Genomic DNA, 72,089 nt, shown 5'->3' on the forward strand with positions numbered 1-72,089 from the left:
TTCAAGATAGCATATAAAATGATGGAGAATCGAAATTTGAAAGGTTAACACTGCATGTCGTTTATTGCCAAAAGAAGGTAACAACAAGAATAATTCTATATTTCGAAAAAGACTCTTTATTTGTGTTTCTTATTTTTGAGACAAAAACTTAATGGTGATCTCCTCACTTCTGGAATTTTTCCCACTCAATAAAGCGGAGAGAAAACAATTTCCTAAATTCTAAATTCATCTGAAGAACCAGGGTCAATCGACAGAATATAGAGTTGAAATAAAAAATCTTCTTACCAAATTGTTTTCTGTTGTTCTGGTCTCTAATATCTAATATTTGATCAAATATATAATATTTAGATCGATTCATACTTCAACGAGTTTCAGGATGTGCGTTTGATGTTTAGCATGCCCTCAGAATTTATAGGAAACATAATTTGTTTAATAAAACAAAAAGTGTTCCATCTCTCTCTTTCTTTATTGAAGAAAGTTATTATAATGTTCTCATACCTTTTTCTTTGAAACACACAGTCACAGTTATAGAGGCCCTATTTTTCAGGTGAAACAGTTTTATAGGCAGGTCAAAGATACCAGTAAGTAACAAAACAAACATTCTTTTTATTTTTAAATTTTGTTCTAGAAATTTGTATACCCTAGTTTTCTGGTACACGAGGAGTATCAACTTTGGTGGGATTTCTGACTGTTAGATAAGGTTTATGGCAATTGGAACCGAAACAATTTTTTATAAGGCAATAGACAGTTTCAAAAATTCATATATGGTTTCAAGGGAAATGGAAATTCAATGTCTTATTCTTTTTTTTGAAAAAGAGTTCCTAGGTTAAATTAAACTTTTGGCTTCTCGTGCCCTATTGTTATTCACTTGCTATAATTTGTTTTTTCAACTAGTTTAGCGGAGCTGAGTTTTGTGTAGGTTGTGTGGCTAGTAATTTTCCACAAAAGTCATAGAGGACGTTTTATGATTAACATTTTTCGTTTCCGGTTGTCTTGAAATTTTTCCTTCAAAATGTCTAAAATGGTGCTTGAAATCTAATCTTTTTGGTAGGTTTTTTGTAATAACAGTTTTTTAGATGTTTCATCTGCAGTCGATGATAATGAAAATGCTACTGAAAAGGGTTGCACATTATCGAATCTTTATTTCTTGAACATTCAGTTCTACTGGTACCACTCAGAACGTATCAAGCATCAAAACGACACCAAATAGCACACATTTTTGACAGGAAAAGAAATATACAACCTTGTTTATATTAAAAATTTGGTTATAAAAAACTGACAGAAAAATTAAATGTCGGGTTCTTACCTGATAAGAGGGAAACGGCAGCGATTCAGTTCATCTGTTTTTCAGGCAAATTGGCTCTGAAGGAATTTTCCACTTGACAATCAATTCAGGTCAGCGCATTGATTTAGAACCGTTCGAAAACATATAATCCCCCTACTGTATATTTGCACAGCTAAAATCTTCCTGAGGTTGTTTTTAATAGGGGGCAGTGGCTACATATATCGATATCTTAAGAAATACAAGATAGTCAGTTTAGTAAATTTCAAGATAGGGAGGGGGTGTAATAATAATATAGATGTGTTTGTGGTTTAGAAGCTGAAGCTGTCAGAAAAACGAGGATAATTTATGGAAAAGAATTCAGTTTTCCCATAAAATGGAGGAGGAAGAATTCAGTTGGCATTAATTGATAGTTATGGCCTGTCTTTTTTTCTCTTTTTCTTAAGGCTCTTTAAAAATTATAGCCTCCTTACGTAAACATACGCATTGTACGCCATTCGCGATAGTCACACAAAAAAGCCAAAACTAGAAAATATTTTTTCTGCTTGTCAGACTAAGTAAATAAATAAATGAAGCAAAAAAATGATACCAAACTGCTAAAAATATCTCTGAAATTTTGCTCCTCCGAGTAGAGGTTAAAGTATTTTGCACCATAAGGGTAAAAAATATTTGATACAAATTTATAACACGTGCGGGGGAGGAATTATAAGATAATCTTATGATAAAATTTAATCCCTTTCTAATCACTAAATGTAATCTGAAATGATTTTAATATTTTGTATTTTTGGTTTTAAAATGGGGCGGATTAAAGTTAGAAGAGTTATAATATTAATGTCAAGCGCTTTTGTTTCGCATCTTCACTTTTCGTGACAAGAATTTGAAATTGCGTCACATCCAGGAAAATTTTTGATCATCAAAATATGACTGACGTTTTTGCCTTTCATAAATTTTTAACTAGGTAGAATAAACAAAAAATTCAAAACCTAATTTGCTAAACATACCAAACAAATAGCGATAGCATAAAAACAGAAATCAGATAGGGTTTTGTTTGTGTTAGGATCCATCTCTTTGGTAATTGGTCGTTAAAATTGCTAAAACTTCAAAATAACCAAACAAAGAATTGTGAAAATAAAAGAATGTTAAAGCAATTGTTAAATCTCGCGTGATTACTTCTAAATGATGTCTGAAATCTTTGTAATTTCACAATTTACATCCCATCAGTTTGTGCGGGAAAACTGAACGAATGTGTGATGAAATTAGGATTGTTCATTTGACGGGAGAGTGGTCAAAATTGTGGCTGATTTGAAGCCCCAGGTGAGATTGATGTGCAATTAAACTACAATTGGAGCGGGGAACGAGGTTATTTTCTCCTGTCTTAGGAAGCAACACCAATTTCAGATTGGCATTTAATGACCAATTGTTCTTTTGGATTGTTGAACAAAATTTCCCAAATCGATTGTGAGGGTGGACAAATATTTTTGGGTTATATGAGGACACAAAATGGCCTCAACTGATTTCAGAAAAAAATTTCATATTCTTGAATGATGGAAAACTCAATTAATATGGCCGATGGCCGGGAAAAAATGAAAAAATATTTCCAGAAACAGATTCCAAATTGGTCTTTAAAAGTTACGAGAAAGAATATTGGCAACATGCAATTGCAAATAACGTAGCAAGCCGTATAATTAAGAATCCTCCATAATCAATTAAATCGACAAGTTGTGATTGCTATATTGAGTCTCTTACGTAATATATAAGATCGCAACCAATAACCTTGAAAGCTGTTTCAAAGTAACGTTTTTGAAAAAACAATTAAATGCTAAAATCCAGTTTATTTATGTTTTTTAGCATCAACCTGCTAAGAAATTCGCTGCAATATTTGCCTCCAAGTCTTTTGTTATATTGACCGGGAGCATCCCTAACGCGGGTTACATATTAATCAAACCATTGAAATGATAAACTATATATATATATATATATATATATATATATATATATATATATATATATATATATATATTATATATATATATATATATATATATATATATATATATATATAATTTATATCAAACTTACACTAAAATATTATTTAATAAAACGTACACTAACCATCGGTGTTACAGAAAAGTTGATAACAATCGTGAACTACTTCATAGTTTTTTTGGCCAGTAGCTGGCAACCCATTTGGCGGTTTGCTTGTTTCCAGTAAGTTCCTGGTGAATGATTGTAGTGAGTTCATGTTCCAGAGCATGCATAGAACTTTTGTTTTTTAACAACAACAGCTTTCAAACAATAAGCAATCTATCGAAAACTATCTGTACTAGCCCATTGTATAAAAACACTTCCTGGCCAACTATATAAAAAAAACAAAAAAGTAAAAATGAAACATAAATAATTTGGGGTGCGTGAGGTACAAAATTAAAGTGGGTTAGAAAGAACGAGGGACGCACATATTGCGAAAAAACTTTTAGTTAAAAATTCTCTACAAACAAATTATGTAATTGCCTATCGAGAATTTACTCATATCTTTTGTACAAATAGGCAAGACTCTTTTAGAACATGATATGGTCAAAATAGCTTTTAGAGTAGAAACAGTTTCAAAAACTTTGATGTGGTTTATGGCGCAGTTTATCCTGAAGATTTGAAGTTGAACTTTCACCGACGTTTTTACTTGTATATTTGTTAGAGTGGATTAAACAATTTCATAAACTACAATGATATTCGAGGATGTTACTTTATGTACAAAATCTGTTTGTTTTTTATTATAGTAGCAATATAAATTACGTACTTTGAATGAGTCCTCATTGTTCATAACCGAAAACGTTTGCATCAAAAAGATTATTTTCAGTGAAAATTAAAATTTTTTGACCTTTTATGTTTTGCGGAAAAAACAGAGATTTGTTTTTTTTTTCTATTGAAAAATATTGTTATTCTGTGTACCTAAATTTTGCTATTTCAAACTTGTAACGAAAAGCGAATGAATCAGCTGTTCTTATTTTTGGGTGGAGCTTCGCAATAACATAGCCATGAGATCAACACTATGAAAAAAATTATTGAATGAACCCGGCAGATCAATAGATAAAAAGCAGTTAATGATTCAAATGAGATATTATAGGATTGAATAAAAAGTGGAAAAAGGATCATTTTAGGAAAAAGAGGTGAAAGTGAGTTTGGATTTTATCGATAGGCAGGTTTCTGTTTTTTAATGAAAAGTTGTACTGGTCAGTGAGCATTAGACTTGGTGACTTAGATTATATAGGGTAAATTACAAATACTAGACATCTAAAACTGGCCTTATGGATTTATCTTGTTTCTGTTTTAGATTTAGTTTTTGAAGATTGGAGCTGTTACCCAGGTCGAGGTGGCCAGACCGAAGTGACCCCTGATCAGATGAGTTTCGAGCGCACACATGTTCCCGATGCGCTCGAATTACATGGTCTGGAAAAGGCTTCGAGCGCACTTTTGTCTGGACAATGGTCTGGAACTTGCCTGATCAGAGGCCACTTTGTTCTGGGACGGTCGGATCCGAGGCAGTTTCAAGCGCACACTAGTCTGACCAGAGACCAATTTGAGCGAATTTTTTTTTCAAATTTTTTTTTTGTTTCATACTGACTTTTGTTGTCTCTGGTAAGAGTCAACAATAAAACAGCATTCTGATCAGAACTTCATCTAAAAACCTGATGGGTTTGATCAGAACCAAGGGGTCCAGCTGATAAAAACTGCCGGTCCCCTCAAGAAAAGATTTTGAATCAAAGTAGATCAAGACGTTTTTATGCAAAGCTGTCTACGTTCATCTATTCAGTTAAAAGCATAAATAAATGGCTTACTCAGTAATTTTTTTGATTATTTTTTTGATCATCATTTATTTTTATTAGCAATACTTTCAGGATTGGCTTTTTATTAGTTGAATATAAGATTGATAAAATGATAGATGAAATGAATATATTATAACAATATTGAGAGAATTGTTCATGTTCAAAATCATTCTCTGATCAGACTATTTCGAACGCACTGTAGTCTAAACAGAGGCAACTTCGAGCGCACTTTTGTCTGATCACAGGTGATTTTGACCGCGCTTTAGTCTGGGACTATATTTCGAGCGCACTCTAGTCTGGACAATGGTCTGGAACTCCTCTGGGCAATGGTCTGGAACTTGTCTGATCAGGGGTCACTTCGGTCTGGAACTCGTCTGATCAGAGGCGGCTTTGAGCGCACTTCAAGCGCACAATGATCTTCGAGCGCATACTCGTCTGATCAGAGGTCACTTTGGTCTGGGACGGTCTGATCAGAGGTCCCACTTCTCTGGGACGGTCTGATCAGAGGCGATTTCGAGCGCGACCTCAACCTGGGTAATTTTAGGATCATGTGCCAATTTATTACTGTACTTTGTGCGCAATGCGAGCGAAGAATCTCAAAGAAAATGTTATACGAAAAATAATGTAAAATGTCGGAAAAAAAGTCGGGTAAAACAACAAATTTTTGTCTTACAATATCAAAAGCACAGCAAGAGATGTCTGAATTTACAATCAAAAGTTTAAAAAAAACGATAACCCCAAAGTGTTCACTAGAGAGTTTGAAATTTTCAATCAACACAGATAAGAATGTTTTAATATATTGGAGAAAAACGAAAAACAAAGAAATACAAACAAATTTTATGTACCTTTGGAATAGACGAATTTAAGATTAAGATATCCAATATTAATATTACCAATGAAAAAGTAACAGAGCAGGAAGAGAAAAATTGTCATCTCCGAAAAATATAGACAATTTACAAAAATCATCTAAAAGGAAAGTTGGAGGCAAAGCAGTAAATGTAGAAGAATCGTGATTTAGCAATAAAATTTTTCAATTTCCTTCAGTTTTTTGGTCTTTTTGTTTTTCTTTAGAGTAATATCTGGAAATTTTAAATTTGCGCAAAACATATATTCAACTTTATAATAGATCTATTTGTCCACTTGAACTCAAATGACTTAGACAACATATAGCTTGTAAAAAAACTCGATGAACTGTCATCAACATTTACATGAGACCTGTATAACAGAAAATTCTAAAAAAAATGAGAGAAAATAATTTTTGGCTGGACACCTTAAAAAAATTCACCAGCAATATAGGCTTTTATAGCAATTTCAGAACAGTAAGCACTGCAGGGATTACTTAATGCTGGTTAGAGTCAATACCGATAAATGCTTACTGAATTTTACATGCTTATCAGATTTTCAAAGCTCAAAATTTTCCAGAGGTTATTAAAACACATCTTAAATAAACGTGGATCAAGACAATTCAAATTCTTACGGCCAGTTAAGCTACAAAGCGCAATAACAAAAATAATAAAAAGACTGGGCTAGTAATAGAAACTATTCTCACAAAAAACATAAGAAGCGTAAAGGCAAAAAAGTGAAAAACTTTGTGAATAAATGCGAATAGAAGGAAGGTGAAAAAAATTAATTAAAACTTTCAGCCTCAGTTTTCTCCTATGAAGACAAAATTTGAACATGAACAACATCTTCAATAAGCGATTCCGTTTTACAAGAACTTTTTTGCGCCCCTTTTTATCTTTTAACAAAAATATATTGGTTGGCCAAATTGGTTTGACAAAACAGTAGGGCGAGTAGTTCCTAACCACTACTTATTTTGGTGCTGAAACAAAAATTTTGTTTTGTGTTTTCAACGGAACACCAACAGCCAATCCAATTCGTGCAGCTCCTAGACGTGGCAGAAAGTTTTCTACACAACAATAAATCCAAACAGAAGCAATGTGACTTATAAAGTAAAACCTTCAAAAACTTTCACAAATGTCCAAGTTTTTGAAACAAACCTATATTCACAAAAACCAACCCATGAGCTTTTTGTGATGTCTTTTGTCTTATAATTTTCCAACAGAAACCTGTATATTTTTTCAATGATTTATGTATCGAAATTTCATTGTAGTTGACAGATATCTTCTCATTTATCTAATTTGATTAATCAAGGTTTAAGTGTTTTTATTTTTTGTATTCAAACAAAAAATGCACAAAGCACAATAGTTTGTTGCTTGCTTAATGTTTTAGGAGCCTGGCGGTTGAACTCATCCAATATAAAATTAATTTATCCACAACATCATTCAATCAGTCTAAAACGTGCATTGAAGAGATCATTTTTCTAATTTTACTTGGATAATGTTTTTTTTTGCAAAACACAACGTTGCCCATCTTCATTGCCTTGGCTCAGCAAGATCAGAATTATTTTAATGACATCATTTCATGAAAGTAACCAGGATTGTCTGCATTTTCACATTGAATAACTGGACAACCATTAGGGCTTTCAATCCGATTAATTTCATTTATTTATAGTGCTTAAAAATTTGTAACTTTGCTTTTTAACCATTTAATCTTTTTTGTTTAGCATGGTCTTAGAAGAGGCCCTTTTTTAAGTAATAGAGATCTGTTTTTGGATAAGATAAATTTGTGTCTCGGAGATAAGAAGAAAATTGTGAAGGATATTTTTCCAAAAATTGCTTTGCAATCGGTCGGTCCTCCGTTAATCAGGATCAGGGAACTTTTTAATCACAACGATGTCAATGACCACAATTGAACCTTTTTGTCCTATTGTTGCTTTTCGAAAATAATTTTGGAATAAAACGTTATTATTGTAAGAAAAAACTATTCCAGTTGGAGTTTATTCGTTTCTGAGAACTACGTCAAAGCCATGGGTGGCTCTTTTGGATGCAAGTATTCCCTTGACTTCTTTTTAAATTGATCCTATGGAAAAAATACAAGAGGATTACAAAATTGTGAACAATATAAAAGCTTTTTCCGATAATGAAAAATTAAATTGTGTTTTTTACTGCTTTTTGTACAATTTTTTGGCCGTTTTCAATTCCCATGCACAGGTTCATGGCTAAAAAAGTTGCATTAGAGTGAGAAAAATATTGAAAGGGAAAATAACCATGATAAAATGTGTTTGTGTTGAGAACTTCAGAGTACTTATTGTTAACTGTATCGTTCATAAGATTCAATTCCTTGTTACAACGTAAAAAAAACAGCACAAAGGGACAGCACTCAAAACTTTTAAAACATCAATTCTTTTTTTGACAAAAAAATTATAAATTTCACAATGAATAAGATCAAATGGATGTTAATGAAATCATTTCAGGAACGTAACCAGGATTTTCTGCATTTTCACATTGATTAACTGGACAATCTTTAGGGCTTTCAAATCGAATAATTTCATTTATTTATAGTGCTTAACATTGTGTAACTTTGCTTTTTATTCATTTAATCTTTTTCGTGCAGCATAGATTTAGAAGAGGCCCTTGTGTAAGTAATAGAGATCTGTGTTTCGATAAGATGAATTTGTGTCTCAGAGATGAGAAAAAAATTGTAGAGGATGAGAGGATATTCTCCTAATTTTGCTCTGCAATTGGTCTTCCGTTCTTCATGATCAGGGAAGCTTTTTAATCACAAAGATGTCAATGACCACAATTGAACTTCTTTGTCCTATTGTTGCTTTTCGAAAATATATTTTTGAATAAAACGTTATTATTGTAAAAAAACTATTCCAGTTGCAGTTAATGCGTTTCCGAGAATTACGTCACTGCCATTGGTGGCTTTTTTGAATGCAAGTATTCCATTGCCTTCATTTTTAATCGATCTTGTGGAAAAAATACAAGAGGATTACAAAAGTGTGAACAATATGAAGGTTTTTTTTATAATGAAAAATTAAATTGTGTTTTTTACTGTTGTTTGTAAGAAACTTTTAGCCGTTTTTAAATCCCAAGCACTGGTTCATGGCTGAAGAAGTTGCCGTTAAAACATCAATACATTTTTTGACAATAGATTTATAAGTTTCACAATAAATAAGATGAAAAATATTTTAATGAAATCATTTCAGGAAGGTAACCAGGATTGTCTGCATTTCGACATTGGTTAACTGAACAACCATTAAAGTTTTCAAATGGATTAAAATCAATTGTTTTTAGCGTTTAACAATGTGTAACTGTACTTTTTACCCATTAAATGTTTTCCGTGCGGCATGGTCTTAGAAGAGGTCCTTTTGTAAGTAAAAGATTTGTGTTTCGATAAGATAAATTTGTTTCTCGGAGATAAGAAGATAATTGTAGAGGATGAGAGGATAGCTTTGCTAATATTGCTTTGCAATTGGTCCTCATGATCAGGGAATTTTTTAATCAAAAAGATAATTGAGCCTTTTTGTCGTATTGTTGCTTTTCGAAAATAATTTTTGAAAAAAGACGTTTATGATTGTGAAAAACTATTCCAGTTAGAGTTTTTGCATTTCTGAGAATTACGTCACTGCCCTTGGTGGTTTTTTGGATGCAGTCACTCCATTGCACTCATTTTTAATTGATCCTATGAATTAATACAAGAGGATTACAGAATCGTGAACAATATAAAAGATTTTTCCGATTATGAAAAATTAAATTGATTTTTTCACTGCTGTTTGTAAGAGACATTTGACCGTTTTCAAATCCCATGCACTGGTTCATTAAATTGCATTAGAGTGAGAAAAACTTTTGAAAGAGAAACGAACCAAGATAAGATTTGTTTTGTGTTGAGAACGTCAGTGTACTTTTCGTTAACTGTATCATTCATAATATTCAATTGTTACAGCAAAAAAAAACAGCATAAAAAACCCAGCACTCAAAACTTTTAAAACGTCAATTATTTTTTTGACACAAAAAAATTCCATTTTCAACTGCACCGTAAATTTTCAAATATGACGTAAGAGTACTTCATATATAGATTGAAACCAACTGGGCAAAGATTTGTAGAAAAATGTTATTTTTCTTGACACATTAAGCAATCTAAAAGGTTTACAAGTCATGAATGTTTTCTCCTCCTGGAGTTTTATGCCCAAAATAACTGTTTGTCGCAAATTTGTTCTTCGTCCAGCAAAGAATCAGAATCAAAATAAAGTAATAAAAGTTTTAATTTGTTTTGTCGGCTCAAAGTCATTAAAGAAAAGTCCTAAGAAATATTATGGAGAATTTAAGCCATGCGATCAGATCAGACAAAACTGTTTTGGTTGCCCTGAAGGAAAATCTGTACCTTTATTTCTTCTCTGCCTTTAGCTAAACCATCTAAAAATAAATTTTCACGAAAAATTAGGCGTTGGCTCAGCTACGAAATTTTGCTAGCCTGAAACATATGTTCTCGCTTGCGTAAAAAATTCATTAACCAAGCAGTAAAAAATTAGGGTCTGAAACCGAAATCATTTAAGCAAAATATTTGACTGTTTTTTTAGGGTCAAATTTTATGGTGTTAGATAGAGTCTCAATAATAATAAAAGTTTTAAATCACCGACACTTTTTTTAGCAGCGACATATACTTGAGTGTCCAAAAACGGCCTAAATGCTAATCAAATTATTGTTCAGAAAATCAGAAAGTTCGCTTAATGATGTTGAGATATGCTCCCTCCCATGAAAGTTAATTAACACGTTCATATTGACATAGTTGACTTGAAGACATTTATAGAACGGGCTTACACTCTCAAAATTATAAAAATCATTGCTCAATAAATCGCATTTTTGATAAGATCTTAGGAGCTTGGTAGTTCAATATAACATTCATATATAGAAAGTGCCCTCAACATTAGTCATTGAGTTTATTCCCTGCATTAAAATGGAGACTGATTTATATTATATTTATAATTTTTTTCGAATCCTGTCTTTTGTGAAATTCAGAACATTTTTATGACTTTGGCCCAGCGAGAACAAAATTACCTCAATAATTTTGTTTCAGACAAGTCATTTAGGTTGCTTTTTATTTTTTTTTTTTGATTGACTTGTAATTCAGCATTTCCTTGAAAACGAAGAAATTTCATTAATTAAATTGCTTAAAACTGCATATAAATTGAAAAAAATTATTTGTACTCCTCATTTCTTTTCCTGTAGCTAGGTTTTAGAGGATGCCCCTTTTGCAACAAGTATTTTGCAACAAGCGTTCCAGAATTAAACTTCAATAAAAATCAAATAATAGCAAATAATATCAAAATTTCCTATAACATTCACATAACCTCTATAAAAACATTCTTTTTAAAAATAATTCAGCCTGTTCTGAAAATGGTAGAGGCAAATATTATAAGGATAGTGAATTTTTTTTCATTAGCAAGAAATTAAAATTGAATAGAACAGAAAAAAAGCGAATTAATTAAACAAATGTGGACACGCAGAAGCAATTTAATTGCGCGCGAAATTTCCATATTTTATCACTATCAAATTAATTTCGGAAATCCCACGCAGCACGTAAAGAGTTTTAGGCGTAAAACTTGACGGCTAATCGTTACTGTCATTTCCAACAAAAAATAACACACGTTATATTTGTTAGATCCTGTAAGTAATTTCTTTACTGTGCTGAGACTTTTCACTGCATTTATAATTGTTCCGACCCCTCTTGAGGGGGGAGGAACTATATACTCGACTGTTTTCTTTGTTCTGACATTTTTGGCCGATCGATATATTCGTCGTAGAGAGTTGTGAGTGGTATCATTAAAAAGCCTATCCAGCGTAGAATATGGAATTAAAAAGTTTTTTGAATTTCGTTTTCTAGAGCGATTTATCGAGCTTTAAAATTTTGTGAATATTGAGATTGATTTGCGTTTTTTTATTCACATTTTCCGGAATTTTTATCGAAAATTTACTCAATTTTGTCAAAACATGTTAAAATTGTTAACAGTAGTGTTGTTGACTTCATTTTCAAAGACAAAAAAAAATTCGATCTATTCATCGTAGAAAGTTGTGAGTGGTATCATTAAAAAGCATATCCAGCGTAGAATATGGAATTAAAAAGGGTTTTTGAATTTCGTTTTCTAGCGCGATTTATCGAGCTTTAAATTTTTGTGAATATTGAGATTGATTTGCGTTTTTTTATTCATTTTTTCCGGAATTTTTATCGAAAATTTAGTCAATTTTGTCAAAACATGTTAAAATTGTTAACAGTAGTGTTGTTGACTTCATTTTGAAAGATGAAAAAATTCGATATATTCATCGTAGTAAGTTGTGAGTGGTATCATTAAAAAGCCTATCCAGCGTAGAATATGGAATTAAAAAGATTTTTTGAATTTCGTTTTCTAGAGCGATTTATCGAGCTTTAAATTTTGTGAATATTGAGATTGATTTGCGTTTTTTATTCACATTTTCCGGAATTTTTATCGAAAATTTAGTCAATTTTGTCAAAACATGTTAAAATTGTTAACAGCAGTGTTGTTGACTTCATTTTCAAAGATAAAAAATTATTGACTATTTTGATTCATTTTTGGCTAAAAGTTTGCGTAAATGTTTCAAAATTCAGACTTTTTCATCAAAAATTGCACTAAATAAGCTTCTTTGGTCAAATTTGATTAAATTTGCCGGAAGTACACTCCCATAAACCACTAACATTTTTGTAAACTCCAAGGAGGCTATTCCTACTTCCAAGTCCCTTGAGAGTTCTCTGGAATTAACGTCTGGCCGTTTTTTGCTAACTCATCTCGATGATTATCAAAAACGCAGCATTTATTTTCGATTTTTTTCTTTCTAACGAATTATCTATACCAATAACTTTCGAAACCGTTAAGTGGTCCTAGTAGACGAACAGCAACAGCAAGGCTAGTTTTGCTCCAATCTTGGACTGTTACAATCCAAAAATATTTAAAAAATCAATCTATTTTTATTAGTTAAAGAAAAGAGCAATTCATACCAAAGCTCACTGGTGAGAGGTCGAATTTGGTCCCTAAGCAAATCCAAGAAAAATTATCTAGTTTTTTACTCAAAAGAGTGTGGTCTTTTTGACTTTTAAATTTTCTGTTTTTTAAATAAACAAGGGCTTTTTGATCTTCGCCACCATTTTTCTCTTGATTTGGTCAACTTGTAGACTAGTGTCAGCAAAAAATGCTTCTTACTTCTACTGAAATAAAAATTATTCCCTACTGCAGTGTTACGCGTTCAGTTATGATTTTCTGGCCTTGATACTACCCGATTAGACGAGTTTTTTTTACTTTTAGGCTTTTGCTCATTTTTCATGAGTTTTCTCGTTTTTTTAACTTTTGACATTTGACAGTTTACAAAACTCACTACTGGTGTTCAAAATAAAACAAAATCGAAAAAATTAAAATCTTTAAAGTTAGAGATTATGGTTTTAACGGCTCCGACACCACTTTCACGATGCAACTAATTGAGTTTTTTTTTTACTTTGTCAATAGCTGCCGTTTCAAATTTGATTTCTTGTTGTATAATTTTTTCCTGGTGAATAACAGGTCTCATGGCTTTTCAAGGAGAACAAAATAAGCCTACATTCTGATTGGAGTAGATAGTTGATGGATTTAATGACTTTGAAAACAATTGTTTGAAAAAAAAAGCGATTCCTAACATAGAATTTTGTTCTTCTTTGTTTGTCCTTGTTACCTAGTCTCGTTAATTAAAGATTAACTATGACATAATTGGCGTTGAGAAAAAACACAAGTGTACAAAATCTAAAGGTTTAAAGAAGTTCGCTATGACAGTACTGGCTTCGACACGGGTTTTGCAAAAAAAAAGTAAATAATTTTTTTTGATTTTGTCAGTATTTGACGTTTTTCTTTTTGTAAAAGTTAAAAAATAATGTGAACAATTAAAATTCTCAAGGGCTTCTTCCGGACAACAATTAAACCTATTCAAAATTTTCGTTTTGTATCAAATTGTTTTCATGACTTTGAAATTAATTGTTTTCGAAAAACACAAAAATATTTCTTATTTTTACCCCTATTTCGCTCTATTGTTGTTTTGTTACCTAGTCTCATTAAAATGAGGTCACATGCCACTTTATTGCCATTCAAAGAAGTTGCAAAGGAACTCATTTCGATGGGCAGAAAATGGCGTTACCGCTTCGACAGCGTTTTCTCACTAGTTTTTCTTTTGAATTGTTTTTGTTTTCTCTTTTTATTGTTCTTATTGTAACCACAAGAAAAGTGAAGAACGACAGGTCCTAATGACCTCATATATAGGAATGGGTGATAACAAAAAGTTTGGTTGATTTCAGTTGATATCTAATGGTTTTCTAATTTGAAATTTGTTGTTTTTAGAAACACAATAGAAATTGTAAACTTTGTTGTTTCTTTCTTTTTTTGTCAAATTGTAACCTAGACTTTTTATGGTTTCATATCTTTCTAGTGAAGTACAAATTATTTTGGCTTAGTTTGAGTTTTATCTGACGCTATCTTGACTTCGTTAGTTATTTTTTTTAAAAGATTGGACATAACGTATTGGATGTAATTAATGTTTGTTGTTGTTGTTTGATTTTGTTGTTCGTCTTGCCTCGCTTTCTTAATAATGACAGATCTCATCAATCTAATGCGGTATTTTTTTATACTAAACTATTTGCATTGGAGGCAATTTTTTTGATCATACATAACATTTTTTGAAAAACACTTAAATTTTTGTGGTTTTCTATCTGTTCTCATGTGGATGAGCGGGGTCGGAACTTAATGTGCAAACGCACATTACCGCGCTTCCCTGTCATAATCCAAATCCAGCAACTTTATTTCGTTCATCGAAATTTCTTTGGTCGCGCTCTTCAAAAACGGTCTCAAAATTTAAGTTTTCGTTCAAATTATAGAATTAACTTTGGGGCAAAAATACCTCCGAAGAAAAAATATGACGAATCTTTTATCTGTTGCTCCAGATCTATAAATTGAGATTTCGAAACTTCATCCAAGCTTTGAAGTTATCATTGAGACAATTCTGACCGATCGGTAACGGTTCCTCAAAAAATGGAATTTTCGAAAGATCATGACGCCGCAAAATGTAATTTGTTGTCGCATTTTTTCTCACTTTACTTCAGTGTTCTATATAAACGCTAACTGAACGCTAAATCTGACAAACAGCGACCAAAACTGTACAATTATCATCTCAAATTTCACGAAAAGTTAAGTCAATCTCGAAAGTTTCGAGCATGTAAAAAAAAACAGGGAGGTTCGGTAATATGCATTTGCACATAATGTTCGGTATAATATTAATATATATGCCAGAATATTAAGGTAAAGTTATGGCAACGTCAAAGGATATGTCAAGATCTTGACACATAAATATTCAGATTCCCGTTCTGGGTCTAGTTCAGTTCAGCTATTTGTCTTTTTTTACTGTTAGCTGTTTATTTTGGTCAGAGCTTGTTCCAACCTGAAACGTTAAAACAAAATTTCTCGTTGCATACCGAAAATAGTACGAATTAGTTCTAAATTTCATTTACTTGTAGTTTTGATTGCTAATTGACATTACTTGTACCCTTTTCTACGTATAGATGTGCAATTTTTCCGTTTCAGTTGTTTTCCATAACCTGTTTTCGAATTCATACATTTAAATTCTAATTCCCGTTTGTACAATTTTTTCAACCAACGTTTTAAGATTGAAGCCATTTCCTGTATTTATGGTAAGAAATGATAATAATAAAGCACCGACATTGCCCGCGTTTGCATATAAGAATTTTAGCTACTATTATTTGGTTGTATATGCGTTTGAACTGAATTGTGGCACTTTTAGAACAGAGAGGGAAGCAGGAAGGATGACTTCAGATGAAAATAAGGCAAGTTAAATTCAACTAAGCTGTTTTGATGAACCCAAAACATAAATTTTGCACAGTTTGTGGTGCTTTGAAATTTATGGAAAGTTTTTCCTGGCCAGATTTAAAATGAGACATTAAGCGAGATTTCCCTCAGAAACTCAAAATGAATATTTGCTCAATCTGCACATGAATATGTCGAGCTTTGTTTTAGTCACTTCTAATTAAATGGGAAAAAACAGGTTTTCTAATAGTTTTTTTTTCATTAATTTAGCATTGAGTAATATTGTAACATATTCTTGATATCGAATGTACTCAGATAATCTTAAATACAAAGGTGTACACATGTAAACATGGCTACAGTTTGAAAGCAAAAAAGGACATTTTTCCTGGTATTTTTACCAACATAACTCATCTTCCCCTGAAGGACAATCATCATGGGTTCCCGCTTAAAAAGACACCCGATTGATAAATTTCAGATGGAAGCAACCTCCGCCTCAAAGCAGTCTGCTCCTCCCCCACCACAAGTGGCTGTTACAACTGTGGACATCCCTCCCCAGCCCCCCTCTGCCTCTGACCACCCGGCTGCCGCTGGAGCACCTCCAGGTTTGGAGTATCTGGCTCTACTGGACCAAGTGCTAGTCCAGCAGCAGGTTGAGTTAGTCGAAGGTGAGTGTAATCTGTACTTTATTAGGCAAGTTTGTTGTGCCACCCGGAATATAATTCGACAATTATTGTTGGGAAGGGGGTGGGTGGAATTCAGTTGTACTCTCCTTCGAGACGTTAAATCTACGATATGCAGTTTTCATGAAGTCGGTTGCGCTAGTTTCTTTCAAATTATCATTATTATCATAAATTGAGCGGGTACTTGTAGTACTGGAATAACATTCAAAATCACTGAAGTTCGTCTTTCTTTTTCAGCCTTTACTTCGTGTAAGTTCAAAGATAATGATACAATATTTCGGCTTTTTCGGTTATGGGTGTTCGTTTAAGATTTGGGACAAACGTTTGTAAAGTGACGTCGTTGGCTTGTTTTAAAACAGTTCCTGACAGATGCACCTTTTTAAGCCGACTCATCACGTGAGTAGAAAAAGTAATAAGTAAATGTTTGAGTCTCTTTCTGGTAAAGGTATTGGTTGGGGTCGCATACTATTCTCCTTTTCCGCCATCTTTTTCTATCATGGTTTCCATTTGCTTCTTCTCACTTCATTTGACTTGGTGCAGGTTGCGTGTTCCCATTGTTCTACGGTTTAGCGTTTTGCTTTCAAAAGTTTGCAATAACCCGGGCAGAATTCACACAAAAAATCGGCCATCTTGACTGTACCTGACCGAAGTGAGTTTTGACCACACCACTCCAGACCAAAATAGCCTTTTATAAGACTTCCGTACTCTCATTATTTTTGTTCAATTGCAAAGGAATATCTAATCAGAACTTTCATAAACAGATTAGACTTTCGTGACATCATCGTTGTGAGATCAATTTCATCCGCGATAAATTTTACTCATGATTTCCTTGCAATTACAATGCATTAGCTGAAATTTGAAGAAATTTGAAAAAAATTTGCTTATGATATTTTTGTGTCTTAAAATTAGTGTATCTTTCCATTTATGATTTTACTGCAAAAATTTTAAGTCTTGCACTACAACATTAAGTGCTCACTTTTTCGATAACATTGATGATGCTCTCGGGAGCACCTGTGCTAATAGTTTTGAGTGTAACAGTTTCTCAGGTAGTATATTGCTTGCAACAACAAGACTTTATTCTTTTGTCATCGTCTTAGAGTTTTGTTATCGTAGAGTTCTATTGAAGACGAGCAGGGCAGCAAGTGTAGAATTTTGTAATTTCACCATCAGAAGGGCTTCAGGCTGGTGACTTGCTAGTGCCCAAATTTCAAACAAAATTCCACTGGACTTGTTTGGTGGTTCTTCTACTTGTTAGGAGTGTTCTGTTATGTCCCCCGAAAAGAGTTGCTCTCCTGAATGTCAAAAAATTCACTCTGGATAATTGAATTGGAAATCAAAATTTGTTTTACCAGCAACTAATTAGGTTATAGCATGAAACATATAATTGAATAACTGCAACAATCCAAAAGTAGTTTTTCTTTCAAAATTAACTTAATTTCCACACTAATTCAAACCAGCTCAATCCATCCATCCACAAGTATACAAAACTCATTCATTTGACTTTCTAACCCAAAAACTCTAATACGTTCTGTTTTTCACTAGCTTCGTTGCTGTCAAACGTTAATTTCAATGAACTCTGCAGTTTCAGTCACTGCAACTAGCAACTATGTTCTACCTAAAGAACAGAATAAACAACTATAAATTTCTCTCACTGAGAAACAACTGCTCCACTCGCGCGTTCATTGTCTATCAATCTTTTACTCTATGACGTGGAATTTTTTTCCCGTCAGATCAATTTTCTTGCACCTAAGGGTACTCACTCTCAACAAATCTTTTTCAGTGTAATATACAGTGTGGTTTCGATCAGAAGATTTTAACATAACGCATAGGTACAATAATGAGCGTACAAGGTTCGTCACAAGTTTTATTTTATCTTATTTCAATATTTTTTCAAGATGACCAGAGTTCCGTGGTTTACTTCGTTTGCTCACGTCATGACTCAGCAAAACATATGTTTCGCGCTCAACAGTCTGTATGCATGCATGCTAGTTTTTATCTGCATGCTAGTTTTTATTCTCCTAGTAATGGATATGTCTGATTCATCCAACGGGTAACTTTTCTTTCACATTAAGATGCCGTAATGTCTGTTTTTGAACATTTTTTAACATCTTCCCTATAAAAAAACTTTTAAATTTAGGGAAAACTTAAGTGTTCCTCTTCCTTTCTTAGGATAATTTTCATCGTTAAAATTTTTAATAAAATGTTACCCAGGTTAAAATCTTCACCTTGGCATGAAATTTCCTATAAGCACTATGGCCCTGGTAAAAGTGTTGCCTCATTCCTGAAAACAAAAAAAAACTATCATCACTTTTTTCCATATGTCATAGAAAGGCGCAATGAGCAGCTTTCGGATATCTGCAGAAACCTGCTGCTTTTCTGTTTGTAGGCTTAATTGTCCAAAAGACCACCAGTGAGGATTTGAGTCAGTTGCCCCCAGGAAGTAGGGCTTCACTTTTTAGTGATTTGAGGGGAGTGGGAACTTTTCCCAACCCTTACATTTTCAACAATTGGGTTTCTCTCTGTCAAAAATCTTCCAAACGTCCCTTGTGTTCCTTTGCACGTGTCATATACTCTCAAGAAGATTTCTAGCCAAAAATTTGTCTTATCTTTAACACCAAGCTTACTCGCAAACCTTTATTTCCATCCAAATGGAACATTAAGTTTTTACCAAATTTCCATCATTTCTTATGCAACATTCTATGGAATGTGATTACATACTTTCTAATAAAGACAATTTTTTATAGCTTATATTTCAAGAAAACACTTTGGCTTTTCCATATTGCACTTGACATATTAGACCTGACTGTCAGAATTTAGATATAATAACTACAACACTTATTTGCGTTTAAAATTTATACCGAATATCTCCTTCAATTAAAAAATTACTCCATAAACGCCACTCAAATTTGTTTTTCGAACAATTGCCTCCTGACGTTTGATACAGATTTACTACTATATCAACAGACAAGCAAAATTCAATTTCGTTTTTTAATCCATTTCTTTTTTTCATATGGAAACAACAAAATTAGACTGAATAAATCATTAAAAACATTTTTCAGTTATCAAAGGATTTTTGCTGATAATTTGCAATATAAAACCAATTGGTACCTCTAATTTTTCACATACAGTTCGCTTCCATTATCCCTATAAGTTTGGCAGAAAACTTTTCATTTGTTTCGTTTCTAGTATTTTGCTTTCTGTCTCTGTCGTTAGAGTCTTAAGCTTGCATGCAATTGCTTTTCAAATTTCGTGGAAAAATCCAGAATATTGGCCGACAGGATTTTATTAGCAAAATTTTATTTGTTTTTCTATTTTTTTCACTTTTTTTCCCGAAAAAAAACAATTAATCCTTAACAAAGCGCGGTTGAAAAAACTGTCATTTTTATTCAATGCATAGTATTTTTGAGAGGAATTTTGGACCAAAACTAGCATTGATTTCCTCTAAGTTTTTCATTGCTTTTTCCTGCTGTAACCAAAGTGCTTTTGCTGCAAACAATATACCCCATATTTCCTTCTTTGTTTTTTTTCTGACAACCTTATTACTTTGCAAAGCAAGTACCACATTTGTTTGTTTAGCAAACGTAATTTCGATTTCACTCCAAATTACACTTGTCAAGTTCGTTCGTTTTGTTTACATTGTAATCAAGCTCAAGATTTTTTCAAAAAGTTTACAAAATTTAAAATCTTCCAAAAGATTCACTGACATTTTTCAACCTCCTTGTATTCACCAATTCCTCAAACTGAAAAATAAGTGTCCTGAGGTCTGCGAAAAATATTTACTGAAAATTGGCCAAACTGCATATAAAATAACAGATTTTTTGGATATAAAAATTTTATTTTTACGTCAGTGCGATTTAAACTTAATAACACTTTTTGAAAAAAACTTTTGTTAATTAATTTACGCATGCCTGTAATGAAATACGTGCTAATAGGTTCAATTAATTGTTTTTGTTCTAACATATCCTAAGATTCTCCTTAGGTAGGCAACTGGTTACCAGATCACTACCCTTGTATTTTGAAAAAGATCTCATTTTGTAGAGGGATTTTTAAAATAATTTGACAAATTGCGAAAAAAACAAAAATAGTTGATTACAGACCCAAAATGTCAGCGTTTTGGTAACTCGTAAACGCAACGACCGCAATTATCACTAAAATATAATCGCCTCAAAATCTTGGCTTATTTTGATGAAAATCTACACGAAAAAAATTCCACTGTATGTCCTCTTTCACATGTATAGAAATAGGGTGCAGATATTACTCACAATAGGGAGTAAATTTTTTTTGCATCGCGATTTCAAATCTGCTGTGAAACCTTATTCCCGACCAAATTCTTTGGCAAGACTGTTCCACAATTGTCATGAAAAAAACTGTTTTCCAGCGTTTCTAATATACAATTATAAACCAAAGTGACATCGTATCATACTATCTCCGATCTTTTTTTCTTCTTTTCTGTTGAAAATCAACTCATTTGTAAGGCCTCGCTCTCTTGAGCTAGATTACTTTTACTGCCATGGGGATAAATATGATATATTTTGTTGAAGGCTTTTCTGGACATTCCTCAGAAATGATATAAGCCAATAAGAAACATTAATCAAAGCGCACTGTTGCGGTTTAATAATTATTGAATCACTTGCTTAAAAATGTTATATAATGCTTTATAATTAAGAATCTGAAGCTCAAAAACACCAAAAAATATCGTTTGAAATTATGAACATTTGCTTTCAGCACGTGGTTAATTATCATTGTTTTCCCCATCTTGCTAGGATTGCATTCGAGGTCTTGTATCAAAGTTCATTGTAAGTCGTAACATACAGGCGTTCTTGAAGTAGTTCAATTTTATTAATGTATCAAGAAAACTGACTTTTTAGCAAAAGGTCAGTTGCGTTAAATAGTATTTCTCAGTAACCCATCAAAAGTTTAATGATACTTTCTCAAAAACAATAAGTTCTTGTTTGCCAGTTTTGGTACAGTTGTAATTTAATTTTTCTTGCTGTCATTCCTTGTCTGTGCCCTCTGTTGTTCATTCTTCATCTGTGTCATTTTTTGTCAGATCTTAAAGACGGCTTGTCAATATCCTCTTCCATTAGAAGACAAGCTTGTTGACTGGTCGTATAATTAATCCAGATGATATCTTCAGTTCAACAACTCGAACTGTTTTCTCATTTTCATCAAAAAACTTTGTTATTAATCTTATCGGCCACAGAGTGGGTTGTGTTTTCTTTTTCTTGAAAATTGCTACAACATTGATTTCATTATTTGTTTGTCCCGTTTTCCATTTTTTCCGTTGTTGTAAATTTGACAAATATTCTGTTGACCACATCTCCGAAAAGTGTCTGAAAAAAATGTCCATACTCTTTTTCTGTTGTGTCAATGAAGTTGTTTCCTTTCTTGTTGTTTTTGGTTCAGGCAATGCTGTGACTGGTCGTCCTATCAAAAAATGTCCTGGTGTAACTGCTAAGGCATCATTGGCATCATTCGAAGTAGACGCAATAGGCCTTGAATTTAAGACAGTTTCATTTTGTGTCAGCAATTTTGTGAAGTCTTTGACAAACAATTTTGTTCTTCCAATGCAGCCGAGCATGTGGCGTTTCACAGTTTTGAGAGCGGCCTCCAAAAGTCTACTAAATTTGATGTTATCGGCGGAATAATAAGCCAAGTAATTTTCTTCTCCTTGCAGAGCGTTGATATCAATTCTTCAAACTCGTGAGTAGCTAAGGCTCTCGAAATTCAAATTCTCCCTTGGTCCCAAGGAAAAGTGTTGAGTTTTCGCTGTTTATATTCATCAGGAGTACCTCGAAGAGATACACATCTTTTTCTGGCTTCAAGACAGTCGTCTTTGGACAGAGACATAACTGGCTCTATGTGAACTGCCTTCGTACTGAAGCAAATGAAAATTGCAACGTATGTTTTCAAAAGCATTTGAGTTCATGTTTTTTGTATAGAACGGTCCACAGTATTCGAGTCCGCAATGATTGAACGCAAGTGACGGTACTACTCGTTCTTGAGGGAGATCTCTCACATGAGGCTGCAACAATTTAGCATCAAAACGGATACATGGTTTACATCCGTATAACACACCGTTCAATGCAGAAAGCCCTCCAGGTATAGTTTGTCGAAGCGTGCATAACGTCAGTTGAGATCCTTCGTGAAGACTTTTCTCGTGTGCTTCTCGAATAAGCATTTCAGTGATTGGCGATTTCCTTGGAATAAGAACGGGAAACCTTTGGTCGATTGTGTATGGTGAATTGGCCGGGCGTCCTCCAACTCAAATCACCCGATTTTTGTCATCAAAAAATGGTGAGAGGCTGTAGAGATTGCATTTTCTTGGAAGTATTGTCTTCAGTGGCAGCACTATAGGCGTTAAGGAAAAACTTTCTTTCTCTCTTTTCATTGTTGAATTGATATTCTCTTTTGCAGGAATTGTTTGTATTCCCAGCAGACACGGTGTACAGCTGATCCCCCGGGCCCCCGGCCCAACCTATACTTTATGTATTGACGAATGCCAATTTAGCATCAATAAAAAAGCATTATCTTCTTTTGATAAAATCATTTTCACGTTTTAAGATTGTACCTTTACTTCTTTTTTGTTCTCTTCTCCTGTAGGCGACAAGATGTCAAGTGAAAGCCAAGAGTTCTCAAGTTGCCGCAACCACTCTGGTTCATTCCACCAAAGCTTATGGTTCAACAAATCAGCTGCTGCTAATCTTCTTGAAACACAAACACTTGGATTATTTTCTGTAGGAACTTATTTCCAACTACTGGCTGGAATAATTGTTTGTAATTTTAGTGCCCGGTTAGCAACTAATGTTTTCCATTGCCTCAAATAATTTTGTAGCCAGGCAATTGTAACCATAGAATCTGACTACGCCAAAATCTTGGAGTTATAAATCGTTCGTCGCTAATAAGATCTTTCGTCAATGCCTCAAAAAGCACGGCGCCTAGCAGGGCAGCACAAAGTTCCAACATTGGCAGCGGAACATGTGGCGTTTCACAGATTTGAGAGCGGCCTCCAAAAGTCTACTAAATTTGATGTTATCGGCGGAATAATAAGCCAAACAATTTTCTTCTCCTTGCAGAGCGTTGATATCAATTCTTCAAACTCGTGAGTAGCTAAGGCTCTCGAAATTCAAATTTTCCCTTGGTCCCAATAAAAGTGTTGAATTTTCGCTGTTTATATTCATCGGGAATACCTCGAAGAGATACACATCTTTTTCTGGCTTCAAGACAGTCGTCTTTGGACAGAGACATAACTGGCTCTATGTGAACTGCCTTCGTACTGAAGCGAATGAAAATTGCAACTTAAGTTATCAAAAGCATTCGAGTTCATTTTTTTTGGTATAGAACGGTCCACAGTATTCGAGTCTGCAATGATTGAACGCAAGTGACGGTACTACTCGTTCTCGAGGTAGATCTCTCACATGAGGCTGCAACAATTTAGCATCAAAACGGATACATGGTTTTCATCCGTATAACACACCGTTCAATGCAGAAAGCCCTCCAGGTATAGTTTGTCGAAGCTTGCATAACGTCAGTTGAGATCCTTCGTGAAGACTTTTCTCGTGTGCTTCTCGAATAAGCATTTCATTGATTGGCGATTTCCTTGGAATAAGAACGGGAAACCTTTGGTCGATTGTGTATGGTGAATTGGCCGGGCGTCCTCCAACTCAAATCACCCAATTTTTGTCATCAAAAAATGGTGAGAGGCTGTAGAGATTGCATTTTCTTGGAAGTTTTTGTCTTCTGTGTCAGTCTTCAGTGGCAGCTCTATAGGCGTTAAGGAAAAACTTTCTTTCTCTCTTTCCATTGTTGAATTGATATTCTCTTTTGCAGGAATTGTTTGTATTCCCGGCAGACACGGTGTACAGCTGATTCCCCGGGCCCCCGGCCCAACCTATACTTTATGTATTGACGAATGTCGATTTAGTATCAATAAAAAAGCATTATCTTCTTTTGATATAGTCATTTTCACGTTTTCAGATTGCACCTTTACTTCTTTTTTGTTCTCTTCTCCTGTAGGCGACAAGATGTCAAGTGAAGGCCAAGAGTTCTCGAGTTGCCGCAACCACTCTGGTTCATTCCATCAAAGCTTATGGTTCAACAAATCAGCTGCTGCTAATCCTCTTGAAACACAAACACTTGGATTATTTTCTGTAGGAACTTATTTCCAACTACTGACGGGAATAATTGTTTGTAATTTTGCTGCCCGGTTAGCAACTAATGTTTTCCATTGCCTCAAATAATTTTGTAGCCAGGCAATTGTAACCTTAGAATCTGACTACGCCAAAACCTTGGAGTTAGAAATCGTTCGTCGCTAATATCCTTCGTCAGTGCCTCAACAAGCACGGCGCCTAGCAGGGCAGCACAAAGTTCCAACATTGGCACACAAACTGATTTGATTGGTGCAACTCTTGCCTTTGCTATAAGTACTTTTGCTTCAAAGAAGTCGAATTTCTCCTGTCTGATGCAAAAGAAAGCAGCACATGCTGTAGTTAAAGCATCGCAAAAGAGTGCAACTGCAAATCTGACTTCGTGGCTGGCTTGAGAACCTTCCGTTGAAAAATAAAATTTTCTAGATCCTTCAGTTGTGCTCGAAGTCGCAGGTACTGCTGAAAAACTTGTTCCCAAAAAGGTTGATACCAGCTAAGCTTGTCCATCCACAACAGTTGAACAAAAGATTTGTTTTGAATAGTCGTTGGTTATAGCCATCCGAGTGGATCAAATAAACTTGAAACTTTTGAAAGGATTTGCCGTTTTGTAAAAGGAGTTCCTTTGTCAAGTCTTACCGTGAAACCAATTTGATCAGGATTTGGATTCCACCTTATCCCAAGCGTCTTAATGGCATAGTCTTTGATTTCACTTATCTTCTGGGCTTCCATTCCTCTAAAAGTGGCAGCGAGTCTTGATACATATTTTGAGTTGCTAGATAACCGTTTCCGTATATCATAACCTGCTGAAGCAAAAAGGGTACTAAAGGCGTCCTGAAAGTTCTCTGCGGCTTTTGAATCTTCGCATCCTGCAAGTAGATCATCCAGATACATATCAGTTGTTAGTGACAAACAGTGTTTATTATTCGTTGTTTCTTCGGCAAGAAATTGTAGTTATCGAATTGAAAGAAAAGACAAAGAAACAATGCCGTATGTTACCTAAGTCATAAATAACTTTCAATTGCGTCTGAATTTGGATCTTTCCTCAATAACCGGTTGTAACTTTTGTCCTCCTTGTCCATTTTCACTTGTCTGTAAATTTTTGCAATGCCAGCAGAAAGTGATACCTGATGTAGTCGAAATCGAACGAGAATGCTGAAAAGGACTTTCTGAATTTTTGGTCCCACCACGAGTCTGCATTAAGAGATGCTTCTGTTGTCGCTTTTGCGTATCCGTTGAAAACGACCCTCAACTTGGTGGTAGTGTTTGACTCTTTGAACACTCAATGATGACAAAGATAGTAGCAGTTTTCAACAGGCTTCAAAAGTTCTGATGTTGGAACTTTCTCCATGTGTCTGAGATGAAAGAACTCTCCAATGAACTCTGTGTATCTGCTATAAAATTCGGGTTGTCTTTCCAATCTGAAAAGAATACTACGAAGTCGGTTTTTGGCTCGTTGAAATGAATCTCCCAATGCTTTTATCTCGTTCTTGAAGGGAAGTTTCACTATGAAGCGACCTTCAGGGTTTCTTCTTGTTGTTTCGTTGAAGTGATTATTGCAGTGTTTTTCTTCGGCTGTCGGAAACTGCGCTAATGGATCTTCACCTATTTCTCAAAACGCTGCAAATTTTCTAGCTCGACAAAACAAAAATCTGCAGATCCTCTTTATGGATTTTTTCTATCTTCTCCCTTCCAAAAACACTCCAACCGAACACTATATGTTATTCCAGAGTTAGGCTCCTTTATTTGATTGTTGCCAATCATTATGTCTTCATAATGAGATGCTCCAATAAAGACGTCAATAGATGACGGCTTGTTCAATTCTGGGTCAGCAATTTTCAACAACCTTACTATTTCCCATTAGCTAGTGTCAATGAAACGTGATGGCAGATAATCAGTCATTTTGATAAAAACTCATGCACTAATATTGACAACTGACGATTTGTTCCTTGTTGAGATAAGAAGGTCCTTTAGTGGTGCGACCTTGGTGGTCTTGAACTGTCCCACCTAGTCCAAAAACTTTTATGCTGCTTTCCTTCTTCAATTGTAAGCGTTGCACTGCTGCTTCGAGTATAAGATTTTTTTGTGAAGCTGAGTCTAGAAATACCCTTAGAAGAATTGTCTCGCAATGAACATTAACGGAAACAATTGCGATCTGGAGAAAGAATTTTTCTGAAGTTCGTTGAGTCTTAGCTCCTGTGAACTTCTTTTCATCCTTCGATATATTGCAATTGCTGTCATTGCGTTAGCGTTGTTTCTCTGTTTTGCATCCGATTGATTGCTGATTATTCCGCTATTTGTCTGCTGATTCGTGCTTTTGTTGTCAATGATTTTACAATGAAGAAGAGTATGATGCTTTCTACCACCACTGCTTGAACTTCGATCCATCGCAATCTTCTGATCTGTGTCCCGGTTGCGGACAATTGAAACAGAGTTTCCTAACTTTTATCAGTTCTGCATCTTTTCCTACTGAAAATTTCCGCGTTTGAAAAATTTGTGCGTTTCTTCACAAAATTCGCGTTGTTGCTCGGAAGTCGCCGAATGTGTTCGCGAATGGTGTATTCCCGTTCACCAGAGTTCTTATCGCTCCAAGTCCATTTGGCGTTGTTACCTCCAGTGCTTGTGCGCGTTCCTCTGAGAAAAATTTGAGCTCTGCATACGTCTGAGGTTCCTTGCCCTTTGAAGATAGCTCCCATTGTTTTCTTGTCTCTGTAGACAGCTTCTCACTGATCAAGTAGACAAAAAAGTTGTCTTGATTGTTGACTGGTTCACCCAAAATCTGCAAGGAAAGTCGATGTTCGCCCATTGCTTCAATCAGGTTTCTTAAGCCTCTGGCATTATCCGTTGTCAGTGATTGCTACGAAACGATTGAATACAGATGTGTGCAAATGATGATCTTCTTGTTCTCCTATCTGTTCATCAGAGTATTCATAGCAATGCCGAAGTTGTGATCGGTAACTCGTATCGAGGCAAGCAGTTTGTTTGTATACCTTTTACAGATGCTTTCAGATACTGCAACTTCTGACTTGCCTATTGTTGCCGATGACAGCTCCTTTGACCAAATCAAATAACGAAGTCTAATCCATATAATTGCCCAAAAAGGCTGGCAGATTGAGTTCTGGCAATTTGATGTTGGCTGAAATCCTGAGAGCGTTGAAGTAGATGCTGTTGACGTATCCATTCCTGTTGAAGGTCCCTCGAAACGTTTCGTGAAGCGTTTGATTGCATTAATGTTCTGTGTCAAATTCTCATCAACTTCCTCGGACTCAAGAATTTCATTGCCCAGTGCCTCAGCCTCCGTCAAGTTCCGTTGAAGTTCTTGGACCAAAGTTACGAAAAATTCTGCTTTCTGGTGAGAAGTGTCAATATCTGATTCAACCTGTTGATGCCTGCTGCTGATTTGGTGTCTTGTTTTTTTGACAAGATGTTTTTAGCCTCATTGTTTAAGCTTGTAGCAACGCTGCGGTGTTATCCTCGAGACTGTTTCCTCATTTCAATTTTAGACATTTTGACTTGCTGTTGACCTTTAGGGCGTATTTTCATGTCTCTATTGTTGGTCTTTTTTTGTAGCTTTTTCGTTTGCTTTTTCGTGGTCTTTGCTGTGCTGAAACCTAAAAACACATTAAGAGAAAGCAAAAGATTGGAAACCGTGGTTAATTTAAGCCCCGTCAAAAATGCGGCCAATTTTTGCGCGCAAACTTAGTGTGATGACTTTGGGGGAGCAGACCTAAACTAAAAATTTCGAGTTCTCCGCGAGAACTGAGAGAGAGAGAGAGAGAGAGAGAGAGAGAAAGACAGAGATAGATTGTTTTCACCGGAGTTTCCAAAAAAGATTTTGTAGCCCTTGAGATAGCTTTACTAGATAACTTTACCGCTAGACAACTTTACCGGGTTTCAGAATTTGGTCAATCACTAGATAACTTGACCGGGTCTCAGAATATGGTTAATCAAATTTTATAACATGAGAAGGGATGTGTTATCTAGGGGGGGTGGCGCTTTTAACTTCATCTTTTAACTTCCCCTTTATAATTTTTGCTAAAATTTTTGAGAGAAATAATGCTTTTAATGCCTAATGCCTTGACTATTTTATCCCTAACCTATTTGTCGGCTGACCAAATATTGCGGTGCAACATTAATTGAATCAGTTTCTTAAAAATGCTTTATAACGCTTTATGCTTAAGAATCTCAAGCTCGAAAGGACCAAGTGATTTTTGATAATATCGTTTAAAATTATGAATATTTGGTTTCAACACGTGTTTACTTATCATTGTTTTCGTCATCTTGCTCGGATTGCATTGAAGGTCATTGTATCAAAGGTCATTGTAAATCGTAACACGCTCATAACACGTTTAGTGAAATATTTACTCTATATGACAACTAAAACTCATTTTTCGAGTACTATTAAAACTTAGTGCTATCGAAAACACTTTAGCAAAAAACATCTGACTTTGATAAAGTTTGAGTAATGAATTTGATAAAAGGCAAGAAGCTTTAAAAAAGTAGACGTTGAAAAGAACTGGTTTGAAAAGAAGGTGCCAATTTGGTCTCCACACGCAAAAACTTGCACCATATAGGCCGTCTGCTGGTATTTTATCTAGGCCTGAGACCTCAGTCAATATTTCGTTCCCTATTCTAAACAAGCGTAATTTCTTAGACTATGTGTCGATTTTTTTAATCAAAACGTTTGTGTGACTTGAGAGGAACTCTGAAATCCAATGTACAAATGGTTAGAGCAGGCACAACAATGGTAAAGATATAACAATTATTGTGATTTGTTCCGCTGTTAAAATTATAGTCTGGCGTCAGGTTGCTTCTGTTTTAAAAAATTAACAATATCTTATCAAAGTTGTCTGTGTATACGACCGCTGATTGCCTTTTCAAACAATATCTGCGGTAGATTGCCTTTTGTATGTACTAATATGTGGCGAGTTCATTTCCCAATTCAAATAACTCTTTTAATGCCTAGATTGTTGTGTAATCTGTTTTACTGTTTCAATTCAACTACCTTGCTAACTGTAAATAAACCTGAAGCTAAGAAAAAAACCGACAACAATTTTTTCCAGTTTTTGCATTATTGTGACAAAAAACGTAAAAATAGGAATAACGGGCAAGTAGTTCTTTTTTGGGAACTAAATTACTGAGTTGTCTTTCAGCGCTGGTTGGCTTCGAGGGTGAGAACAAGTATGTTATCAAGAACGTGTCTGGACAGCAGTGCTATTTTGCAGCTGAGCAGAGCGGCTGTTGTTCCAGACAGTGCTGTGCCAGTAGACGATCCTTCACCATCAAGATACTTGACAACTTACAAAGGGTACTTTATAAATAAATAAACCAAAAATATATTTTATAAAACCAAAAGGTATATGTATATAAATAAACCAAAAAATGTTATGTAAAAATAATGTATAAGATCAACAGTGGCCATCCGGGTGCGCTATTTTGCAAACACCATAGACCTAAGCATCTGAAGCACTCTCCTTGAAAAAAATCTCATGCTTTTATTCACCAGAAGCAATGTCAATCACTAAATTCGGCATATCGAAACTCGTGAGTGCATCGTGTTCAAATATGTTGACATAAAATTTATGAGGAAATGAGAATTTGAATTCTGTCAGGAGGTGATTCACGTGAAGAGGAGTTTCAACTGTTGTGCCCAGACTTGTTGCTGGTTGCCCTGTGTGGGTATGTGTCAACATGAGATAGTGGTGGAGAGCCCACCTGGAGTAGAGATAGGACGAGTACACAACAGGTAAACACAAATCATTTAAGCAGGTTTTTAAGTTTGCAATCAGTAATGATATGATGAGATCGTGAAGTATTTTTAAACAAAGAACACTTTCTAAACTAAAACATGCATTTTGCAAAAGGTTTGGTAAAACAGCTGTTTTTGAATATTTCGAACATATCACCGCATCTTTCTGTTTTAATATTGCTATACAATCAAAAATTGGAGATACTCATACGGTATAATCAATGTTAACCATTATTGAAATGTATCAATTGTTGTGCTTTCATTTTCAGCTGTGGGGTGTTTCGGTCCAAATTTGATGTGATGTTAGGGGACGATGATGAGCAGATAGCTTACATAAAAGCCCCTCTCTGTATCCACAGGGGCTGCCTCATATGTCTGGACGTCAGCTTCACTGTAAGACCCTCAGTACACATCAACTTACCAACTTTCAGAGTAAAACATAGTTCAATCAGAACCTTTTCCATATTTTTCCATAAATCTATGTTCTGATTCAGACTCTGTTCACGTAACATTTAAATCTGAACTCTTCTGACTCAGAGAGTTCATATGAGAGATCTGACACCTTATTGAGAATATGAATCAGAGTATGACTCAAACAATGATTCAGATTTCAATACTCAAAACTTAATTCATATAGTCAAGATAGCTGGTAAATTTGCAGATCTTTAGAGTCAGCACGATTTGAAAAATTAGTTAGTTCTATCACTATTTTCTTTTGTAGCTTAATTTATTGAAGTATCTTAATATTGAATTTCAAAGATTCAAACACCAACCCAGTTCGAAGTCTCCTGGCCGCAGTGACCTCTGATCACACCATCTTTGAGCGCACATTTGAGAAAAGAAATGCTTTTCAAAAAATCTGCTGAGCTTCTGTCTCATTATTTCACCTTTTTAAAATAGAAAACGCAACAATATTTTATTAATATAACACACGTTGAAAGTTAGAATTTCAACAAAAAAATTTTTAGGTCTACTCCTCTAGTACAGATGAAGAAATTGGATCCCTGAAGAAACAATACAGTGGAATGTTGAAAGAGGCATTCACGGATGCTGATAATTTCTCACTCACCTGTTAGTAAATCGACCACATTTTATCTTTAATAAAGCGATTAATCAGCTTACAAGAAGCGTAATTATATTCCATTGCCAGTGATTAATTGCCAACAAATTAAGTTTTTAATAAACTACGTTTGTCCTGCTGGTCCTTTTATGCAAACAGAGCACGGCCGAAAGCTGCTTAGGTGTACATAATTTCAATATATAACAAAAAAGACAGCAAACAAAAAGCTTTAGCACTACAATTCCTGAATTACATGTCAATTATTTGAATTAAATAATGAACTGACAAATAACATATTTCGGGAACATTGAACTAAGACAGCCAACAAAACCCATGACCCTGAGTGCGCAAAAAAGCACAACAAATCTCAAAACAGACAATCTCTTTTCCCCAGAGTTAGCCATTCACAATTCACTAAAAGACAACACTTTATGAAAAAAATTGACTCCAGGTATCTTTGAAAAATTGATAGTCAAAGCAAAAAAGGCTAAAACTGAATATATTGGCAAAGAAAAACAGTATAATTTTGAAATTCAGTGGTGCCATATTTTGCAAACTTCATAACTACTTTTAATAAATTTTGCGTAGAGCTTTTGATAAAATGTTAAAGAAAAATCTTTTAGCAGTACTAGTAGCTGAAAAAGAGACAAAGGAACCACAAAAGAAAGCAAGGTCAACAAAATTACTTAACACATTGAAAACAAACGATATCTTGGCCAAGAAAACTATTAGCTTAACATTTATACAAATCATTCGGAAAACTTTTAATGCAAAAAGGACAAAATTGACTGCTGTTTTCAAAACTCAGCAATGAGACAAAAAAAATAAAAAAACAACCGATAATTAAAATCATGTTTAAATTTTGATAATAGGCGTTGAAATAAAAAGACAACTGCTATGATATCGAACGTCTAACTAGTGCTCCTTTTCTTTCATTACCAACTGCTAAAACCAGTAATCTTTGAGACTGAATAAAAAGACAGGCAAAAAAAATTCATTTCTTTTAAACTCAAAATTTCGTTAGCACGTTTTTAAAACAAATAGTGTAATAGTTACAGAAAGCAATAGTGACATACTGAAACAGAGATTTCAAGTAATTTAATACTCATTAGCAAATAATGACATGCGTCCACAAAAAGATTGATCGAGAAAAACTCAATGGGTGCAAAAGTACTTTAAGAAGTTCACACAAATGTTGCAAACTAACAGCGTACAAGTAAGGGAAAGCACAAGATCAAACAAAAAAACTTAATTAGATAAACCGTTTTCCACAATCAATGATACCTGTCAATGAAGGGACGTAAATTTAAGACAATAAAGTGAACAATACAATTCCGCATTATAAAAAACGTCTTGAAAACAAAACAATTATTTTCGAAATCATACAAGGCAATCGTTTTGAAAACAAAAGCAATCAATTTGACTGAAAAAATTCATATTAGCGACCTATAAGAACTTTCACTTGAGTGAAAAGACAACAGAAGGTCAAAAATAATTCGCAAACTCAAAATTTCAGAGAAAAAATTTTGAAAAAGTAGTTTCAAAGTCAGGAAAGCTTCAGTCATGATGTTGAACTACTAATTAGGTTCATTTATGCATTTTTAGCAATCACAAAGACCTGCCATCAATGATTCTAAGTGGCTGAATAACAAAATCGTAACAACAAAAAGAGCACAAAAATAAATATCAATATCAATAATCACATAAATAAATAAATCAAAATCTGATGATAAAAACTAGTGTAAAAGACATATAAAGCGTTAGCTGGCTAGTTTCGAATTAAAGCAGCCGCAGTTATGCGCAATTATAACACACGTGTATCACTAGAGACAAAGAACCGAAATCATGTGGCTAATTGCTAAAAAAGGCTTTGAAAACTTCTTTGTATACTAATTTCTCATTCCATTTTGAAAGTAATTTGAAAAAATCATTATTTTCACTATTCGAGTTTTTAATCCTTTTACTACTTCAGTGTGTTTAAAGTTACCAATCTCATATGACTTCTCATTGACGTAAAATAGCCATGAAAATTGTAAACATTTTGGTCTTTAAAACAAGACAGCGAACCAATACAATCTAAAAATTTTGGGTTGTAAAAATCAAATCGTAACAAATTTTGGCAGGAAACACTGCTCTAAAGTTCTTAAAAATTATTTTTTCAGATTTTCCAGTTTAAGTTTTGTTGTTGTATTGCCTTGTCATCTTCATTCTAGCCTTGGGACCGGCAATGGTGGAGTCATTAAAAAAGTTTATAAGAAACTTGATTCAGCAGGGTAAACAAGAAAAGTTTCAAAAATGAAAACAACAAACAAGATAGGAAACAGTGAATCAAAACAAAGAACAAGACAAAACAAATACACTTAATACAGTTCGATTGTGTACCTCATCTCGCTACACAAAAGATTAAAACACCTTTTGCTCATTTTAAAACTTTTCCCGAAGTTTTCAATGCCAACTGAAACACCTGCTTTTGCCTCGTCTAGCTTCTAAAGCACAAGACCATCACTTATTGCTAGCAAAGAGAGTGTTAGACGGACTTTGGGGCTCCATCACAGTACTAGCGTCATCGTTACAAGGCTTTGATAAAGAAATATGTTTTTGCTCTATCTTGCAGAACAAATACATGTTACTTAAAATCTGATAATTTGTTGGCAGACAATTACTCAAAATATTCCTGTTATTAAAAATGTGCGCAATGAAAATTCGAGAAAAAAATAGCCATGGAGGTCAAGTTTATGCTACCAAAAGATTTTTCCTGTTCAGCTTTGATATTTTCTATTGCGAACTAAGTTATTTTATAGCTTGTCAATGGAATTGAATGCCCAATTTGAAGCGTGAAAGTAAAACTGAGATTACCTTAAGCAGTTACAACACTATATATCGATACGGATTTCTGCTTCTTTTGCATTGTCGCTCTTTATCTATCAACTCTGGAAGTAAAAATGGCATAAAGTCGCAACCTAGTCAACAAAACCTGGCGAAGTGTATGCAGCTATGCTCGTCGCAACACGGGCTGATCAATAAATATATATTTCAAGTTTCTATCGCTGTCTTGTATTTATTCAACAAGTTGGTTTATTCTCGGCTTTTCAAATGTTCTCAATGATAGCTAACACCTGGCAGCGATCGTTAGTGAAAAACAAGGAGGCTCGGTTATGTGCGATCGCAAATAAAGTTCCGACCCCGCTCATCCACAATTTTGGCATAATTGTCTACCAAATGAGGAGCAGATAAACCCCAAAATTCTAGTATTATTCAAAAAAATTGGTTTATGAACAAAAAATAACCTCCAAAGCATTTAACTCAGTGGAGTAAAAATTGACGTCTTACGTAGTTGAGATCTGCCTATATTCAGAAAGCATGTCAAGACGAATATCAAAATCAAAAAACATCAACAAACATTAATTACATTCAAATCTCTATGTCCATTTTAAAAACAAATCTTAGCTGCAAAGTCAGAATAGCGTCCAATATAACTAAAACTACACAAACTAACTTGTACTTTACTAGAAAAGATATGGGACCAGTTCATAAAACAGCTTGGTAACAATTAGAAAAAAAAAACACTAAAAACGGTAAAGTTAAAATAAAATCAATTAGAAATCAACTTTCAAATCGTTAGAAATCAACAGAAAACATCCCACATGCTTACGAGTACCATTCCATCTGTAGGAGGACATTAAGACCTGCCGCTATTCAGCTTTTTATGAGTTTAAAAAGAGAACAACAAACCGACAACAATCAAAAAGTCAATTAAAATTGGCCTGAAACTGTTCTTAACGCCGTAAAGCCACAATTTGCCGCTCAATATTTGTTCCACTGCGCCTTCCTCAAACGCCGATAATGTATTTGGCAACTTTTCATCAATGAGATTAAGTAACAAGTTGAAAAAACCGAAAAAAAGGCAAAATATTTTATACTTTTGTATTTTTCGAAGAAAAACTATTTCCGGAGTGATGAAAGTCATAAATTACAAAAATTAAAAAAAACAACTATGGTCATTTATTAGTCAAGAGGAAGCCTTTGACTCCTGCAAGTACCCATAACACGTCTTACGTTTACAAAACGAACGTCAAATATGACAAAAATCAAAAATCATTTCACTTTTTTGTGAAAAACCTGTGTCGAGTCCTGTAAAGCCATAACGAACTCTTTGAAAAAATTTGATTTGTGTCACCAATCCCTTGTAACACTTTATTTGACACCAATTATGTTGAATGTGATCTGTAGTTGTTTTCGAGAATAGCTAAAAAATAGACAATAAAGGAAAAAAATGAGTTAAAAAGCGTTTTTTGTTTTTGAACTAAATTGTTTTCAAAGTGATGAAAGCCATCAGCTATCTACTAATATCAGAATACCGGGTCATATATTGGTTCACAAACAAAAGCCAATGAAGCTTGTCATAATACAAAAAATTTTAAACGACTAAAAAGATAATGTAAAAATAAATAAATAATAAATTTTAGTTCATAGAAAAAAGACACAATCTTTTTTGCTTATTCTAAGCTACAAACTGTCCAAAATAAAAAAGGGCAGAATTCGACGAGCCATTCTTTAAATAAAGTCAGTGAAACTTGTCATGAAACGGAAAGTTTTATCTGAAAAAAAAGATAATTTGAAAAGGACTGATGAAGACAAAATTTAAGAAATCAATAAAACTAATCGAGAAAGTGGTGTCGAAGCCGTTAAAACCATAATCTTTATTTCATAAAATTCTGACATCTTCAATTGTGAACGCCAATGATAGTTAAACTGTAAATAAAGTGATATTGTGACAAATCAACAAAGCGTGAAAAAGGGGCTGGAGCATTAAGCAAAATGTGCAGTTTAGTAGTATCAAAGCCAGAAGACCATAAACGTAAAGGGTAAAACCGCAATAAGAACTAAGTTTTAGTCCAATAGAAAGAAAACACATTCTTATTTGCTTATACTAAGCTACAAGTTTTCCATAATAAAAAATGGGCAGAGTTTGATAAGCGATTCTTTTTTAAAAAAGTCATTGAATCTTGTCATAAAACGGAAAATTTTTTGCGTATAAAAAAATAATGTAAAAACGACAGATGAAAACAAAGCTTAAGAAATCAAAAAAACTCTTCGAGAAAGTGGTGTCGAAGCCGTTAAAACCATAATCTATATTTCATAAAATTTTGACATCCTCAATTGTGAACGCCAATTATAGTTAAAATGTAAATAAAGTGATATCGTGACAAATCAACAAAACGCAAAAAAGGGCTGGAGTTTTAAGCAAAATGTGAAGTTTAGTAAAATCAAATTCAAGAGATCATAACATAAACGGTAAAACCGCAAAAAATTTTAAATTTTAGTTACATGGAAAGAAGACACATTCTTTTTTGCTTATACTAAGCTACAAGTTGTCCAAGCTAAAAAAAAAAAGGGGAGAATTCGATGAGCAATTCTTTCAATAAAAGTCAGTGAAACTTGTCATGAAACAAAAAATTTTTTATGAATAAAAAGATAATGTAAAAAAGACAGATGAAGACAAAATTTATGAAATCAATAAAACTATTCGAGAAAGTGGTGTCGAAGCCGTTAAAACCATAATCTATATTTCATAAAATTTTGACATCTTCAATTGTGAACGCCAATAATAGTTAAACTGTAAATAAGGCGATATTGTGACAAATCGATAAAACGTTAAAAACGGGCTGGAGCATTAAAGAAAAGCGCAGTTTAGTAGCATCAAAGTCAGAAGACCATAACGTAAAGGGTAAAACCGCAATAAAAATTAAATTTTGGTCCAATTGAAAGAAGACACATTCTTATTTGCTTATACTAAGCTACAAGTTTTCCATAATAAGAAAAAAAAGTAGAGTTCGATAAGCGATTCTTTTAATAAAAGTCAGTGAAACTTGTCATAAAACAAAAAACTTTATTTGAATAAAAAGATAATGTAAAAAGGACAGATGAAAACAAAATTTAAGAAACCAATAAAACTATTCGGGAAAGTGGTGTCGAAGCCGTTAAAACCATAATCTATATTTCATAAAACTTTGACATTTTCAATTGTGAAGGCCAATAATAGTTAAACTGTAAATAAAGTGATATTGTGACAAATCGATAAGCGTGAAAAACGGGCTGGAGCATTAAAAAAGTGCAGTTTATTAGTATCAAAGCCAGAAGACCATAACGTAAAGGGTAAAACCGCAATAAAAATTAAATTTTAGTTCAATAGAAAGCCGACACATTCTTTTTTGCTTATACTTAGCTACAGGTTGTCCAAAATAAGAAAAAATAGGCAGAGTTCGATAAGTGATTCTTTAATTAAAATTCATTTTTAAGAGCCAAAAACAACCACAGCTTTCAAGTAGAAAATCAGATAGGCTAATTTTGAGCTGCTTAAGAAGCCAATAGGACTTGTTACTAGTGAGCTTTTCAGTGAAAAGTGCTGTTCTTTAAATAATAAAAAAAATGTCGACTTTAAAAAAAAACGACCGACTGATTACAGTAGGATTTTTTGTTTTTTGGTTGTAACAGTCCAAGATTGGTCCAAAACTAGCCCCGCTAATGCTGTCCGTCCAATAGAAGAACTTAATTTTCCGATTGTTATAGATATACATACTTTTTATTTAAAAAATCAAAAATAGATACTGCGGTTTGATAATCAACGAGTAATGTTAGCAAAAAATGACAAAATTTTGACTACAGAGCACTCTCAATGGAGTTTGAAGTAGAAGTAGCCATTTTTTGGGTCTATAGAGATTGTTTTAGCTGTTTCTGCGCTTATACTTTCGAATACTTCAATAAAGATGGACTAAAAACCCTTTTTTTTCTTGTTATTTTTTAAGAAAAAGGCTGAATTTTGAAATAATTTGAATTTTGAAAAAAATAGTCATCAATACATTTTGGTCTTTATAAACAATCAACAACCCTTTTCTTTAAATTTTTTAAAACTTTAGCATTTATGACAAAATTTTGGAAAACGTGAATTAATATAACGCAAATTGGTCTAATATTCACAAAAAATTTGAACATAGATAACTCGCTCTAGAAAATGAAATTCACAAAAATCTTTTTAATTCAATATTCTACGCTGGACGGGCTTTTTAATGATGACACTCACAACTCTCTACGATAAATATATCGATCGATCGGTCGATATTGACTGAACAAGAAAAACCAATTTGAGTATATATTTCCTCCCCCTCAAGAGGGGTCGGAACAGTAAAGCGAAAATTTTCAAAGAACTTTTAAAGATGGACACATTTTATGGCATATTTGCAGGTCTTATTCAGCTATTACCAATGAGTGTTCGGTGCTGACACAATCAAGGCTCTTTTACAATAAAAAATATTTTTGAGGGTTCCGACTGAGGATTGTGTTCAAAACCAGCTCTCCATGAAAAATGAAACGTTTTTTACGAACTATTTTTGGAATCAAGTGTTTTTGTGTAAAACAGTGATAAGTGCTGTTGTATATACTCGGATGAAAAAAACTGTTTAGTAAGTATTGGAGGAGTCAAATTGGTTACTTGACAATTCACCTAATGATAGCAAATCCATTTTGCAGAAAAGTTAGTGCAATGCTACCCAATTTGTTCTTTCTGATCATTCAGCTAGCAAACCTTGATCTGTAACATACATGAACGTATGTCTGATAATTTCTTCGGATTTGTTTTCTCATATCCTTTCCTGACAAAGGGCGGCTGTGTTAGGACCATGGTCCACCGGGTTTGGCTAGATGAGCTAGTCTTACCATTCAAATTTGTTAAATTTAAATTATTGTTCTGACCCCTCCTTTAGTGGGGAGGGAGGAACTATATACTCAAATGGTTTTTTTTGTTCAGACAATTTTGGCCGATTGATATATTCATCGTAGAGAGTTGTGAGTGAAGGAATTAAAAAGACTTTTTCGAATTTCTTTTTTACAGGGAGTTACCGAGGTTTAACGTTTGGGGAATATTCGACAGTTTTTATTCACATTTCAGTAATTTTCGCAAAAATTTGGCACAATTTTTCTAATATAATACAAAATAAGTTAGAATTTTTTAACGTTATTGTTACCGTTACGGATAGGAGAATGTTGCTGAATTGTTTGATTGGAGTTTTTTGGCTAAAAATGTTGATAAAATTTTCAAAATTTACTTTTTTTCATCAAAATTGCACAAAAAACGTTTTTTTGTCCAAATTGTTTGAGGACACAATCTCATTAAACACCAAAAAAAAAATTAGTTGAAACTCGGCGTCCATAGAAAGTCTTCTAGAACGAAAGATTCGCCGTTTTTTTGCAAATTTAGCTCGATAACTATACAAAATGCATCGTTGTTTGTTTTAAATACATGAAGTATTTCACTCTTTAATTGGTCAAAACGGCAAACATTTGAATCACTTGGGTGGTTTGTTGGATGCGCGGCAAAATCAGCGATAGGTTTGATAATATCATGGTTTCTTACAATCAGAAATTTTTTAAACTTTTTTGGTGCTGCCTTTTTTTCCAAATTCATTGCTTTGTCTATTTGAATGTTAATTACTGTAAAAAAATTTTTCACGGTTCCATTAAGGACATCTTCCATTTACGTAAAAAGAACACCAAATGCAGATATGAGTAATTTCATTGAACGTAATGGTTTTTTTTTTCTTTGAAAAAGATTATTTGTAAACGTTAACTGACTTTTTGTATTTTGCCTTCAGTTGTTATTCCTTTTGCAGTCTGATTGTTAATTCTATCCATTCAAAGATCCAAATGGCTTCTTCAGGAGATGTAATTGAACCTCAAAAGTGTAGTCGGTTGTTAGCTAAGATCTCATATGTCATTGAAGGTGTTTCTTCTAAGCGATTTTTTTGAAATTGTCACTTTTATAATATACCTGTCAACTTTTATGTTATTCTCGGTAAATACAAGTCAAGCTCTTTTTTTCATAGAATAAAAAAAAATTAGGCAAATTGTTTTTAAAGAACGGTTTCTTGGTTTTTTGTAATACGACTTTTCATGAAAAATTTTGTGATTTTTGTGCATAATTGCTCATTTTCCTGTTGTTTTTGTTTCTGTGGAAAATTGTCACATTACGTAATCAGCTAACTGAAAAAATCTTTTAAAAAAGTAGTAACTGAGCATTTTTATACTTTTCATTACTTATGGTGTTAAGGGCTGCGACACCGTTCTCTTTCAGAATTTGGTAGCATTTTTCCCATGTATTTTTTGTAATTTCTTGTTGTCAAATGCCAAATATTGGGTATTTAAGGATCACAGTGGCAAACTATAGTTACATGAATGAACTTAGTAACTGATTTTGGTTTAGAGCCTATGGTTTTTTTGACTTCCAAATAAAATTTTTTCAAAAGGAAAGTAAAAGTACTCTTCAACTTATCCTTTTTTGTTCTGGTTTGCGTTTTTTCGCGTTTTACAGTTTTGTTACTTAGCCTAATTGTTGAGAGATTACTCGACTGCTTTGGTGAACCAAAGGATAACTTTTCTGTTGCCTAAACGTTTTGACTGATGTCTTCAGGGCTTAGACATTTCGTTTCAGAGGATTTTGTGAAAGTTCGATACATTTCAGTTTCTGTTTCTCTTTTTGCTGTGATCCTTCGATGGTTATCTTTGCAAAAAGATAATCGTTTTTACTTTATGATGTTCAAAGGAGACGCAGATAAACATTTATTTTCCTCGCGGTTTGTATTTCATAAACTTAGTGGCTTCAACACAGTGGTTTCGTAAAATTTTTCGTGAAATTCTTTAGTTCAACATGTTTTTAATGTTATTCGATACTCTTATGACTTAGTCTCAATGATAATCGGCCACAAATTGTTTTCCAGTAGTTGAAAAATAAACTGTCTACTCTTTTAGTCGAAAGCTTATGTACGCTATGAATTTCGAAAATATTTGTTTTTTAAAAAAAGACAATGGATTTCTAGGATTTGCCAATCTTTTTTCTTTGAATTTGTAGCTTGGTATTGCTATGGACAAGTCACATCCCTTATCTGTTGAACTTAATTTGCTGTTCATAACGGTGAACGGTTTTCTGTCTTCAAAAGTTCCCTGTTCTTGGTACAACCAATTTTTATAAAATATTCGTGATTTATGCATATTTGCCAACTTTTGTAGGTTTTTTGTTTCCTTGCACAGTATCAAAATAATGGTCAGTTCTCTGGTCATTTGAAAAAGAAGACGCAAAAAATTTTTAATGTTTTTTAGTGAACTTGTTAATGTTTAATTGGCTGGGACATCGTTTTCGTGCAAAGTTTTTTGAATGTTTATTTGCCTGTTTTTGTTGTTCTTTTTGTATTCGTTTGACATATCCTGGATAGTGAAAAGACTAAATCGCTCTCTCTGGAGGTAAAAAGGATCAACAATTTAAATTAATACATAATGTTTCTAATCAGGTCGACATTAATTTTTTTGAAACAAAACAACGCTTTTATAAACTTTGTCCCTTTTGCCGCTCATATCTTTGCTGCTCATATCTTGTCGGCTTGTTTTCAAGTCGTATTGAGGAAAAGTCCAATGTTTTTTTCCAATGAAGTGTATATTAAGCTTCTTTAGTATAAGCTTTATCTGATGCCCTTTTGATTTAGTTACTAATGTTGTTCAAAAAATGGACAACGAGCATTGATCGTAATTAATAATTGTAATTTTTTGATTTTTATCGCCGTTTTTTCTGGTAGTCATATAACGGTAGTTATCGGTCTTATTGGCCTTCGAAGGTAGACTGTTTATTCATTTAGTAGTTTGTTGGACGATATGTTGCTATGTTAATAATTTTATCGCTTCCTCATTTGGTAGACAATTAAGTGAAAAGGTAGATGAGCGGGGTCGGAACTTTATGTGCAAACGCACATTACCGAAACTCCTGGTTACATTATAAATAAACTTCAAAAATAGGATAGAATCTAACGGCACAAAATTTATTATGTCCTGACAGCAGTCAAATCATGTCCTAATAAGTGAATTAAAGAATGTCATCCTAAAAGAATAAACTTCATTTAACACAAAATGCAATAAGCACCAAATTTTGACGTTATTGTATTTCTACAAGCTAAATTGAAATTTGCAGTAGTTTCTTTTGAAAGTTTTTTGAGAGGGAGCGATATTTGCAGTTTCAAAATGACTTTGACTGGTTTCCACTAGACACTCGGTAAAGTCAGTTTATCGGTGTTGTTTCACACTGTTAGTATTTTGAAAGCGTTTAAAAATATTTAAAAAAACACGAAAATTTATGTTTCAGTTCCACGAGACTTGGATGTGAGAGCTAAAGCGATTCTACTTTCGACTGTATTCCTAATTGTTAGTAAAATTTGTGTTCCCAATTGTTAGAGTTCTTCGTGTTAAAAATTGTGATTAATACCTTGTCGGAGGATTTTTCGTTAGTCAATTGAGAGACGATCGAATTTTTTAATGCCCTAATTATTTTGAACATTAAGATTTTATTTTTGAATTCATACGCTCAAACTTCATGACTACAATCTAAGGCTATGAGCGTTTTTCTTTTTTAAAAAACATATGAGTCAACTGGGGGTAGATTTATTTAAAATATTATAAGGATAATTCGTGTTTGGCAGCTTGATTTTATACATAAATGTATGATACATACTTCCAAATTACAATCAGTGTTATATATGAGCATATTTTAGCAACTATCCCGTTACAACTTAGGAGGAACCGGCCCATTTTCTTTTCCCTGACACTAGTAGCACAAACGAGGACCTGTTGAAAGATGATTTTTAAGTTGATCGTTGATCTTTCAGGACTTCATGTACTTCGAGAAGAAAGCAGAGGCACAAGTCAACATCCAACGAAATTAAATATTCAACAAACTCGCCAAAGTGGAGAAACAACTGGAACCCCAACTGGAACAATACTTCAGAAATATTGCAATCACTCTAGTTTAATATTTCAATGTCTTCTGTGCAATGTAATTTATCCTTGATCATTATAGTGCAGTAATTAGACCATATGTGTACCTATGTCCCATACCATCAGCCATAATTTACCCTTGGTTCAATGGAACACTCTTTTAGGGGGAAAAGCAGGGATCCCCCCCCCCCCCCCCCCAGTTTAGTGGGCACATGTCATTTACCCCCTCCCTCCAAAGCACATATTTTTCCATAATTAATGTTCCATAATTTTTCCGTGTTCTGTAACTAGGGGGTGCAAAACGAAAACTAGGGGGGGGGGGCACTAACGGAAAAGATCTATAAGCTAAGTGATGCTTTTAGGTAGATTACTGAACTGAAATTGGCCATTTTTCTTTTTAACAAAACACAATTTTTCAACATTGCGGTGTTTAAACAAAACAACTTTTTGCAGAATATTTTAAACAACTTTCAGGTGATGAAAATTACAATTCGTATATACGCACTGAATATACTGGCTTCACGAACTGTTTGTTTTTTTTTTTGAAAACCAACACGGGCTGGTTAAATGACAAACATGGTAACAAACAAAATTTTGAACGAATAAAAAAAATAAACTTTTGTGAGCTTGATGCCGCATCCGATCAGAAAATCAGGGGGACTTTTAAGGGGACTTTTTTCTCTGGACTTTTATCGTGCTCTCGGATCTTTACAAAGCGCTTATTTTACAGACCCAATTGCATTTTAATCCACACTTGACTGTTTTCTCATAATTTTATAATTTGCTCAGATTTTTAAAATTTTGAGCTCGATCTTCACGGGTGTCCTGCATGCTGAAATCTCAGTCTGTGATTCTTTTCGAAGACTGTTTTATCTAGGTTGTCCCCAGCCAACTAACTCAAGCCAAGTGTAAGCTTCTGAATGAAACATTGGGCCGATAAGCTCTTGAATTCAATCCTTTTTTGCATTACAAGCAACATAAAGCAACGTATAACAGTAACACTTTTACCGGTTTTTTGTCTGATGTTATTGACGTCAAAATCGGTTCATAATCAGCCAACCATTGTCTAGAAAACTTAAAAATATTAAGCCAAAAACCACCTAAATCGATACATATCATGATTATATTTAATTAAAAGGGGGTTAAATGAAATTTTTGGAATTTTCTACGTATATTCGAACGTATTTTTTTCTTGTTTGGAACGATTTTTATGCGTATTTGTTATTTAGAAATACTCGATTCTGTTTGGTTAATAATTCGTCCATTTATTTCGTAAAATCCTCCAGCCCGAAGAATATGTTGGAAAAACTGGTACAAGTTTTTCTGGTGGGCGGACGAGTAAACCGGTCGACGTACGCAAAACGGCGGAGCACGCGAAAAATCCCGTTCAGTCAATGTTTCCATTTGTTATGTTTAGTTCTTATCAAAGCACTTGCGCATTTCCACATACGTTCTCCGGCTTTTGCCGAATTGTAACGGCTGCTCTCCTATCAAAGTCAAGGAAAACTTTACACCGCCCAGTTCGTTTCAGCGGTTTCAAATCTGTCCGGATATTGTGTTTTTGCAGTTAACTTTTGTGAACTGTATTATCCGCTATACTGTAGAATACCGTTGCATTACTTGTTGCTCAATTACTTCTGATAACTAATTGCTCAGCTTTGCTGAATGACAAACTAGTTTCTCTCAGAATAACAATATAATTCAAATCAAAACAATCAAATTTTTGTTGAGTTTTTGTTAATAACTCAAGTTATAAACCGAATTTAGGAATTCTATTTCCAACAAATTGTAGCCTTGTAAATTGGCTATACTTCTACAAAGTTTCAGCTTTCTGCTACAAAGATTACAGAAAGGGGCTGAATTACTGTAACTATAGGTGAACAAGAATAATAATTTTTCTAACTTTAATGTTAGCAAGTCTCTCTATTGGTTTCAATAACACCAATGCTGAACTAGAGTAGGCTTCGTTAAAGCCAGTAAGAGAAACTGACTTTATGCTTTGCACAAAGTTTCTCTTACTTAGGAACTTCGTTCCTCAGAAAGAAAGTTTTGAGAATATCAAAGTTAACTCTCTTTTCACAAGTCAAAGTAAAGTTAAAACTGTACAATCACTAATATGATCTACAGAAACAAGACACGATAACAAGTAATTTACCGCTCAAGAAAGTGTGCTTCAATACGCACTGAATGTCAGTTCGATAAGACAAATTTCACAAGTTTCAACTGATTTTTGTTAGTTTTTCAAGCGCCTTTTATGCTGCTAGTCACGTGGATTTACATGTCAAATTCAACTGTTGATTGGTTGTAGATAATAATGTCGACAGAATGTGAACACTTTTCCATAACGTCACTTTTTCAGTGTAAATTTGATGTCATGGGAAATTTATTAACCATGTAGAAGTTTTGTCGAATATTCTGTATCAATAACAGGTTGATTCGCAATCCAATCGCAAAGAATCTGATGCAATACTGTTAAGTCGTAGTATTGTTTTGCTGGTTGTTGAGGTAGTTCGAGTTAGAGTTATAGTTTGACTTCATGAATGACGATTGTGTACTAATAATAGTTGCTAAATATAAATGTTGAACAAAATGAACAAATCCGTTTGGCTTCGATAGAATGTAGCATTAAATTTCGCTTGTCACGCTATTCTAGCTTTAAGGCTTGAAATGGCCTTGAAGCGCTATTCAATCTGATTTCTGAGTTGTTAAGCTCAGCCGCAATATCGCCGGCCCTGTTTTCCATCGCGAAAACATCTTTTCCAGTTAGTACTGGGGCGAGCTTCACTACTGGTCTCTTGTACACTCCGCCGTTCGTTCGAACTATAGCTGATCGAATCACAGCGTCAGACCCATCGATGGTCTCCGCAACTCGACCTAGGTTGTAATATCCACGCTTATCGCTGTCGTCGATCAACCAAACGAGATCGCCTTCTTTAAGGGTTTCGTTCGACGTAGATCGCCATTTTTGCCGATTATTCAGAGTTGGCAGATATTCTTTCCGAAATCTGTCCCATATGAGATTTGCATAGGCTTGAGTTTGTCGAAAGAGCTTTCGATGATCGACAAATTCCTCCGCGCATGGTAGGTAGGGTAAGCAAACGTTCCTGTTGTCAAGCAAGAAGTGATTGGGGGTCAATGCTTCTAAGTCATTAACATCTGAACTGACTGGAGTCAAAGGTCTCGCGTTCAAAGTCTGCTCCACGATGCACATCGTTGTTGAAAGAACGTCCTCGGTGACTGATCTGTTCCCCAATACTGCATACATTGCTTTCTTGCAACTTCTCACCAACCGCTCCCATACTCCTCCAAAGTGAGGTGCTGCGGGTGGGTTGAACTTCCATCTGATCCCTCGTTGAATTAGATGTTCTTGGATCCCTTCTTTGTTCCATGCCGCAACGTACTCTGCAAACTCTCTTTCAGCTCCAACAAAATTTGTCCCGTTGTCGCTGATGATCGTATTCGGTTTGCCTCTTCGAGCAATAAATCTCATTATTGCATTGAGACAACTATCTGTGTCCAACTTGGGTACCACTTCTATATGCACCGCTCTCATAGTTAGACAAGTAAAGAGACAACACCATCGCTTTTCGTTTCTTCGCCCAATCTTCACAATGAAAGGGCCAAAGTAGTCAACTCCAACATTTGTAAAGGCTGTTGAAGCATCTAACCGCTCTTCGGGTAGATCTGCCATGACTGGTGCTATCGTTTGTGCTCTGCCTTTTCTGCAGGTAACGCACTTGTTCTTGATTGACCTTAAGGCGTTCCGCATGCCTAGGATCCAAATCTTCTGCTGAACAATGTTTCTTACATGCTCAGTGCCCTCGTGTTGATTGTCCTTGTGCTCGTTTCGCAAGAATAATTCAACCGTATGATGTTTCCAATGTAGCAGAATTGGATGCTTTGCATTGAAGCCCAACTGACTTTTGCCTATTCTGCCTTTGGCTCGAATAAGTCCTTCTTCATCCAGGAAGGGGGAGAATTGTAGAATTTTGCTGAATTTTGGAATTTCCTTTTCAGCTTTGAGAGATTTCATCTCTTCACCAAACTGTTCTTGTTGTAGTAGCTTGAAGATTGTTGCTTTTGCTTTTGCTCTTTCTTCGATGCTAACTATGAGTGTTGCTGGTCTGTCTTTGTTCAATGCTCGCTGTACGTATGCCACTGTATTTACTAGTCTGTTGAAGTTACTGAATCGTTCCCACTGGATAACAGCTTTCTTCTCTTCAGCCTGTATCATGAATACTGATGAGGGTATATTCTCTTCATCTGATGCAAAGATTAGGTTCACTTGCTGTGGCCACTCGCTTTCTGGTCGTTTTGACCAGGCCGGCCCAGTGAGCCACTCACTCCTCTTGAGTTCCTCAATGTTGATTGCTCTAGTACCAATGTCCGCTGGGTTGTTGATACCGCTGACATGTTTCCACTGTGAAACATCAGTTGCATCTAGTATCTCAGCTACTCGATTGGCCACAAACACTTGTTGTTTGCGATGGGAACTGTGTATCCACTGCAATACCGTAGTTGAGTCTGACCAAAAACTGCAACTATTTATCTTCATTTCATGTTCCTTGACTATCTGTTCTTTCAACCTCACTGCCATGACTGCTGCTTGCAACTCCAATCGTGGTATTGAAAGATGCCTCATCGGTGCCACTCTGCATTTTCCAATGACAAATGCTAATTCAGCTGAGTATTCTTTTGGTTGTGAGCGTAGATAAGCCACTACACACATCGTGTCTTCAGATGCGTCAGCAAACACATGAAGCTCAGTTTTATCCCTCTCTCTGTTGAAGTATCTTCTATCGATGCTGGTTTCAGCCACTATTGGAAGTTGTTCTTTCCATCTCAGGAATTCTTCTTCTTCACTAGGCTCCACTTCGTTGTCCCAATGTTGTCCATTCTTAGTCCAGATGCCTTTCAGAAGTCGTCTCATATGAACACTGAACGGAGCAAACAATCCGATCGGGTCGAATACTGAAGATACCAATGACAGAATCTTCCTCTGGGTTATAGGTGCTTCAACTTCCTTGTTTGTACCTCTGCATACTTGAAGACTGTCATCAGTAACGGTCCATTGTAGTCCTAGCACTGAGGATCCCTCCGTATTGGGTTCCACTTCGACTTGCATTGTGTTGCTGATTGACTTCAAGTCCTCTGGGATTGCTCTGGTAACTGCATCGTTGTTGCTTATCCACTTCTTCAATTCAAATCCATGTTGTGAGAGAAGAGGTTGTAGTTGGTTGAAGACTTCAATTGCTTCTTCCGGGGTTTCTACTGATTTGATGAAATCGTCCATGTAGAAGTTGTTTTGTATTGCCTTTGTTGTTATTGGATATTCTTCTTCGTTGTCCAGTCCCACTCGCTTGAGAGCATAGTTTGCACAAGTTGGAGAACTCTTAGCTCCAAATACGTGACGCTGATATTCGTATATCTGAACAGGTTCGTTAGTTCTTGGACGCCATATAAACCTCAAGCAACTTCTATCCTGTTTGGGAACTTGCACTTGTAGAAACATCGATTCGATGTCGGCTGTTAGGGCTATTGGTCCTTCACGGAATCTGAATATTGTTCCAATCAACCCATGTAGCAGATCAGGTCCTGCTAGTAGCTTATCATTTAGGCATACTTCTTTGTACTTTGATGCGGCATTGCAAACACGTCTTACTTTACCAGGCTTGTTCGGGTTTAGCACTGGATGATGTGGCAAATACCATTCTTTCCCGAAGGTGCCTTTCATTTCCGGCTCGTCCAATATCTTTACGAATCCTTTTTCTACGTCTGTATCTATTGACTGTTGATACAAATTCTTCAGGTTTGGGTCCCTTTGGAATCTTCGCTCCAGTGAGTAAAGCTGACCCAAGGCTGAGCTGTAGTTGTTCGGTAGGTTTGGCTCTGGTTCACTCCACAGCATTCCCACTTCGTAACGCTCGCCTGTGAACTTTGTCGTACTCTCTAGCATCTTTTGTGCCTGCAGTTCCCTTTTTGACTGACTGACGACGTTGATTTTGGAAGCATAGGTTTCTATGTCCCACCAGGTTTGGATATTCTCAGCCACTTTCACATCTTCAGTGAAGGCGAAATGACAAACATTTTGTCTTCTTTTGCCCGTCATGGGTCCACTGACTACCCATCCTAGCTCTGTTAGAACGGCGAAAGGTTCACTTCGTGTTCCTATCTTGTAGTCCAATGGTCGTTGTAGCTCATAAGCATCTTGACCAAGGATGATGCCAGCTTCCATCTAGTTGAAGCTTTTGTTGGGTAAAACACTCAGGTGGTTGAAGCTTTGCTTCAGCTTGTTGTAGTTGTAGTTTGTGTTTCCCAAGGAGATTGACGGGTGTGCAAATGCTTCGATTGAATGCACCTTTGAATGTAGTCCCTTTATTTTGAGAGGAACCTTTTCTGTCTTCAGGTCCTTTGTTCCATGTATGCCAGCTATGTTGAGCATCACATCGGTGCCTTGGGCTCGTAACTTCTCTTGCACACTTTGATCGATGAATGAAACCGTTGATCCACTATCGAGGAAAGCATATGTGTTCAGCCTCTTGCCACCGCTCTGTATTGAGACAGGAACTATCTGAAGAAAGCTAGTAACTTCGTTACTCTGGTTGATTGTTGCTGCGCTTACGTTGACTGCATGATTGCCCTCGTCCATTTGGTTTTCTGAGTGTAGCAATCGGTTGTGCTTCTTGATGCATCCATTGATGCCGCACGCATTGACTTTACAATCTTTAATTGCATGTCCTTTGCCTAGACATCCGTAACATAAGCGTTGCTTCCTCACTGCTGCGTACCGATCATTCACACTCATGTTCCTGAATAGTGGACAGTTCCATATTTTATGAGTGCCATCAGCTAGCGGACAGTGATCACTTTGCGTTTGCTTTGTTTCTTTCACGTTGGAACTTGCACTGAAGTTCGACGTTTTCGAGAACCGTTTGTCTCTATTTGTGCTTCTTCGGTCTTCTTCTCTTCGCTCTCCCTTGAAAGCTGAAAACCCTTCGTGCACGAATGCTATCCTAGATAGCCACTTTTCAAACATAATCAGATCAGGCCAATCTTCATCTTTATCATCAACATAGAACCACCACTTCTCTTTGAGAACTTGGGGTAGTTTATCTACTGCCATATAGAGTGTCGAGCTTGATTGCAGATCACCAATCTGCTTGTACTCTTTGAGCACATTCACAAAGTTCGAAACAATAACTGAGAAACTGATCAGACCTGTTGAGTCGTGTGGTTTCACCTGACTTGCTTTGCGAAGGCTCTCAAGTTGTGCATCAATGATCACATGAGGCCTTCCAAATTTCCTCTCCAGAATATTCCATGCAGCACCATAGAATTGTCCAGAATAGCCCATTCCAGAGATTGCTGACCTTGCCTTGCCTGTCAGTAGAGTCTTCAGATGGCTCATCTTCTCTGAGTCTGGTATTGGTCGTTGATCCACTGTAGCAATGAACATACTAGACCACTCCGGCCATTCGAGAGGGTTCCCGTCGAAGTTGTTCAACTTCAGCTTTGGTAGGCTACTACTACCTGAATAGCCAGTGTTGTATCGTAATAGACCAGCTCGGGGGGAAACGTCTCGGTCTTCAACACTTGAGGATTGGTCTCGTGAACTGCGATATCGTGAGAAGTGACTTTGCCTGTTCACTTCAGGGGTTACTTCGAAGCGAGCTGTTGATCGATCTGGTGTTAGAAGGTTGTCGATTCTGCTGGCCCAGTCAGAGACATCTCTTTTCTTGGGGGTCCAGTTGAAAGGCGATTTGTCTCGAGCACCAGTTGATTGGGAACGAGCATCATCGTTCTCTAATGCTGTTCTCTTCACTTTGCGCTCTAGCTCACGCTCTTCTTCCAGCAGTTGATGCTTGGTTTCCAGTTCCTTCATTTGCATTTCCAGCTCTAGCTTCCTTCGCTCGAACCGTGCTTGTTCGAGTCGCATCTTGGTTTCGAATTCGATATCGAATTTCTTCATCCTTTCCTCTCGCCTTTGCTTTGCTGAAGATGTTTCCGAAACATTCTCCGTTTCTTGGCCACTTGCTGTTGCTCCATTTTGCACTGTTTGAGCAACTGGGTTGTCCGTTTGGTAGTTGTTGCTCTCGCTGTCGTTCACTGCTTGGGTTGCGTTGCTTTGCTCTGCATTCATTTCTGGTTGCGTGCCTTTGCTTATATATGCAAGCCAATGATAGTCCAAACTTGCTTTACACTTCCTTGCTTCTTTCAGATGCTCTTCAACGAAATTAGCTTGATAGGGCACAAGCTTGTTTCGACGCTGCAGTTGGTTTGGTATTTCTTCCTCTAGGAGGTGGACAGTCTGTTGGTAGAGGACCTTTAATTTGTTGGGTCGATCAGAATCTTCAATTATTTTGTAGCCAAGACCTGTTTTGGTGTTGACTTCTTCCCGTAAATCTTGGAGCTTCTTGTCGTACCTTCGAGCTGTTGATTGAAGCTCCTCTCTGCTGATTGTGTTAGGATTGCCTGATTGCCTTTTGCTTTGCTTGCTCCTTTTAAGCGAGGTTAGTTCTTCAACGTAATTTGTGAAGTGCACTCGCAACTTTCGCTCTGCCTCACTGGCGTTGCTCTGTTGATTTGTTTGATTCTCTTTGGGGGGTGCCTTCGGCACTCTCTTCATCAGATTGGACAGCAGTTTGCCTTCCACTGTCCGGGTCGGCGGACCAAATGTAACGGCTGCTCTCCTATCAAAGTCAAGGAAAACTTTACACCGCCCAGTTCGTTTCAGCGGTTTCAAATCTGTCCGGATATTGTGTTTTTGCAGTTAACTTTTGTGAACTGTATTATCCGCTATACTGTAGAATACCGTTGCATTACTTGTTGCTCAATTACTTCTGATAACTAATTGCTCAGCTTTGCTGAATGACAAACTAGTTTCTCTCAGAATAACAATATACCTTAAATCAAAACAATCAAATTTTTGTTGAGTTTTTGTTAATAACTCAAGTTATAAACCGAATTTAGGAATTCTATTTCCAACAAATTGTAGCCTTGTAAATTGGCTATACTTCTACAAAGTTTCAGCTTTCTGCTACAAAGATTACAGAAAGGGGCTGAATTACTGTAACTATAGGTGAACAAGAATAATAATTTTTCTAACTTTAATGTTAGCAAGTCTCTCTATTGGTTTCAATAACACCAATGTTGAACTAGAGTAGGCTTTGCACAAAGTTTCTCTTACTTAGGAACTTCGTTCCTCAGAAAGAAAGTTTTGAGAATATCAAAGTTAACTCTCTTTTCACAAGTCAAAGTAAAGTTAAAACTGTACAATCACTAATATGATCTACAGAAACAAGACACGATAACAAGTAATTTACCGCTCAAGAAAGTGTGCTTCAATACGCACTGAATGTCAGTTCGATAAGACAAATTTCACAAGTTTCAACTGATTTTTGGTAGTTTTTCAAGCGCCTTTTATGCTGCTAGTCACGTGGATTTACATGTCAAATTCAACTGTTGATTGGTTGTAGATAATAATGTCGACAGAATGTGAACACTTTTCCATAACGTCACTTTTTCAGTGTAAATTTGATGTCATGGGAAATTTATTAACCATTTAGAAGTTTTGTCGAATATTCTGTATCAATAACAGGTTGATTCGCAATCCAATCGCAAAGAATCTGATGCAATACTGTTAAGTCGTAGTATTGTTTTGCTGGTTGTTGAGGTAGTTCGAGTTAGAGTTATAGTTTGACTTCATGAATGACGATTGTGTACTAATAATAGTTGCTAAATATAAATGTTGAACAAAATGAACAAATCCGTTTGGCTTCGATAGAATGTAGCATTAAATTTCGCTTGTCACGCTATTCTAGCTTTAAGGCTTGAAATGGCCTTGAAGCGCTATTCAATTTGATTTCTGAGTTGTTAAGCTCAGCCGCAATACGAATCATGCCTGCTAGTGTAACCTCAACGGTAGCATTACTGACCCTACTGAATTTGACGAAGCCGAGCGTCATGTCCAGTAGTTGGTGCAAGGAGAGTCTTTTGAAAAGGAAAGGAAAATTTTTCTTGACAAAAAAATCTGTTAAATGGAGCAGCTGAATTGCTCCACATTTACCGTTCCTTAGTACGAACGGACTAATTCGTTCCTCGGGCAGCATCAAGCGGTAAATGGAAATTGGGTTTAATGTAAAGTACCCAATCATCTGAGATGCTCTTCATTCGATTGCAAAGCCTGTTTCTTGAACACATCCACGTAAGGCGTTTTCATCAGGGCGTTGAGTACTTGAGCTCAATTATGAAGGAACACTATACAGTACTGAAACTAAATTTTTTTTTGCGCTCCATAAAAGCACACTACCTCAGATGCCGAGTATTCCAATCTGTAAATATGCAACCAATCATTTCTCATTTACCCAAAGAGATACTTGCTTACGAGTGTCCTCCTTTCACGAACACCGTCGTTGACTACCTTGGGCCGTTCTATGTTAATGTCCGCCGTACTACGGAGAAACGCTGGGGTTCCCTCATCACCTGTCTTACTACTCGCGACGTACCGGTTGAGATAGTTTCATCCAAAGACACCAGTTCTTGTGTTATGGGAGATGAGCGGTTTTTGTCACGTATGGGTACACTTGATGTTTGACAATGGCACTAACTTTATTGGAGAGGAGAAAATCGCCGAAAAAGTGCCTAAAAATGAAACGTTGTCACTATTGCAGCTGAACCCGCTCACGAAAGTTTAGAGTGGAGGTTCAATTCACCCAGCACATGACAACAGGGTGGTATTTGGAAGAGGTTCTGAGGCTCACGAGGTGCTGCATACTACCTTTTGTCTCGTGGAGCCCGCTCTCAATTCGCGTCTTTCAACAACCGTAAGTGTTGATCTGTGCAATTTGAACGCTATAGTGCGCAACCACTTTCTTTTAGGAGAACTCTCTACCTGTATTCCGTCTCTTGTTGATATTAACGACCATCGTAAACGTTACGCCCGTGCGTTAATGCGATCTGGTCCCGTTGGACCAGATCGCATTAGTCTAACGCTAATGCGATCTGGTCCCGTTGGATAAGGGAGTAAAATCTGACCCTCCAAGTGGCAACACCTTAAGACCTGTAACATAGTTTGGATAGTTGAGGAAACCAAACCAAGGGGTTAGTACCCTACCGCGCGGATTGTGGAATTGCGTTATGGCTCCGATAGCGTTGCGAGCTCCGCCGTTTAGCATACGTCGACCGGTTTACTCGTCCGCCCGCCAGAAAAACCTGTACCAGTTTTTCCAACATCTTCTTCGGGCCGGAGGATTTTACGAAATAAATGGACGAATTATTAACCAAACAGAAATGAGTGTTTCTAAATAACAAATACGCAAAATACGACCGGCAAGTAGAACTGCTCGTAAATTGAGTTTTGGGACAGTCATTAATTTCATTGGCGCCACGCGCGATTTCACCAAAACAAACGCAAGCTCTGTTTTTTCCTCGCCTGTAGGAGTTCTTACTGGGTCTCGCAAAAATGCGATGACACTGAAAATATGCGTCTCACATCGGTCTGGCATATGCAATTCTATATCATTGACGAGTCCACTAAAGTAACTTCGTGGGATATTGATGCTTTCAAGCCTTGGTAAGTCCGCACTCCAAACCAAAGATTTTTGAACCATTTCTTGCGGGACCTCGTCATCCCATTGTTGTCTTGTGACACGCCACATGTCTTTACGAGCAGTCGAGCACCAACAATAAACGGTGCGACAGGAGCAATGGGGTCAGAGCTTTTCGAGTCAAGAATTAAGACCAAGCGCTGCGTGAGTGTCTTGGTGATAGCGCAACTTGTATCCCTACTTACAACTAAAGTGTCAATAGTGTGATCTCACTTTATCCCAAGCACGAGCGATGAATCCACCTGGCATGAAACAACAATCTTGGACTCAGTAGATCGAAGAGAATAATAAATTTCGATCAGCATATTTGGCACATTGTTTTAAAACTTAGTAGCCGTGAGCCCACTGAGATAGAGAAGATGCACCAACTCCTTCGATCTATTGATGGCCTTCTCAGGAAACTCCACTGAGCCAAGGTAAAAGTCAGTAAAAAGTTTTCAAGGACGGCTTTTGCAGCTTCGCGATAGAAATTGGCATTGTTTCTCGCAGTGCGTTGTAATGCGTAGTTGCGCAGGAGGCGGAGTCTTTAGTCTCGAAAATATGACGCATACACTGATACACTGCAACAATAGTTTTGGGGTCCTCCGCAGCGATGGTCGGTCTGATGGTAATATCCCAAACTGTAGAAATGTTCCCTCGATGTTGGCCGAGACGACATATGGCTGTTGTCGGGAGCGGATGAGTACATAAACAAGGTTCTGAAGCAGATCAGAGCCAGTGAGCAAGGACTTATTCCGCGACTCACCATGAAATTTAGCTGCTCCATTGAGCGCCTTACAAATTTTTCTCGGTTTGTTCGGGGTTGTAACCGGTTCTCAACTTTCTGAGAGTCTGGGACCTCAATTACATATCCTTTTTTTTTTAGATTCTCCTTGATGGTACTATTTTACTTCTCGCTAAGATCTTCAATCTCGGCCAATCATTTTTCCAGAAACTTAAGTTGCTCAAAGGAGAGGTAATTGATTGGGAGCTCGGTGTTATTTTCTGCCGAGAGTGTTCCAGCATCGTATCTCAGGCCATTGTTTACGGTTGTATTCTCAAGAATTTTCTGAGCCTTTGCGTCTGCTGCAGATCGTCGGTCGACCTGCTTGTCTGCCTTGAACGGTTCAATGTCGTACCATGCTTTATTTGAGCTGCTAGCTCATTGTCATGTTCAATATTCACTTTAAAGCACGTTGAGGTTCAACACGAGCTTGATGATAACGGACCGCTTAAGACCCAAACTATGGGTAAGCGTACGCCAACGGCTGAACATTTCTCATCGGTAGGGAAAATTTGTAACGGGAGGATGGCATGATAGAAATCTTGTCCAAGTATGTTCTCATTGCCTTTATAGGAATAAGTCACGGGATCGAGGACGGCTAAATGATGGTAAGTCTCCTGCAAGTCCTGTACATTATTTATATCTGATCCGACGTTCTGACTCTGTTTAACGAAGTGGTTGATGGTGAATGGTTCGGAATTCTGATGTTCTCTTGGTTTCACAGTCAGTTCAAAAACCCTAGTATCAACTCCTTTTTCGAAATTAAAACCATTGAGAGTTAGCTCCAGCGCTTTACCGTGCAAACCGAGTCTATCTGCGAGACTACAGGCCCACCAAGAGTTAACGCAGTCGTTTTCACACAAAACTAAGGCATTGGTATCTAAACTGGACAAATTGCAAATCATTCTCCTGAAGGAGCCCCTCAACGTCAGTAACAGATGACAAAATTGTATTCGTATTAGACGGCTGTTGACTAATAGTTGCTTTACTTTGATCTGTCTTGCCAAAAGGCTGAATAGTAATGGAATTCGTTGTCTATTTTGTTGGTAAAATATTATCTGCTCGGTGCAATAGTGTGTTATGCGAACTGTGGCTCCCTTCTGCCCGGCACTTTCTTGGTTAAGGGCACTTGCGGAATGTGTGCTTGTCGCGTAAGCACGGAAAAAAATTATTATCCGCGACCAAATTAAATCTCTGGGTTGGAGTCGTTACCTTTAAAACTCGACATTCCCATAGACGGTGGTTACCTTTGCATACAATGCAGCCAGAGTAAGTGTTTTTGGAAGAAGTTGAATTTTGGTTCTTTGTTTCCGTTTTTAGTGAATTTGATGCAAACCCTTTTGAAGGTGATTTGGTCTTGTTTACTGAAGTACTTTAATCTTCAGGTTTTGCCATGGTTGCGCTCTATTTCTTAAGATTGTGGGCCTCAATTTTTAAAGCCAATCGTTGAAGTCAAGGAGGGCAGGCTTAACCCAGTGCCTTTTAACGGCAAAGAGCAATCACAACTCTTTCATGCTTGGTAAAACGTTTTGTTTGAAACCGCTTCATGAATCCGGTTGGTTAAGTAGGGAAGCGCTCGCTCTTCAATTCAGCGTCAAATGATAGTGACTGGGAGGGCCCAATGAAGCTAGCTTTTGCTGCAGACTAAATAATGATTTTATTACTATTGTGCATTTTCAGAGCCAGAAAATAGCTTAGGTTATCCATGTTCATCCTTGTACATTAAACCACAATAAGAAAGCTCGGTTATTGCAATATCTGTTTTATAAGTGACGAGCGTTTTGAGGTATGTCAATTCAACGTCATCAGTTAGCGTTTATGAGTCAATCACGCTTTCGATTTGACCATACCACTCGTTCCATCGCAATGATTCGCCACTAAATTCAGCAAATTTGTTATCCGGCAAGGGGTCTTTTTTCATGCTTATTATCGCATCAGCCTATTCCCTAATCATTGATGCATTGCCTGGTATTAGAGGGTGCAGACACCTGCTGATCACTCCAACTCAACAGAGGGGGCCGAACATAATGATTTGTTGGCTGAAAAACCGGATTGGCTTGACCAGGTATGACATCACTAGCAGTTGCGAACGGGTTTTCCTATTGTATGCCGGATAGTGATTGCATGTCAATTAAAAGTGGTGACTTCTTATAGAGTCGTAGTGGAACATTATTGAATGCTGGTTAACTATTTGCCTGTAAACTTGGAGGCAACCAATTTACAGCAGTAGTGCCTTGGTTGGCCACTGACTGTCAGTGCTCTGGAATACGCCAATGACTCATATTTTGCAAAAACTGTTGCCGAAGAGGGATATGGGCATATTATGGACAGGAAGAGCAACGGAGCGTATGAATTTGTGTACTCAGTTAGTACAAATTTTCAAAGTGTTGTTGACGGGAGGCTGATTGATCAAAGGGGCATGTGGAATGGGAACAGTGAGATTAGGTGCGAATACGGGGTTCGAGAATGGGAGAGCATTAGGAAAGGCAAGTTCCACATAGTGCTGTGGGGTGTTGTTTGGACTTGGTGGGGCGCTTGGTTGCAAGGGAACAATTATTGCGGGGGCTGGATTATTTGTTGTCGGAAAAGGAGGAAGAGTGGCGATTGGAGCTCGTGGTACAAAAGTTATTAGTTGTCGGGTCGTAAACGTTGTTTTGAAGTGTTCGCAGGCAGACTTGATGTTTCATGTCCATGGCTAGGGATTTTCAAAAGTGTGCGTGCGGAGGGAATTGACGAGAATTGTTTTGTATTACATGCCGTGCTAATGACTGTGTTAAATGGGCTGTTGAGTTGGTGGTGAAGACGCCCATTGAGCATGTACAGAAGATGGGTGACTATCTGCGATTCCTTGGTTAGTCATGCTTGAAAGCGCCACGTCTTGTTGGCCTGGTTTGTTTACTTGCGTCCGTAGTTGCGCCTGGTGCAAGGCATGTTAATTAGCGGCAGCCAAAAAAAATTTTCAGTTTGGGAATGGTAATGTTCTGGTTGCTTCAATGTCTCATTGCTTAAAATTTAATTGCCTCAAGAATTCTCTGCAATTAAATGCCTTCAAATATTTTCATTCTGGCCTTCCAATGTTTCGCCGTCGAAGTGGCCAGGGCATTAAGGAGGGTAATTTCTAACCTCTGACTGACCAGTATTCTCTACATTGTTAAAACTTAAAGCAAGTGAGGTGTTGATCTAGTCCTGGACAGCCTTTTCATTTCCCATCAAGCTTCTAGCACTTGACCTCTGCCAACCATTTCCTGTTGTTTTCCTCCAGTTTATCTATTCCATTTGCCCTTTGTGTTTAGCAAGGCGAATCGCCGCTTCATTCTTTTTTTCAATTTCCTCGCGCCCCATTTCGGCAATAACGTAATCATGTTTACGTTGACTAGATATTTTTGACGAGGCCTCGGTTTCTGAAACTCACTCACTTTATAATCAGAAGAATTGATGTAGTTTTGTGCTGAAGTGAGGTTCTTGTCTTTTTTAGTTCTCATTGCCTCCAAGTAAATCTCCAATGAAGGAAAAAGTGAGCTTGGGTTCTCCGTTGTTACTAGGCGTCCAACTTTCATTAGCCTACTTTGACTGTTTATACAATGAAAAATGTATTGCTGTATGTCGTGCAACTCAGCTTCACGCTTTGATCTAGCAGCATACAACTTTTTGATAAGACTATTGGACAGCACGATGTTATGAATTCGACAAATCAGCAAAACCACCACTGCACACAGTTATCTTTTACACACAAACTCCAAACAAACGCAAATTCAGGCAAAACAAACCCAACGCACTCGAAACTAGAGACATACGAACACAGCACACTTTAGACAGTCTGTACCACAAACCGCCCCAAGAACAGAAATGATTGTTGAGCAAACAGTGTCCGACGAAAACAGAAGTGGAGCGGTGAACGCTATGCGCTCAACTTGATGGGAGAAATAAAATAGTGAAATCGAGCAAGCATGGCACGCTGGAATGGAAGCGTGACGGATGGGAGGTCAAACGCGCAACGCTTGACGCAACGTAAACGGGAAGGGCGAGAAGTCGAGCAAGCATTGGGCGACGGAACGGAATCAGGACGGACGAGAAGTCCAGCACAACACGCGCAACGATCGGAAATGGTACGCTCGGGAAAGAACGGGGGCGCAACAGCGGAGGCCGGAAAAAACTATGTACGCAGACCACAGCAACAAACTCAACCAAACACAATCGGCCTTAACTCCAGAACAAACTTAAGTCACACCCTAAGAAAAAGGAGAGAAGCTACTGCAAGACAAGCCAGCATTATTTGACATAGAGCTTAATATACGACTAACAAATTAATTTACGGCAATAAAGTTGCATACTGAAAGGATGAACAGTTCAAGAAATTTACTAGCCGTAACTCCAGAACAACCTTATGTCACACCCTAGCAAAATCCAAACCAAAATAATTAATCGGCTGACTAATATTATTTAAAACCTACAGCAAAAACTAAACTATCTAAAATAGTGTATTCGTAACCTATTAAAGGTGGAAAAGTCCAGAAAAAATCTAGCCGTAACTCCAGAAAAAACTTAAGTCACACCCTAGAAGGCAACAAAACCAAAGCAACTAACAATCATACAGTTACACAAGAACATAAAGCAGCAAAACCCAACATAAAACATTAGGAGGGCTAGTAAATTAGTAAAGTTGAAGAAGTCAAAAGACAATCCAGCCGTAACTCGCGAATCAACTAAGTTATACCCTAACACCCTAGAAGGCTACAAGACGAAAGACACAAACCAGCATACTAGCATAAACAACGTACTGCAACAAAAAGATTTAACTTCATCAAATACTAACATACATCATTGAAGTCCATAAAAGTAGAGAGGAAAAAAACGAAAAGCGAAGTTTTGATAGATCGACGTTATTGAAAAAAAATGGAACACGGAGAATTGAAATGTTAAGGACGAAAAAGACGTGGACGGTACGGTATTGGAACGAGCGACGAGAAAATTTATTGATTTCGTCAATTGCTTTTTTTTCAAAAGACCGGAGGATATGTTTTTTTCTTAAGTTTTCTGTGCGTATTAAGTTTCACTCAATTGATGACACTTCTAGTTAGGAAAGTTGATTTTTTGACAAATTTGTCAAAAAATTATACTTTTCTTCAAATTTTTTCCATTTTTGGGTCAATTTTTGCAATTTCTTGAATACAGAACGGTAATCCAATGAATTGGAGGGTTTTATGCCTGAGAAAACGATTTATCATTATTAGATATCGATTTTTTACTTTTTTAAATAAAAACTACATCAAAATTAACTAAAATTTTATAAAAATCAAAACAATTCAATATCATGTTCTCTCAAATTTCCATCTTTTCTAATTTTCGAAAAATCTACCAAAACTTCTCAAAATCGATGTTTTTTCGTCTCAAAAATTTTGTCTGTGGGGGGTTGCTTACCAATATGTTCTACAAAATATTTTCCAGTTTAACTTTTATAAACCATGTACTATCAAAAAAAATTACAGGTTGCATTTTTTGCCGCATAAATCTAGTAAAATATATAGAATGAGGATATATAAAAGTAGTGGTTGGTCTGTCTTACAGTTGGTGAAGATATTCCGAATTTATAGATTGGCTTCTAATATGATTGGTTCCTCAATTAACACCAATCTCTAGAAGTTCAACGTTTACTTGCTTTTTGGAGCTGTTGCTGATAGGACATGGTCTGTAGAATGTGTTTCCACAACAAAAAGATCTTTTATTTCGTAGGCTGCATGATTGTAAACCACATTGCCTTTTCCAGGTTTTTGAACAGGCTGATTGTCTTCCCGTGTTCGTATGTTTTTCGCGTCAGTGTACGCCTTGTTCTGCTCAATACAATTGAAATCGTGCTCTCACAAGGATGACAAATTTCACTACAATTTTCTCGCCAGATGCTTTTACTCCGTTTCAGTCTAGGAAGAACTTACAGTTTCCGCACCAAAAGGCCAAATTTATTATCCATTTAATATATCTATCACAACAATTAGGCTAAATATTCTGTCGATCTAGCGTTTTGATTTAAAATGAGAGGGAGCTCAGTAATGAGCGGCACCAATGTAAGCTTCTGAATGAAACAGTAGTGCGATAAGCTCTTGATTTCAATCTTTTTTTGCATTACAAGCAACATAAAGCAACGTATAAATATAAAACGTACAAAGCATTAATGGAAACTTAGACGGCAAGATTTGTTTTATGCTCTTTTACTGGTTTTTTGTCTGACGTCAAAATTGGTTCATAATCAGCCAGAAATTGTCTAGAAAAACTAAAAATATTAAACCGAAAAGCAACTTTTCAAAATCGATCTTTTTTCGTCTCAAAAGTTTTGTCTGTGGGGGGATGCTTACCAATATTTTCTACAAAATATTTTCCAGTTTAAATTTTATAAACCATGTACTATCAAAAAAAATTACAGGTTGCATTTTTTTGCCGCATAATTCTGGTAAAATATATAGAATGAGGATATATAAAAGTAGTGGTTGGTCTGTCTCACAGTTGGTGAAGATGTTCCGAATTTATAGATTGGCTTCTAATATGATTGGTTCCTCAATTAACACCAATCTCTAGAAGTTCAACGTTTACTTGCTTTTTGGAGCTGTTGCTGATAGGACATGTTCTGTAGAATGTGTTTCCATAGCAAAAAAATCTTTAATTTCGTAGGCTGCATGATTGTAAACCACATAGCTTTTTCCAGGTTTTTGAACAGGCTGATTTTTGTCACGTGGTCGAATGTTGTTCGCGTCAGTGTACGCCGTGCTCTGCTCACTACAATTGAAATCATGCTCTCACAATGATGACAAATTTCAATCCAATTGTCTCGTCAGATGCTTTTCCCCCTTTTCAGACAAGGAAGAATTTACAGTTTCCGCACCAAAAGGCCGAAGTTAATATCCATTTAATATATCTATCACAACAATTGGGCTAAATATTCTGTCGATCTAGCGTCTGGATTTTAAACGAGAGGGGGCTCTGTAATGAGCGGCACCAATGTAAGCGTCTGAATGAAATAGTAGTCCGATAAACTCTTAATTTCAATCTTTTTTTGCATTACAAGCAATATAAAGCAGCGTATAACTATAAAACATACAAAGCATTAATGGAAACTTAGACGGCAAGATTTTTTTGATGCTCTTCTACCGGTTTTTTGTCTGACGTCAAAATTGGTTCATAATCAGCCAGCAATTGTCTAGAAAAACTAAAATTATTAAACCGAAAACCAGTTTAATCGATACCTCTCGTGGTTGTTTTTACTTAAAATTGGGTTAAATGAAGTTTTCGGAGTTTTCTACGTATATTAGAACGTATTTCTTGTTTGGAACGATTTATATGCGTTTTTGGTTTTTAGAAAATCTCGACTCTGATTGGTTACCCAAACTTTTCAAAAACGATTTAATTTTTCGTCTAAAAAAAAATTGTCTGTGTGGGGTTGCTTACCAATATTTTCTATAAAATATTTTCTAGTTTAATTTTTAGAAACCATGTCATATCAAAAAAATTAAAGTTTGCATTTCTTTGCCGTCTAAATTAAGTAAAACAAATAGAATGAGGATATATAAAAACAAAGGTTGGTCTATCTTACAGTTGGTGACGATGTTCCGAATTATTAGATTGGCTTCTAATATGATTGTTTCCTCAATTAACACCAATCTCTAGAAGTTCAACAATTACTTGCTTTTTGGAGCTGTTGCTGATAACACATGGTTTGTAGAGTGTGTTTCCACAACGAAAACATCTTTAATTTTGTAGGCTGCATGATTGTAAACCACATTGCCTTTTCCAGGTTTTTGAACAGGCTGATTGTCGTCACGTGGTTGTATGTTGTTCGCGCTAGTGTACGCTGTGCTCTGCTCACTACAATTGAAACCATACTCTCGCAATGATAACAAATTTCATTCCTATTGTCTCGTCAGATGCTTTTCCTCCGTTTCAGACTAGGAAGAATTTGCAGTTTCCGCACCAAAAGGCCAAATTTTTATCGATTTAATATATCTATCACAACAATTGGGCTAAAAATTCTGTCGATCTAGCGTTTTGATTTTAACCGAGAGGGGGCTCAGTATTGAACGGCACCATTGTAAGCTTCTGAATGAAACAGTAGTCCAATAAGCTCTTGATTTCTATCCTTTTTTGCATTACAAGCAACATAAAGCAACGTATAACTGTAAAACGTACAAAGCACTATTGGAAACTTACATGGCAAGATTTTTCTGATGCTCCTTTACCGGTTTATTGTCTAACGTCAAAATTGGTTCATGATCAGCCAGCAGTTTTCTAGAAAAACTAAAACTATTAAGTCGAAAACCAACTTAATCGATATCTATCGTGTTTATTTTTACTTAGAATTGGGTTGAAAGAAGTTTTCGGGGTTTTCTACGTATATTGGAACGTATTTTATTCTTGTTTGGAACGATTTATATGCGTTTTTGTTTTTTAGAAAATCTCGACTCTGATTAGTTACCAAAACTTTTCAAAATCGTTGTTTTTTCGTCGCAAAACTTTGTCTGTGGGGGATTGCTTACCGATATTTTCTACAAAATAATTTCTAGTTTAACTTTTAGAAACCATGTCATATAAAAAAAATTCAGGTTGCATTTCTTTGCCGTCTAAATTAAGTAAAATATATAGAATAAAATATATGAAAATATATTGCATTTACTTGTCTTTTGAAGCTCTTTTTGATAAGACATGTTTTGTAGCATGTGTTTCCAAAACAAAAACATCTTTATTTACGTAGGCTGCATGATTGAAAATCACATTGCCTTTTCCAGTTTTTTTAACAAGCTGATTGTCGTCACGTTGTCGTATGTTTTTCGCGTCAGTGTACGCCGTCTTCTGCTCAAAACAATTGAAATCGTGCTCTCACAATGATAACAAATTTAACTCCAATTTTCTCGTCAAATGCTTTTTCCCCGTTTCAAACTAGGAAGAACTTACAGTTTCTGCACCAAAAGGCCGAATTTATTATCCATTTAATATATCTATCACAACCATTGGGCTAAATATTCTGTCGATCTAGCGTTTTGATTTTAAACGAGAGGGGCTCAGTAATGAGCGGCACCAATGTAAGCGTCTGAATGAAATAGTAGTCCGATAAGCTCTTGATTTCAATCCTTTTTTGCATTACAAGCAACATAAAGCAACGTATAACTGTAAAACGTACAAAGCATTAGTGAAAACTTAGACGGCAAGATTTTTTTGATGCTATTTTACCGGTTTTTTGTCGGACGTCAGAATCGGTTCATAATCAGCCAGCAGTTGTCTAGACACACTAAAAACATTAAACCGAAAACCAATTTAATCGATACAAATCGTAGTTATTTTTACTTAAAATTGTGTTAAAAGAAGGTTTTGAAGTTTTCTACGTATTTTAGGGCGTGTTTCTTGTTTGCAACGATTCATATGCGTTTTTGCTTTTCAGAAATACTCGACGCTGATTGGTTCAATAAAAAAATTCAAAATCGATGTTTTTTCGTCTCAAAAATTATGTCTGTGGGGGTTGATAATCGGTTCATAATCAACCAAAATTTGTCTAAAAAACATAAAAATATTCAGCCAAAAACCACCTAAATCGATACATATCAATATTACAATTAATTAAAAGGGGTTAAATGAAATTTTTGGAGTTTTCTACGTATATTCGAACGTATTTCATTCTTGTTTGGAACGACTTATATGCGTTTTTGTTTTTTAGAAATACTCGACTGTGATTGGCTAATAATTCGTCCAATTACTTCGTAACATCCTCCCGTCCGGAAGAAGATGTTGGAAAAACTGATACAAATTTTTCTAGTGGGCGGACGAGTAAACCAGTCGACGTACGCAAAACAGCGGAGAGCGCGACGCTATCGGAGCCATAACGGAGTTCCACAATTCGAGTGGTAAGGTAGTATCCCCTAGGGTTGGTTTGCTCAACTATTCAAACCATGTCACAGGTCATAAGGTGTTGTTCGGCAGGCGTCTGCCATTTAGAGCGTCGGATCAGCGTCAGTACGTACTCCCTGATCCAACGCAACCAGATCGCATTAGCGTACGACTGCGCTCTTGCGTAACGTTCACGATGGTCAAAATCATTAATACCGTCAAGAGACGGAATACAGGTAGAGCATTCTCCTAAAAGAAAGTGGTTGGGCGTCATAGCGTTCAAATTGCACGGATCAGCGCTTACGAGTGTTAAAGGACGCGAACTTTGAGCATTCTCCACGAGACAAAAGATAGCAAGCAGCACCTGATCAGTGAGGCGACGCGTGCCAAGAATAGTATACACTGCGCGCTTGAAGCTGCGTACCAACCTCTCCAAAATACCACCCTGATGTGGTGCGCTGCGTGGATTGAACCTGCACTTTATACCTTTGCGACCTCCACTTTATACTTTGTAATACCAAAGCTATTTGCCCAGGTTGAGGTGCCCCAAGCCAGCTCTGCATAATCTAATGGGAGCCGAGAGCTCTGCAAAAGAGGTATTCACTCTTACAGAGATAGCTTTTTAAAAAACATTGACCTATATCAATCGATGAGAATAAAAACTACGCTTAAAGCAAGGTATTGTTTTGTTGATATTATTTTTGACTAGTGTAAAAATAAACAAAAAGAGGAAGTTATGCGAAAAAATGTGTCAATTGTCATTTTCACCTGAATGATTAAACTTTTAGTCGTGGTACCTTCTTTGCAAGACGCACGCAGGTTTTTCAACAACAGTGGCAACACAAAATGGGACCGACAACACCAGTACGAGACCCAAGTGGGTCTGATACCCTTGTGTGCGACCCAAGTAAGTCTGACGAGAGTTAGTTCCAAACAACATTGTTGAATAGTTCTGCGCACCGCAAAAGTTGGCCTGATCTGAACTGGTCTTAGACTTGGTATTCTAAATATAAATTCCAAAAAATGTTTGTTTAGATATACATATCTGATTGCAAAAGATCTGAGATCAAAAAACGATCAACTAACCCGCAAGCAGTGCTCAATCAGGAAGTTCTTTTTAATCAACACAATGATCACAATGATGAGAATGGGGTTGTGAATTTGCATTGAGATAACCATGACAAAAGTATTTGAAATCTGGGATTTCAATGTTTATATAACTCGAAAACTTAAAGACGAGAATCTAAAGTACTTCAGCATAACGAAGCGTCATTAGCTGTCACAAAAGTAAAAATAGTTAAGGAGAAAAAATGCTGTTTTGTATTGTTCAATCAATATACCATATTCCACATTTGCACAAAAATATCTAAAAAAACTATGATGCAAGGAGATCCCTTAGGCCAAATTTTCATTAACACTGTGACCAATAATAATGAAGATTGAAAAATCAGTCCAAATCAAAGTCGATATGATGTAATGTTTAAACAACCAGAGGATTGTTTTTATCTAAGGGTGTTTTGCGTACATTTCAAGTTGATGAAGCTGTCATGAGTTTTTAAAATAGCCTAGACCTTCCATAGTTGGCCTATGTCAGTCGATGAAAAGTACAAATTTTTTCTAAAGGAAAGGCACTGTACTGTTGATATTCTTTTTTGACTAGTGCAAAAATAAACAAAGAGTAAATTAGAAATTTCTTTAAGAAAACTTTGCCAATTGTCGTTGTTATCAATGATTAAACTTTTAGTCAAAGTACCTTCTTTGCGAAACGCACGCAGGCTTGACAACAACAGTGCCAACACAAACTGGAGCTGGCAACCCCAGTACAAGACCCAAGTGGGTCCGATATCCTTGTGTGCGACCCAAGTAAGTCTGTCCGGCAAACAATAGGTGACCCAAATAGTACTGACAAGAGACACTTTCAATGAACAGCGTTAAACTCTGTGCTCCACACAAGTCTGCATGATCTGAACGCGTCTCAAACCTGGCTTTCTCGCGTCTAAACGAGTCTAAAAAAATTGCTTAGAAAAACATATATGACCGCGAATGATCTGAAATCAAATAAGGCTCAACTGATTCCCGAGCAGTGCTCAACCGGAAAGTCCTTTCTAATCGACAAAATGGTCCCAATGTTGAGAATTGGTTTATGCATTTCGATTGAGATAACCATGAATGAAGTACTTTAAATCCTGCAAATCATAGTTAGCATAACTCGAAGAGCAAGGGAAACAAATGAGCAGCAAAATTAAAGTTTAAATAAAAATGAAATTGAAGTAATATAAATATGTTTTGAAAGGAAAATCTTTAGTAAATGTTTTGTTCACAAAATATTTTGTAAGGAACGTCATTAACTGTCAGCGCAATGAAGTTAGTGAAAAAAGGATTTGTTCAGAATGAGTTCAGTCATTAAATCAGAATTCAGTCTGGAGAAAAAACAAGCTCCATGCAATCAGATCCGCTACGCCCGCTCCTCTTTAAACTTGTAAACCAAAAATAGAGAAGATAAAAAAAGCTCTGCTATATATCTAAGCACAATTTGGTTTATTTTAAATTTGAAATGTGATTTTAATTTATTGGCGATTAGAAAGGTCTTCAAATTCGTTGTTTCTGGGGCTAAGAACCAGTAGACTTGACACATTTTTTTTAAGTATCTCTTGACACAATTTTGTGGCCCAAATTGATCTGCATGTGTCTGTTGCTTGATAAGGCCTGACCTTGATTTTTTATTTGATTGTCCAGGACTTGCCGACCGTCGCTTTTTTTGGGTGTGCTAGAATCTTGAACACAAGGATCTTTTAGATTTGCGTGATTTTTTGTCCACAGCAATGTCTTATTTTCAATGATGCACCCACTGTGCGGATTTTACTTTGGATTTCGTTTTCGTTACGTTAACGATTGAAAACAGAAACCGACTAATGTCAGAAGAGTTGCTCTTGATCGACAGAGGAGGCAATTTAATTCAGGGGATGTCACCTAGAAATTTTCCTTTAGGGTGCAAAAACAGTTCACCACGCCGGGATTCGAACCATTGTCCTCCCATTTTCTGACCAGAAGCACTACCCACTCGTCTATCATACCCTTCTTCTTTTTATGCTGCAACAAACAAAGCAGCGTATTTTATTTTTGCAACAAGCCTTACTTCGGAGTGAGAGCAATAGAGATCACTGAAAAATGAAGAACGCAAGCGCGGAACAGTCACTTGAGAGCTCAAAGAATGTTCTAGAAGAAAAGCGGAAAATGATCAAGCAAAAAATTTGCATAAAAACAAGTTACACTTTATTCAAGAGCAATTAAAAAGAAGCTAAACACTGATCGTATTTTCATAAGATATTTTATTTTTCGAGTCGAAATATTTGCTACTAGCAGGCCCGCAAAACCATAAAAAAAACTTTTACCCGAATAGAAGTTTTTAAAGACGTTAAGGCGTCTGGGTTGCACCGACTCGAGCTTGAACCCATGACCTTCGTTTAACAGCCATAGGTCTCACCACGTACGATATCTTTGCGTACTGCACTTGTCTTTTGCTCTTTCCACCAAAAATCTCAGGACGATGGCGTTTGTGAATTGCCTGTTTTTGCTATACCGCATGCTTAATGAGCGCAAAAAAAATGTGTAGATGTGGTGCTAAAATATGATGGTAAAGCGTTTCTCAAAACGCATTTATGCTAGGTTGCATAAAAAAGGACTAAGGACCCCTTAAACGTTACGATAGGAGCGACGTTGACCATCCTATAAATTAAACGATTGAGCTCTTAAACGGGACAAAATGTTTGCATGTTTTGGGGCCTCTGATGCGCATGTTTGAGAGAAGCAATGAGCTGCACGGTTAAGCGAACATATCGGAAAAAGTCAATGAATTAAAAGGCTCAAAGTAGAAGAGTGAGAAACGAATCTGTGACAAAGGAGTGTTAGCCAGATGCAGTTTTCACAAGGCTATGAAGGCTTGAACGTATACTTGCTCAGAGGGAATTTTTACTGGCCTGAATACTGCCTGTTTTTTATATGCTTCCGAACAAACTCTTATGTATTTTTTGTAAACGAGTGTTGTTTTACAATGTTTCAGCTTTACAGATTCTACGATATTCTAGGACACTCTTTGCTTTCAAATAGGTTTTTTACGCTGTACTGTTTGATTTTTGTGTGATCTCAAATCCTCCCAAAGGAAGGATTTACGGTCCTGGGTACTCCATGCTTTTTAATTGCTCCCAAACGAAGTTTGAAGTAATTATTTTAAACTTGTATTTTTTACAATGTTTTAGCTTGACACAATCTGCGGTATACTAGAACAATTTTAGCTTTCAAATAAGTTTTTAATGCTTTACTATTTAATTTTTGCGTAATCTCAATTGCTCTCCAATCTGAGGTATGTTTATTGATACAACGCAAGCGATTGTGATAAGTCAATAGTGGTTATAGCTGAGTTGGTAAGATGGAGGACTACTAATCTGAAGTTTTTTATTACCATTATCTTTAAATTTGATATGGAAATATATTTTGAGCAGTTTTAGTCGTATTGTCTAATCGAACTCAGCAACTAAAAAATACGTAGTACCCAGGTCAGTAAATATTTCCTCTGAAACAAGCATACCTTCAAGCCCTCATAGCCTCCTGGTAGCTGAACGGGACTAACAGTCTTTTCTTCCAGGTTCGGGTCTCACCCTTCTACTTTGAGCCTTTTAGATCATTGACTTCTTCCGATATGTTCAGCTAAAATCTGTACAGCAAAAATTTTGCAAAAAATACGTTTAAAAAAATGCTTCAAACTGCAGATTAGCAGTCCTCCATCTTACCACCTCAGCTATAACCACTACTGTCCACCGTTTATCACAATTGCTTTTGTCTTATCAATTAACATACCTTAGATACTTGAGAGGCATACCTGAAAGCAATTGAGATTACGCAAACAGTCAATGTTAAAGCATTAGAAACTTATTTGAAAGCTGAGAGTGTTCTAAAATAGCGCAGAATCGGTAAAACTAAAACTTCGTAAAACATACACGTTTACAATAGATCCTTCAAACTTCGTTCGGGAGCAATTAAAAAAACGTAGTACCCAGTACTGTAGACGCTCCCTCTGGGTGGATTTGAGATCACGCACAAAACAAACAGTACAGCGTGGAAAAACGTAGTTGAAAGCTAAGAGTGTCCTAGAAAAGCGACGAATCTGTATTGCAAAAATCTTTGGAAAGAAACACGTTTATAAAAAAGCTTCAAATTTCAGATTAGCAGTACTCCATATTACTAACTACGCCATTACCACTACAAACTCCGTTTCTGACATTCGCTTTTATCTTATCAATAACCATATTTCAGATTGAGAGCAACTGAGATCAGGCAACAGACACAAAGTAGAGCGTAAAAACTTAGTTGAAAGCCAAGAGTGTTCTAGAAAAGCATAGAAACTGTAAAGCAAAAAACAATGTAAAAAACACACGTTTACAAAAAACTACTTCAAACTTTGTTCGGGAGCAATTTAAAGGCATGTAGTACCCAGGACAGTAAATCCTACCTCTGGGAGGATTTTAGATCATGCAAAAATAAATTAGTACAGCGAGAAAAAACTTAGTTGAAAGCTAAGAGTGTTCTAAACAAACTTAAAACTTCGTTCGGGAGCAGTTCAAAAACACGTAGTACTCAGGTGAGTAAATATTCCCTCGGCAACAAGCATAACTTCAAGCCCTCATACCTCGTAGTAATTGCACCGGACTAACATATTTTAGTCCAAGGTTCGGCTCTCACTCTTCTACTTTCAGCCCTTTACGTCATTGACTTCTTTCGATATGTTCGCTTAACCATGCAGCTCAATGTGGCTCGTAAAGATGCGCATCCAGAAGCCCCATAAACATGCAAAAATGTTGTCCTATTCTAAAGCTCACGCGTTTAATAGTTAGGAATACCATTTTTCATCATCTAAACACATACAGGAACATAAAGCGATCCGTGTTGCAAGACTTGATCTCGAACAACAGGCGGCATCGTGTTGATTGCAAATCTTCACTTCTACGAAATGGAAGTTACCCGACATTGGTTATAAACCGCGACCCACAGAATAGCAGTCCTCCATCTTACCAACTGCGCTATAAAAACTAAAAACAACCGTTTGACACAACCGCTTTTTTTAAATGATTAAATGATTAAATAATTAGATTGAGAACGTTTGAGATCACGGAAACTTCAAATGGTAAAAAAGTAAAAACTTTTTTGAAACCTCAGAGTGTTCTAAAATAGCGCAGAATCTGTAAATTTAGAAAATTGTAAAAAACACACATTTACAATAAATACTTCAAACTTTGTTCGGGGATAATTTAAAAGAATGTAGTACCCAGGACAGTAAATCCTCCCTCTGGGAGGATTTGAGATCGTGCAAAAATAAATTAGTACAGCGTGAAAAAACTTAGTTGAAAGCTAAGAGTGTTCTAAACAAACTTAAAACTTCGTTCAGGTGCAATTAAAAAGCACTTAGTACCCAGGACAGTAAATTTTACCTCTGAAAAAAGCATGCCTTCAAGCCCTCATACCTCGTGGTAACTGCACCGGACTAACATATTTTAGTCCCAGGTTCGACTCTCACTCTTCTACTTTGAGCCTTTACGTCATTGACTTCTTTCGATATATTCGCTTAACCATG

General features: G+C 36.1%; 1 protein-coding gene across 1 annotated transcript; it reads left to right on the forward strand.

Moving 5' to 3' along the window:
- The first annotated feature begins 11,520 nt into the window (after positions 1–11,520).
- LOC142349247 (phospholipid scramblase 1-like) lies at positions 11,521–43,387 on the forward strand. The gene is made up of 9 exons (XM_075400682.1): positions 11,521–11,612; positions 15,771–15,813; positions 16,269–16,458; positions 29,771–29,925; positions 30,230–30,363; positions 30,636–30,759; positions 31,335–31,437; positions 42,606–42,664; positions 43,126–43,387. The coding sequence occupies exons 2-9, from the start codon at positions 15,793–15,795 to the stop codon at positions 43,180–43,182; spliced, it is 843 nt and encodes a 280-aa protein (XP_075256797.1). The 5' UTR covers positions 11,521–11,612; positions 15,771–15,792; the 3' UTR covers positions 43,183–43,387.
- Positions 43,388–72,089: the final 28,702 nt, after the last annotated feature.

The sequence above is a fragment of the Convolutriloba macropyga genome, chromosome 11 (assembly GCF_964194025.1).
Source record: "Convolutriloba macropyga chromosome 11, txConMacr16.3, whole genome shotgun sequence".
In the NCBI taxonomy this organism is placed as follows: Eukaryota; Metazoa; Xenacoelomorpha; order Acoela; family Convolutidae; genus Convolutriloba; species Convolutriloba macropyga.

Excerpts from the sequence above, each read along its gene's own strand:
- LOC142349247 (XM_075400682.1), top strand. The coding sequence starts at position 15,793 with ATGACTTCAGATGAAAATAAG. Across the intron at positions 29,926-30,229 it reads TACTTGACAACTTACAAAGG|GAGGTGATTCACGTGAAGAG; the intron begins GTACTTTATAAA and ends GAATTCTGTCAG. Across the intron at positions 30,364-30,635 it reads ATAGGACGAGTACACAACAG|CTGTGGGGTGTTTCGGTCCA; the intron begins GTAAACACAAAT and ends TTTCATTTTCAG.